This window comes from Pristis pectinata, chromosome 39, assembly GCF_009764475.1.
Source record: "Pristis pectinata isolate sPriPec2 chromosome 39, sPriPec2.1.pri, whole genome shotgun sequence".
Classification (NCBI taxonomy): domain Eukaryota; kingdom Metazoa; phylum Chordata; class Chondrichthyes; order Rhinopristiformes; family Pristidae; genus Pristis; species Pristis pectinata.
The window spans coordinates 112,025-182,950 of NC_067442.1; the positions used below are offsets into that span (position 1 = coordinate 112,025).

The following is a 70,926-nucleotide window of genomic DNA, read 5'->3' on the forward strand; positions in this document are numbered from 1 at the left end:
GGCATCAAAAAACATGCTCCCACGTTGGCTGAGGCAAGGGCCACAAAATGCCGCTGGATTTGATGCCAACTCTCTCCCACCATCCACAGTCCCAATGGACCCCACCCCTTCCCATTCACTGCAACCGTCCACATTCCCAATGTACCCACCCCTTCCACCGTCCACATTCCCAATGAACCCCATCCCCCTCCCATTCACTCCCACTGTGCACACTCCCAATGTATGTGACCCCTTCCCATTTACTCTGGCTGGGCACTAAGAACCAAACTCAAAAGCTCACTCCACACCGTCCCGTCACACACTTCCGGGGTCAGACACAGGGTGAAGCTCCCTCCACACTGTCCGTCACAAACTCCCAGGGTCAGACACAGAGTGAAACTCCCCCTGCACCGTCCCATCACACACTCCCAGGGTCAGACACAGAGTGAAACTCCCCCTGCACCGTCCCATCACACACTCCCAGGGTCAAACACAAGGTGAAGTTCCCTCCATACACTTTGTTGAGGGATTATTGAAGATCCTTCTTGTTCCCAGATCTAGCTGTTTGTGAACAGACACAGTAGACCTTTGGTGATTTTGAAATAAAAATCCTCTGAAGTAAAAAAAAGGTCAGACACAGAGCAAAGATCCCTCCATAGTGGGCAGTTCAACAGATTGGAAAAGTATGGATAAAGTAAAAGGGAAGGAGAGTACAGGAGAGGTTACTGGTCTCCAAAATAAAAAGCAGGATAGGAAGTTTGGTAAGGGAAAAGAATTTAACTTCAGGCAACATGGAGACACATTTGAGAAGAAGGGTGGTGAATACTGGTCTGAAGGTGTTTTATTTGAATGCACACAGTATAGGAAATAAGGTAGATGAGCTTATAGCGCAGTTAGAAATTGGCAGGTACAACGTTGTGGGCATCAGAGTCGTGGCTGAAAGAAAGTCACGGCTGGCAGCTAAACATCCAAGGATACAGGGATTGAAAGGACAGGCAGGTGGGCAGAGGGGGTGGGGGGCTCTGTTGGTAAAAAACGAAATCAAATCCTCAGCAAGAAGTGACATAGGATCAGATGTGGAATCCTTGTAGGTAGATTTAAGAAACTGCACGGGTAAAAAGACCCTGATGGGAGTTCTTTACAGGCCTCTGAAATAGTAGCCAGGATGTAAGGTACAAATTACAACAGGAGATAGAAAAGGCTTGGAAAAAGGGCAATGTTGTGGTGGTTATGGGGGATTTCAATATGCAGGTAGACTGGGAAAATCAGGTTGGCACTGGAACCCAAGAGAAGGAATTTGTAGAATGCCGATGATATGCCTTTTTAGAGCAGCTTGTGGTTAAGCCCACTAGGGAAAAGGCAATTCTGGATTTGATGTTGTGCAATGAACCAGATTTGATTAGGGAGCTTGAGGTAAAGGAACCCTTAGGAGGCAGTGATCATAATTTGATAGAATTCACCCAGCAGTTTGAGAGGGAGAAGCTAAAATCGGATGTATCGGTATTACAGTTGAGTAAAGGTAATGACAGAGGTGTGAGAGAGGAGCTGGCCAAAGTTGATTGGAAGGGAACCCTAGCAGGGATGGTAGTAGAGCAGCGATGGCTGTAGTTTCTGGGAGTAATACGGAAGACGCAGGATCAGTTCATCCCAAAGAACAAGAAGGATACTAAAGGGAGGATGAGGTAACCGTGGCTGACAAGGGAAGTCAAAGACAGCATTAAAGCATAAGAGAGGGCAAACAATATTGCAAAAATTAGTTAGAACCATAGGACAATACAGGCCCTTCGGCCCACCATGTTGTGCCGACCTTCAAACCACACTTAAGACTATCTAACCCCTTCCTCCCACATATCCCTCTATCTTAAATTCCTCCATATGCTTATCTAACAATCTCTTGAACCTGACCAACGTATCAGCCTCCACCACCACCCCAGGCAGTGCATTCCATGCACCAACCACTCTCTGGGTGAAAAACCTCCCTCTGACATCTCCCTTGAACTTCCCACCCATTACTTTAAAGCCATGTCCTCTTGTTTTGAGCATTGGTGCCCTGGGAAAGAGGCGCTGGCTGTCCACTCTGTCTATTCTTCTCAATATCTTGTACACCTCTATCATGTCTCCTCTCATCCTCCTTCTCTCCAATGAGAACAGCCCGAGCTCCTTTAGTCTCCCCTCATAATCCATACTCTCTAATCCAGGCAGCATCCTGGTAAATCTCCTCTGTACCCTTTCCAACACCTCCACATCCTTCCTATAATGAGGCGACCAGAACTGGACACAGTACTCCAAGTGTGGTTTAACCAGAGTTTTGTAAAACTGCATCATCACTTCGCGGCTCTTAAACTCGATCCCACGACTTACGAAAGCTAACATCCCATAAGCTTTCTTCACTACCCTATCCACCTGTGAGGCGACTTTCAGTGATCTGTGGATATGAACCCCCAGATCCCTCTGCTCCTCCACACTGCCCAGAATCCTACCATTTACCTTGTACTCCGCCTTGGAGTTTGTCCTTCCAAAGTGTACCACCTCACACTTCTCCAGATTGAACTCCATCTGCCACTTGTCAGCCCAGCTCTGCATTCTATCAATATCCTTCTGTAAACTTCGACAGCCCTCCCCCACTATCCACAACACCACCGATCTTTGTGTCATCTGCAAACTTGCTAACCCCCCCTTCCACCCCCTCATCTAAGTCGTTAATAAATATCACAAAAAGTAGAGGTTCCAGAACCGATCCTTGTGGGATACCACTAGTCACAGCCCTCCAATCCGAATGTATTCCCTCCACCACAACCCTCTGCTTTCTACAGGCAAGCCAATTCTGAATCCACACGGCCAAGCCTCCCTGGATCCCTTGGCCTTTGACCTTCTGAAGAAACCTACCATGCAGAACCTTATCAAACGCCTTACTAAAATCCAGGTAGACCACATCCACTGCACTACCCTCATCAATCTTCCTGGTCACCTCCTCAAAGAACCCTATTAGGCTTGTGAGGCAAGATCTTCCCTTCACAAAGCCACGCTGGCTGTCCCTAATCAGTCCATGATTCTCTAAATGCTTATAGATCCTATCTCTTAGAATCCTTTCTAGCAGCTTACCCACCACAGACGTAAGGCTCACTGGTCTGTAATTCCCTGGACTATCCTTACTACCTTTTTTAAATAACAGGACAACATTCGCCACCCTCCAGTCCTCCGGTACCATCCCTGTGGACAACGAGGACTCGAAGATCCTGACCAACGGTTCAGCAGTCTCCTCCCTCGCCTCACTAAGCAGCCTGGGGAATATTCTGTCAGGCCCTGGGGACTTATCTGTCCTAATATTTTCTAACAGCTCCAACACATCCTCTCTCTTAATATCTACATACTCTAGAACATTAACCTTACCAACACTGTCCTCAGCATCATCAAGACCCCTCTCCTTGGTGAATACTGAAGAGAAGTATTCATTGAGAACCTCACCCACTTCTACAGCTTCCAGGCACATCCTCCCACCTTTGTCTTTAATCGGACCTACCTTTACTCTAGCCATCCTTCTGCTCTTCACGTACGAGAAAAAAGCCTTGGGATTCTCCTTAACCCTACTCGCCAAGCCTTTTCATGTCCCCTTCTCGCTTTCCTCAGCCCTTTCTTAAGTTCCTTCCTTGCTACTCTATATCCCTCATGAGCCCTGTCTGATCCTTGCTGCTTACACCTTATGTATGCTGCCTTCTTCCTCCTAACTAGTTGTTCCACCTCTCTCGTCACCCATGGTTCCTTCACCCTGCCATTCCTTCTCTGCCTCACCAGGACAAATTTATCCCTAACATCCCGCAAAAGATCCCTGAACAACTATCACATCTCCATAGTACATTTCCCTTCAAAAATGTCATCCCAATTTACACTCCCAAGTTCTCGCCTTATAGCCTCATAATTCACCTTCCCCCAATTAAATATCTTCCCGTCCTCTTTGCTCCTATCCCTGTCCATGACAATTCTAAAGGTTATGGGGCAATGGTCACTGTCCCCCAAATGCTCACCCACCTGTCCCGGTTCATTACCTAAAACTAGTTCTAATATGGCATTCCCTCTAGTCAGCCTGTCAACATATTGTGTCAGGAATCCGTCCTGGACACACTTAATGAACTCTGCCCTGTCTAAACCTTTGGCACTAAGTAGGTGCCAATCAATATTTGGAAAATTGAAGTCTCCCATTATAATAACCCTGTTATTTTCGCATCTTTCCAAAACCTGCCTCCCAATCTGCTCCTCAGTATCCCTATTGCTACTGGGGGGCCTATAGAATACTCCCAGGAGGGTAACTGCTCCTTTCTTGTTCCTAACTTCCACCCATGTTGACTCTAGAGAGGATCCTTCTGCATTATCCACCTTTTCTGCAGCTGTAACAGTGTCCCTGACCAGTATCGCCACCCCTCCTCCTCTTCTCCCCCCTCCCTATCCCTTTTAAAACACTGAAAACCAGGAATATTCAATATCCTGATGTCAGCCATGTCTCTGTAATAGCCACAATATCGTAGTCCCATGTACTTATCCAAGCTCTCAGTTCATCTCCCTTATTCCTGATGCTTCTTGCATTTAAGTAAATGCACTTTAGCCCATCCACCTTACTACTTTTATAGCCCGTACTCTGCTTCTCCTTCCTCAAAGCCTCTCTACCTGTCAGATCTGACTTTTCCCCATCCCCTTCTTCCTCTGACCTACTCCTCCGGTTCCCTTCCCCCTCGCAAGCTAGTTTAAACCCTCCTGAACCACCCTAACAAAGCTGGCCGCAAGGATATTGGGCCCCTCAGGTTCTGGTGTAACCCGTCCTCTCTATACAGGTCCCACCTTCCCGAGAAGAGATCTCAATGATCCAAAAATCTAAAACCCTCCCTCCTGCACCAACTTCTCAGCCACACATTTATTTGCCATCTCCTCCTATTCCTACCTTCACTATTGCGCGGCACTGGCAGCAATTCTGAGATTGCTACCCTTGAGGTCCTGTTCTTCAGCCTTCTGCCTAGCTCGCTAAACTCAGTTTTCAGGACCTCATCCCTCTTCCTACCTATGTCGTTGGTACCAACATGAACCACGACTTCTGGCTGTTCTCCCTTCCGCTCTAGAATCCTGCGGACCCGATCAGTGACATCCCGGACCCTGGCACCTGGGAGGCAATGTACCATCCGGGATTCATGCTCACTGCCACAGAACCTCCTATCTGTTTCCCTGAATCTGTCCCCTATCACTACTGCTTTCCCTTCGCTTCTGAGCAGCAGGACCAGTCCCAGTGCCAGAGACCTGGCTACTGCTGCTAGGCCCCAGCAGGTCATCTCCCTCCACAGCTTCCAAAGCGGAAAACCTGTTAGAAGCTAAAGGATTGGGAAGCTTTTAAAAACAACAGAAGGCAAAAAAGCAATAAGGGAGAAAAGATGAAATACAAAGGTAAGCTAGCCAATAATATAAAAGAGGATACCAAAAGTTTTTCAGATGTATAACGAGTAAAAGAGAGGCAAGAGTGGACATTGGACTGCTGGAAAATGACACTGGAGAAGGAGTAATGGGGAACAAAGAAATGGCGGATGAACTGAATAAGTATTTTGTGTCAGTCTTCACTGTGGAAGACACCAGCAAGTTGCCAGAAATTCTGGAGAGGCGGGGGCAGAAGTGAGTGTAGTCGCTATTACTAAGGAGAAGGTGCTTGGGAAGCTGAAAGGTCTGAAAGTGGACAAGTCACCTGGACCGAATGGACTACATCCCAGGGTTCTGAAAGAGGTAGTTGAAGAGATTGTGGAGGCATTAGTGGTGATCTTTCAAGAATCACTGGAGTCAAAAATGGTTCCAGAGGACTGGAAAATCGCAAATGTCACTCCACTCTTTAAGAAGGGAGTGAAGCTAAAAGACAGGAAATTATAGACCAGTTAGCCTGACTTCAGTGGTTGGTAAGATGTTAGAGTCCATTATTAAGGATGAGGTTTTGGGGCACTTGGAAGCTCATGATAAAATAGGCTGAAGTCAGCATGGTTTCCTTAAGGGGAGATCTTTCCTGATAAATCTGTTGGAACTCTTTGAGGAAGTAACAGGCAGGATAGACAAAGGAGAGTCCATGGATGTTGTTTACTTGGATTTTCCGAAGGCCTTTGACAAGGTGCTGCACTTGAGGCTGCTAAACAAGATGGGAGCCCATGGTATTACAGGAGAGGTACCAGCATGGATAGAAGATTGGCTGACTGGCAGAAGGCAAAGAGTGGGAATAAAGGGGCCTTTTCTGGTTGGCTGCCGGTGACTAGTGGTGTTCTGCAGGGGTCGGTGTTGGGTCCGCTACTTTTCGCGTTATGTTAATGATCTGGATAACGGAATTCTTGGCTTTGTGGCCAAGTCTGTGGATGATACAAATATAGGTGGAGGGGCAGGTAGTGGTGAAGAAGCAGGGAGTCTGCAGAAGGACTGGAAAGGTTGGGAGAATGGACAAAGAAGTGTCAGATGGAACACAGCGTAGGGAAGTGTACAGTCATGCACTTTGGTAGAAGGAATAAAGGCGTAGACTATTTTCTGAACATGGAGCAAGTACAGAAATCAGAGGTGCAAAGGGACTTGGAGTCCTAGTGCAGGATTCCCCAAAGGTTAACTTGCAGGTTGAGTCGGTAGTAGGGAAGGCAAATGCAATGTTAGCATTCATTTCGAGAGGACGAGAATAAGATAAGATAAAATATTTACTTATCATATGTACATTGAAACACACAGTGAAATGCATCTTTTTGCGTTACTGAGAATGTGCTGGGGGGCAGCCCGCAAGTGTCGCCACTCTTCCAGCACCAATACAGCATGCCCACAGCTCCTAACCCGTATGTCTTTGGACTGTGGGAGGAAACTGGAGCAGGGGGAAGGAAACCCACGCAGACACGCAGAGAACGGACAAACTCTTTTTAGACAGCGGCCGGAATTGAACCCAGGTCGCTGGCACTGTAATAGCGTTATGCTAACCACTAGACTACTGCGCTGCCATGAATCGAAAAGCAAGGATGTAATGCTGAGACTTTATAAGGCAGTGGTCAGACCACATATGGAGTATTGTGAGCAATTTTGGGCCCCATGTCTAAGTAAGGATGTGCTGGCATTGGAGAGGGTCCAGAGGAAGTTTATGAGAATGATCCGGGGGTGAAAAAGTTAACGTATGAGGAGCCTTTGATGGTTCTGGGCCTGTACTCGCTGGAGTTGAGAAGGATGAAGGGGAATCTCATTGAAACCTATTGAATATTGAAAGGCCTGGAGAGATTGGAAGTGGAGAGGATGTTTCCATTAGTGGGAGAGTCTAGGACCAGAGGTCACAGCCTCAGAATTGAAGGATGTCCCTTTAGAACAGATGAGGAGGAATTTCTTGAGCCAGAGGGTGGTGAATATGTGGAATTCATTGCCACAGACGGCTGTGGAGGCCAAGTCATTGGGTATATTTAAAGCGAAGGTTGATAGGTTCTTGATTAGTAAGGGCATCAAAGGTTACGGGGAGAAGGCAGGAGAATGGGGTTGAGAGGGAAAAATAAATCAACCATATTCCAATGGGGAGCAAACTCGACAGGCTGAATGGCCATATCTTACGGTCTATGCTGTCTCCTCCGACACAGGGTGAAGTTCCCTCTATGCCATCCGGTCACACACTCCCGGAGTGAGACACAGGGTGAAGTTCCCTCTACGCCATCCGGTCACACACTCCCGGAGTGAGACACAGGGTGAAGTTCCCTCTACGCCATCCGGTCACACACTCCCGGAGTGAGACACAGGGTGAAGTTCCCTCTACGCCATCCGGTCACACACTCCCGGAGTGAGACACAGGGTGAAGATCCCTCCACACCGTTCCATCACACACTCCCGGGGTGAGACACAGGGTGAAGTTCCCTCTACGCCATCCGGTCACACACTCCCGGGGTGAGACACAGGGTGAAGATCCCTCCACACCGTTCCATCACACACTCCCGGGGTGAGACACAGAGTGAACCTTCCTCCGCACCATCCCAACACACACTCCTGGGTCAGACACAAAGCTCCCTCTGCACCATCCCATTGCACGCTCCCAGGAGCAGACACAGAGCTGAGAGAACATTTGGACAGGGTGTCCCTGAGGGGTCCAGAGAGGGTCTGTCTGTGGGTAGGAGTGGGGGGATAGACTGATCTCTTGTTATCTCTCCTGGTCTCCTGTACCGATGGTGGTGAGTCCCAGTGACAGGATGAGACTGCCGGTGTGTCCTCTGCTGATAGCTCTCTACAATGGCTTCTGCTTTTAATTGTCTCCATCTGTGAATCGGCAGTCCGGGGAAGCAGGGTGTGAAATCTCAGTCAATCGCGTGCTTTATTTAATTAAACTGTACACAGCCTCCCCCATCTCATTTCTGGGACAAGGCAGCAAATTGCTTTGATAATTATCTAGTTTATGTTGAATTGTCATTTATTAGCAGTTAGTGAAAGCTTCAGTCACCAGACATCTGCAGGTGCCAACACAGACAGTCAGCGCACTGGGAGGCCTTGTCTCTCCAGCAACCCCAACACCCGTACCAAGGGAGTGTCGTGCTGTGGAGGGGGGGCGGTGAGGAGGGAGCGCCGTGCAGTGGGGGGGCTGTGAGGACGGAGCACTGTCGGAGGGGTGTTGAGGTGGGAGTGCTGTGGGAGGGGCCATGAGGAGGGAATGCCTTGCAGTGGGAGGGGCCGCGCGGAGGGGTGGTGAGGAGGGAGCACTGTGGGAGGGGTGGTGAGGAGGGAGCGCGGTGGGAGGGTGTGAGGGGGAGGGATGGTGAGGGGGAGGGACAGTGAGGGGGAGGGATGGTGAGGCGGAGGGACGATGTTGGAGGGATGGTGAGGAGGGAGGAGCGGTGAGGGGGGGAGCGGTGAGGAATGGTGTGGTGAGTGGGGGCAGTGATGACACGTGAAGCAGGTTGTTCCTGTGTGGGATCTTGTCGTGCAGAGTTCCCTCCTGCTGGAGACCACCCATTAGTGGGCTGACGTTGCGGTGGGGTTTGGGAGTCCTCAGGAGGTGGGTCAGGGTTGAGAGGGCGAAGTATTGAGGGAGATGTACTGATCGGTTCTCGGCAAGGATGCCCCCTCATCTCCCTCCGTCACTCTTCCCCCTCCCCCCAATCGCCCCTCCACCTCCTCCCTCCGCCCCGCCTCCCCCCAACTCCAGCTCTCGCCGTCCACCTCCCCTGCCTCCCCCTCTGCCTCCTACCCAACTGCCCCTCCACCTCTCACCCTCCACCTCCCCGCCTCCCCTCCGCCTCCTACCCAACTCCCCCTCTACCTCTCCCCCTCCAACTCTCCTCCTCTACCTCCCCAATCCCCCTCTACCTTTCCCCAATTCCCCCCTCCACCTCTCCCCCACTGCCACCCCCTCCGCCTCTGCCCTCACTTCCCCCCTCCACTTCTCCCCCCTCTTCTCCCCTTTCCCCCCTCCCCCCCTCCCCCCCTCTGCCTCCCCACCCCCACGGGAGGAGGAATGAGGCAGGATACCCACAACAGGGGGAGGGACCAGAGACGGCTTGGAGACCGCGTTCCCTGAGCCGTGGTGTGAACTGGACTGGGGGAGAGCACGAGGGAGGGTGGGGGAGAGTGGGGGAGGGTGGGGGAGGGTGGGGGAGAGCACGAGGGAGGGTGGGGGAGAGCGCGGGAGGGTGGGGGAGGGTGGGGGAGAGCGCGGGGAGGGTGGGGGAGGGTGGGGGAGAGCGCGGGGAGGGTGGGGGAGGGTGGGGGAGAGCGCGGGGAGGGTGGGGGAGGGTGGGGGAGAGCGCGGGGAGGGTGGGGGAGGGCGTGGGGAGGGTGGGGGAGAGCGCGGGGAGGGTGGGGGGGAGGGTGGGGGAGAGCGCGGGGGGGGAGGGTGGGGGAGGGCGCGGGGAGGGTGGGGGAGAGCGTGGGGGAGGGTGGGGGGAGAGGGTGGGGGAGGGTGGGGGGAGGGTGGGGGGGAGGGTGGGGGAGAGCGCGGGGGAGGGTGGGGGGAGAGCGCGGGGGGGGGAGGGTGGGGGAGGGCGCGGGGAGGGTGGGGGAGAGCGAGGGGGAGGGTGGGGGGAGAGGGGGGGAGGGTGGGGGGAGAGGGTGGGGGAGAGCGCAGGGAGGGTGGGGGAGAGCGCAGGGGAGGGTGGGCAGCTGAGGAGCCTACAGGTCTCAGGAGTATTGGTGGATTCTCCCCCAACTGTAGTCTCTCTCTTTCTCTCTCTCTTTTCCACCCCCCACCCCCCAACCCACCACCAGACCCTGGATCAGACCCCAGCCTGTCACCCACTCCAGTATAATTTATTCTGGATCTGTGTGAGGATTTGGAGCTGTACAGCTGAGTTAATCTGCTGAAGTTTCCCTGCTGTAATTGAAGGCACAGAAATGAGCTTCCTCGGCAGTTGAATGATGTGAGCCCTTTGGGCAGTTTTACACTGCACTCATCTCCAAACCATTTCACTGTGAAACATCAGGCCCAGGGAGATTTCCTGAGTTAATCACCGTGGCTTATCCCAGGCATTTACTGAGAGTGAGAGACAGAGAGGGGGTCTGGGGGTTGGGGAGAGAGACAGGGCTTCCCTTTCCCACCCTCGGGGTCCTGGCACCACTGAACCATCGCACCCTCCCGTGCCAGGGGAAATGTATTCACTCAGTCTTTGGGCTCAGCTAACCATGTCCGATTGAGCTGACGGGGTGAAATTAGACTTCTCTCTTTCTTGTATCATCCCCGGGGTGGCTGTGGTTTGGAACCCGCTGAGTCACAGATCTGTACAACACTTTCCACCCAACTCATCCATGCTGACCCAGACGTCTACCTGAGCTGGTCCCATTTGCCTGCATTTGGCCCATATCCCTCAAACCTTTCCCATCCACGGACCTGTCCAAGTGTCTTTTAAATGGTGTTAATGTACCTGCCTCACCCACTTCCTCTGGCAGCTCGTTCCACATATGGACCACCCTCTGGGTGAAATAGTTGCCCCTCAGGTCCCCTTTAAATCTATCCCCTCTCACCTTAAACCTGTGCCCTCTAGTCTTAGACTCCCCCACCTTGGGGAAAAGACTGTGACCACCTGCCTTATCGACGCCTCTCACGATTTTATAAACCTCTATCAGGTCACCCCTCAGCCTCCTTCACTCCAGGGAAAACAGTCCCGGCCTGTCCAGCCTCTTCTGATAACTCAAGCCCACCAGTCCCACGAAAACTTCAGTCTCCCGGCCCCACGTTCGATCCCGACCTCTGCCACTGTCTGTGTGGGGTTTGCATGCTCTCCCTGTGACCCCTTGGGGTTCCCCCGGGAGCTCTGGTTCCCTCCCACAATCTCAACGACATGCGGGGTGGGTGGGTTAATTGGTCCCCAGTGTGTGGGTGAGGGGTGGACTCTGGGAGTGTTTGGTGGGGATATGGGGAGAGTGGAACTGGATCGGTGAGAATGGGTTGGCACGGATGGTGGGCCAAAGGGCCTGTTTCTCTGCTCTACCTCCCAATGACCCTGTTGACCCTCTGGGTCAGAAGTGGCCAGCTGACCAGTTCTCACTCCAGATTCCCTCCCCCCGCCCGAAGATTTAACCCCCATGCCCCTGTCGATTGTATCAGCTACGTGCTGAGTCCCTCTCGAACTCCTCCATCCTGCCTTCTTCCTCCTCCCGTCCCTACCCCAGAAGCTCCCTGCAGCTTCAACAACCACCAGCACATCTCTGGTCCCCTCCAATCTCGGCCTTGTCACCAGCTCCCAAATGCTGCCCGGTCCGTCATAGGCTCAACACTTCTGTCCATCCAGTCAAGCTCCACTGCTCATGGCTTCGGGAAGGCTGACAGGATTGTCCAGGACACCTGCCCCACCACCCTGGCCATTCCGCCTTCTTCCTTCTGGGAGAAGATACAGGATCTGGAAAGCCCAGACATCCAGACTGAAGAACTTCCCCACTGGGGTCAGACCCCTGACCCAGTCACCTCCCTCACACCCCCTTCCTAGTGCTGCCACCATCTCGGACCACTCTCCCTCTCTCTGTTATTGCACTGTCGTCTCTTCAGATTTTCATTCTGCACTACCTCGGTTACACTGGAGCCTCAACGTCAAAGTCGAGTTTGTTGTCAGATGCACAAGTCTGTGTGTGAACGGGTGCAATGGAAAACCGCAGCAGCATCACAGGCACAGAGCATCAGATAAGCAGCATTCACAAGAAGAAAATTAAACATAAACGATGCACAACTTTTACAAGATAAAAAACACAATTGGAACAAAAGTCCATTTTAGCGCAAAGTGACTAGAGTGGTCATAGTGTTGCTAAACTGTAGTGATTACAGTCTTGCTGGTTGGTTCAAGAACCGACTGTTTAAAGGGAAGTCGCTGTTCCTGAACCTGGTGGTGTGGGGACTTCAGGCTTCTGTACCTCCTGCCCGATGGGAGCTGCGAGAAGATGGCATGGCCCGGATGGTGGGGGGATCTTTGATGATGGACGTTGCCTTCCTGTAGATAATCCTGACGGTGGGGAGGGCTGTGCCCGTGATGTATTGGGCAGAGTCCACTACTCTCTGCAGCTTCTTATGATCCTGTGCAGTCAAATTGCCGTCCCAGACGGCGATGCAACCAGTCAGGACACTTCCAATGGGACAGCTGTAGGGGTTTGTTGGAGGGTTTGGTGACAAGCCCAACCTCCTAAGGAAGTAAGGACACTGGCGCGCCTTCCTTGTGGTTGCATCTATGTGTTGGGCCCAGGACAGGTCATCCGAGAGGTTAACAGCCCTCTCCACCAATCTCTGCGCCATCGTTGTTTTGAACTGGTCACTGTGTTTATTATTATCACCTGTACCGGTCACCCTGTGAGCTCACACGAGCAAGGAATTTCATTGCACCCTGGTGTGTGAGACAGTCCTGACTCTGGTCACGCCTCCCTCTGACAGCCAAGGTCCCAAAACCTGGAATTCTCCCCTGTCCCCCCTCCTTTCCTAAACATTCCACCTCCCTGGGCAGATCTCTCAGGGACCGTGCGACAGTGCAGGACACATGGAGTTGTGTCGGCCTTATGCTCCAGGGGATTGGAGGGGAAGGAGGATGGGGTGTGGCTGGTGGGGGCTGCTAGGTGGTGGTGGTGCTGGGTGTTATGTTCCAGGGGATGGGAAGGGAGGGGAGGAGGATGGGGTTGGCTGGTAGGGGCTTGCAGGGTGGTGGTAGTGCTAGGTGCACGGGGCTCAGGGAAATCCCATCTCGGGCTGGGAGCGGTGGGGTTCCTCGGGGATCAGACCCTGTGCCTGGCTCTTCCCAATGTGAAGGTGTGGATTGTCCCAGAGACCTCGACATCTTCTCCAGTGTGGTGGGGGTTCTGAACGGGTGGAGGGGGGGGGTGTAGGGAGTGGTGGGGGTTCTGAACAGGTGGGAGTGGGAGTGTAGGGCATGGTGGGGGGGTGCGGAAGGGGGTGAGTGGGGAGGAGTGTGGGGGGGAGGGGGAGAACTGGCCTGATGGAAGACAACGAAGGGAATGTGGAAGCCACTTTGGTGAATGTAACATGGACTTTGGGTTGTCCCCAGGTCCTTCAGGGAGGCACTGAACGAGGTCCCATGTGGGAGATCCCTCCAGAGGGCTGTGCTGTTGCGTCCAAAGTAAATTGGAAGTGGATCTAAAACGAGTTTGCTGAGATGATGTGGAGGCTTGTTGTGTGATGGGAGACCTGTGACCAGTGGTGTACTCCCTGTTGTACACATTGACAAAGTAGGTACAGTGAGGTTAGGAAGTTTGCAGCTGGCATGAAGATGTGATGGGTGATCACAGCAGTGATATCCATCGGTTGGTGAGTTGGGCAGAGCAAAGGCAGATGGAATCCTGATAAATGTGTGACCTGAAGCAATTCATGAGGTCAAATAAGGGTAGGGCTGATAGTGAATGGTCAGGCCCTGGGGAATGTTGAGGAACAGCGTGACCTCAGTGTACAGGTCCAAGGGTCCCTGAAGGTGCAGCACAGGTAGATAAGGTATACGGGAGGCTGGCCTTCATTAGGCAGGGCACAGTAGCAGGGAGGTTGTGATACAACTTTGTAGAATATTGTTGAGGCCACAGCTGGAGCACTGTGTGTAGTTCTGGTCACTGCACTGCAGGAAGGATGTGATGGTGTGGGAGTGGGTGTGGAGGGGATTCACCAGCATGTTGTCTGGGGTGGAGCCTTCAGTTACAAGGAGAGACCAGATGGGCTGGGTCTGTTTTCCCTGAAACACAAGAGGGCAGGGAATTGATGTTTCAATTGAATTGATCTCAGAAAATTCATGAAGGCAGAACAGTAGATGTGGTTTACACAAGGCTTTCAACAGGGTCCCCCCACGGTAGGCTGGTCTGGAAGGTTAAGGCCATGGCACCTGTGGTGTTGGCAAACTGGATCCAACCTTGGCTTTTTTAAAATTCATTCAAGGGTGTGGGCTTCACAGGCTGAGCCAGCATCTATTGTCCATTCCTAGTTGTCCCTGAGAAGGTGCCGGTGAGCTGCCTTGTCGAACCACTGCAGTCCTTGAGGTGTGGGTGTACTCGACAGTGTCATTAGGGAGGGGGATCTGGGATTCTGACCCAGTGACAGTGAAGGAACGGCGAGATATTTCCCCGTCAGGACGGGGTGAGGCTCGGAGGGCAACTCCCGGGTGGGGTGTTCCCCGTGCTTTCTCTGTCCTTGTCCTTCCAGCTGGTGGAGGCGTTGGGTTTGAGAGGTCTGAGGGGTCTCGGTGAGTTGCTGCAGTGCGTCCTGTAGATGGTACACACCGCTGCAGTGTGTGGGTGGCGGGTGCGGGCGGACAGTACACACCGCTGCAGTGTGTGGGTGGCGGGTGTGGATAGAGTGTCTATCCAGTGAGCTGTTACGTCCTGGATGGTGTCGAGCTTCTTGAGTGCACTCATCCAGGCAAGTGGAGGGGGTCCCATCACACTCCTGACTTGTGGATCATGGGCAGGCTGGGGAATTCGGAGGTGAGTTATCGCCACAGGATTCCTCGCCTCTGACCTGCTGTTGTAACCACACTGTGGCTACTGCAGTTCAGTGTCTGGTCAGTGGTAACCCCCAGGATAACAGTAGGGTAACGTCAGTGATCACAACGTCAGGGGGTGAGAGCTGGATTTTCTCGTTTGGACCAGCCTGGTGAGAGGAGGCAGAGAGAAGGTCTGTAACCAGTGGCATCCCACGGGGGTCAGTGCTGGGACTGCTAGTGTTTGTCAGATACATAAATGACTTGGATGTGGATGTAGATGATCCTGACCACCTGAATATTGTGGAGTTGTAGAAGGTTGTCTAAGGATGCAGCAGGACACAGATCTGTTGGAAAGTTGAGGGGGGCGGGGTGGGGGTGTGGCTGATGGAATTTAATCCAGACTAGTGAGAGGAAACAGACTTTGGGAGGTCAAATTCTGGTAGGACATACAGACTAAATGGCTGGGACTTTTGGTTACAGAGGGACCTGGGGGTACAAGTCCACAGTTCCCTGAAAGTGGGTGACACCGGTGGACAGGGTGGTGAAGGGGGGCATTTGATGGTCTTGCCTTCATTGACCAAGGCATTGTTGGGACATCCCGCCGCAGTTGTACACAGCTGGAGCACCGTAGACAGTTCTGGTCACCACACCACAGGAAGGACGTGGCTGCAACAGAGAGGGTGCAGAAGAGATTCCCTCGGCCGTTGCCTGGAATGGAGGGCTGTGGTTGTAGAGAGAGAGATTGGAGAGGCTGGGTTTGTTCCCTCTGGGACGTCAGAGGCTGAGGGGTGACCTTTTGGAGGTTTATAAAACCATGAGAGGCGTCAATAGATTGTCTTTTCCAAGGGTAGGGGGGTCTAGAACCAGAGGGCACAGGTTTAAGGTGAGGGGGGGAGACTTAATAGGAACCTGAGGGGCAACTTTCACCCAGAGGGTGGTCCGTACGCAGAACGAGCTGCTAGAGGAAGTGGGTGAGGCAGGTACATTAGCAACATTTAAAAGACACTTGGACGGGTCCACAGATAGGAAAGGTTTAGGGGGATAAGGGCCAACCACGGGCAAATGGGACTGGCTTAGAAGGGAATCTTAGTCGGCATGGACCATTTGGGCTGAAGGTCCTGTCTCTGTGCTGTGTGACTGCAGCCTGATAGAGGGTTACAAATTATGAGGGTGTAGACGGGGAAATTTATTGCTGGCTTCCCCAGGGGAGGGGCGGTGAGGAGGGAGGGGTTTGGAGGGGATCTGAGGGGCAATTTTCTTTTGGGGGTGCTGCTTGGAATTGGGAATGCAGTGCCTGGGGTAGGGTGTGGAAGCAGAGACTCTCAGCACTGGGGAAGGATCTGGAACGGACAAGACAGCGACGGAAACGGACCGAGTGCTGGCAGACAGGACTGGTGCAGGTGGGTCAGTACAGACACAATAGGCCGAAGGGCCTGTTTGTGCGCCATACCTCTCTACAACAGTATTTGTTAACCAGTGCGAGATGGGGTGGTGTTGAGGTGCAGAGGGACTAGGTATCATTGTTCACCAATCACTCACCAACCTGCAGGTACACAAGTGATGCGCTTCAGTGAGCCCAGAGTCCCACAGTGTCCTGGGGGTAAATGGGGTCTGGTGGTCGGTATAGCAGCGATGGGCCAAAGGGCCTGCTTCTGGGCTCTCTGACACTGGGACACGTCTTAAACGTATTTATTTTACAAAGTTCTATGTCATCGATCAAGATCGTAACATGTTAGGCTGTTGAACCTGCAATAAATAGTGAATTACATCACTTCAGACAGTGTAGCATTGAGGAAACTTTCTTAAAAAGGCAAATTCTCCACAGAAAGTGTCGTTACACCTACAGAGCACAGTCCTGATTGAAGCAAAAGACACTGCATGTTACAGGTACAGTACACTTACACCCACAAGGGACATTTTGCCCAGGAGTTCGATGCTGGTTTCCAGAGAAGCAATCCCATTCCCCCGTGGACCATTCTCCTGCAATCCCATCAACTCCAGGGTCACAGGAACGGGAGGGGTATAGGGGCCACAGGGGGTCACAGAGACAGGGAGGGGTGTAGGGGCCAGAGGAGGTTACAGGGACTGGTGTAGGAGAGGGAGGGGATCACAGAGAAAGGGAGGGGTGTAGGGGCCGGAGAGGGTTACAGAGACGGGGAGTGTAGTGGCCGGAGGGGGTCACAGGGACTGGGAGGGGTGTAGGGACCGGAGGGGGTCACAGATGGGGAGGGATGTAGGGGCCGGAGGGGGTCACAGGGACGGGGAGGGGTGTAGGGGCCGGAGGGGGTCACAGATGGGGAGGGGTGTGGGACCCTTTAAGTTACATCAATTAATGGTTGAACCCATGGAGAGTGAGATCAGACAGAGGGGGGGGAACGGGGCAGTAGGGGCGGGAGGAGGGGGGTGAGGAGGGAGCACAGGGAGGGGTGATGAGGAGGGTGGGTGAGGAGGGACCACTGTGGGACGGGTGATGAGGAGGGAGGGAGCGCTGTGGGAGGGATGGTGAGGGGAGGTGAGGAGGGGGGATGAGGAGGGAATGCTGTGGGAGGGGTGATGAGGAGGGGGGATGAGGGGGCAGTGAGGAGGGAGTGCTGTGGGAGGGGCAGAGGAGGGGGATGAGGAAGGGGCAGTGAGGAGGGGTGATGAGGAGGGAGCGCTGTGGGAGGATGTCCACCAGCCCCAGTTTGTGCTCTGCCCTCAGACACAGGCTACCACTGCCACCTCTTGCCTACTCCTGGAACGGCAGGCCAGCTTACTGGCAGCTCAACACTTGGCAGCTTGACATTTGCCCTGGGTCATTCTTGTACCCCACTCCAGCCAACCCCAACCCCATCCACTTGAGGTGTACCTCAAGACGGGGAGGGGTGTCGGCGGAGGGTGGGGGGAGGGCACAGAGACAGGGAGGGATGTCGGGGCCGGAGGGGGTCATGGAGCTGGGGAGGGGTGAAGCGGCCAGAGGGGGTCAGAGATGGGGAGGGGGATGTCAATGGATGAAGATGTGTTGTCCGGTGACCCTGTGTCGGGGAGGTCACAGTGAAGCCAAGTGACCGGACGGGGTGAGTGGGGACCATCACTCATAGGTAATAATATGATTAGAAATAGTCAGCATGGCTTTGACAAGGGCAGGTCCTGCCTTATGAGCCTAATTGAATTTTTTGAGGATGTGACTAAACACATTGATGAAGGGAGAGCAGTAGATGTAGTGTGTATGGATTTCAGCAAGGTGTTTGATAAGGTACCCCATGCAAGGCTTATTGAGAAAGTAAGGAGGCATAGGATCCAAGGGGACATTGCATTGTGGATCCAGAACTGGCTGGCCCACAGAAGGCAAAGAGTGGTTATTGATGGGTTATATTCTGCATGGAGATCAGTGACCAGTAGTGTGTCTCAGGGATCTGTTCTGGGACCCTTACTCTTCATGATTTTTATAAATGACCTGGATGAGGAAGTGGAGGGGTGGGTTAGTAAATTTGCTGATGACACAAAGGTTGGGGGTGTTGTGGATATAGTGTGGAGGGCTGTCAGAGATTACAGCGGGACATAGATAGGATGCAAAACTGGGCTGAGAATTGGCAGATGGAGTTCAACCCAGATAAGTGTGAAGTGATTCATTTTGGTCGGTCAAATATGATGGCAAAATATAGTATTAATGGTAAGACTCTTGGCAGTGTGGAGGAACAGAGGGATCTTGTGGTCTGAGTCCATAGGATGCTCAAAGCAGCTGCACAGGTTGACTCTGTGGTTAAGAAGGCATACGGTGTATTGTCCTTCATCACTAGTGGAATTGAATTTAGGAGCCGAGAGGTAATGTTGCAGCTATATAGGACACAGGTCAGGCCCCACTTGGAGTACTGTGCTCAGTTCTGGTCACCTCACTACAGGAAGGATGTGGAAGCCACAGAAAGGGCGCAGAAGAGATTTACAAGGATTTTGCCTGGATTGGGGAGCATGCCTTATGAAAACAAGTTGAGTGAACTCGGCCTTTTCTCCTTGGAGCGACGGAGGATGAGGGGTGACCTGATAGAGGTGTATAAGATTATAAGAGGTGGATAGTCAGAGGCTTTTCCCCAGGGCTGAAATGGTGGCCAGAAGAGGACACAGTTTAAGGTGCTGGGGAGTAGATATAGAGGAGATGTCAGGGGTAAGTTTTTTTACTCAGAGAGTGATGAGTGTGTGGAATGGGCTGCCGGAAACAGTGGTGGAGGCGGATACGATAGGGTCTTTTAAGAGACTGTTGGATAGGTACATGGAGCTTAGTAAAATAGAGGGCTATGTGTAAGCCTAGTAATTTCTAAGGTAGGGACATGTTCGACACAACTTTGTGGGCTGAAGGACCTGAATTGTGCTGTAGGTTTTCTATGTTCTATGTTTCATCCCGACCGTTCCAAGGTAGGTGGGTCAGAACTGATCTAGGGACAGTGGTGAGTCTGCTCCCCAACCAGTGATCCGGAGATGCGGAAATCTATTGCTCCAGGGATCCAGTCATTGTCAGATCCAGTGACCCTGCTGATCGTGTTTTCAGCCAGTGAGCTCCACTCTCTGGTCCAGTGGGATAATCCAGTGCCCCATCCATCCAGTGATGTGTTGATTCGATGATCCCTTGGTCCAGACAGCCCACAGGTCCGACCATGGGCCGGGGGGAGGGGGGGAGGTTTTCTGGAGCCTCTCATCCCCCTCCCACCCCAGCCCGTCTCAGGATGACTGGGGGCCAGAGCTGGGCAGGAATCCCTGCAGGATGCTGCGGGCCAGCGGTAGGTCGTTGTGGGAGATGGTCAGGGCCTTGTTGGTCTCCAGGATCGGGAACCCCTCGCGTAGGAGGGTGGCCCGGGCCACTGGATCGATGGGGGTGGGCTCCGTGGAGTCACCTGTGGGGAGGAGAGCAGGCTGGAGTGGGGGCAGGGCAGTGGTCTTCCCCCCTCCCCACCAAATGCCATCCCTCCCAATCAACCCCCATCCTCCACCCCACCACTGAGCCCCATCCTCCCCATCCCCACTGAACCCATTCTCCCCCATCCCCCTCCTCCATCCCCACTGAACCCCATCCCCCTCCTCCCTTCCCACTGAACCCCATCCCCCTCCCTCCCCACTGAACCCCATCCCCCTCCTCCCTCCCCACTGAACCCCATCACCTTATCTGCCTCCACCCCTGGCAGCACATTCCAGGTACCCACCACTCTCTACAAAAAGAATTACCTCAAATCTCCTTTGAATTTTCCCCCTCTCAACTTAAATTCATGCCCTCTCATATTTGACATTTCAACCCTCAGAAAAAGACTGTCTACTCTATCTGTGCCTCTCATAGTCTTAGAGCGTGACTTCCCGACTCTTATATTCAACGCCCTGACTGATGAAGGCCAGCGCGCCGTGTGCCTTCCTCACCATCCTGTCAACTTAAATGGCCACTTTCAGGGAGCGCTGGACTTGGACCCCAAAGTCCCTTGCACATCAGTGTCCCAAGGCTAGTTCTTGATTCCCCAGCCATGGGGTAAAAGACTGTGTGCATTCACCCTATTGATGCCCCTCATGGTTTTATACACCTCACCCCTCAGTCTCCATCGCCCCAAGGAGTAAAGTCCCAACCTGCCTGACCTTTTCTCCTTCCCTAGTTCCAGCAGCCAGAGCAGCAGAGGGGAGGAGCCAGTGGCTTTTTTTTAGGTTGTATCTGATTGGCTAAGTGTGTGGCAACTCAGCCAATAAAAGGAAGGTAGGGTAAAGTGGTCATTGAGAGGGTGGGAATCCGGGGTTTCAGTGAGGAGGCACAGGTGTGTTGCTGGAAACAACAGGTAAGGTTTTTTTTTAATATATTAAGGACACCAAATTACAACTAATTAAATAAAGTAGAAATGCATGATCAGGTGATGAGTTGTAGCTGTGTGATGTGGGAGCTGGTGGACCCCACTGTGGTTCCTGGTGACTACATCTGCAGCAAGTGTTAATTGCTTGAGGAACTCAGGCTCAAAGTTGATGACCTGGAATATGAGCTTCAAACACTGTGATGCATTAGGGAGGGGGAGAGTTACCTGGATGCTGTGTTTCAGGAGGCAGTCACACCCATTAGATTAACTGCTTCAAATTTGGTCTGTGGTCAGGGACAAGAGGGTGTGACTGTGAATGAGGCAGGTAGGGGGATCCAAGAGGGAGTGCTGGAGGAGCCTCAGCCCTTGAGCTTGTCCAACAAGTCTGAGATTCTTGCTCCCAGTGTGGATGAGAGTGGGGACTGTAGGAAGGATGAGCAACTGAACTGTGGCTCTGTGGTCCAGGGAGCCATTCAAGAGGGGACAGAGAACAGACATGTAGTTGTGATTGGGGATAGTATAGTCAGGGGAATAGACACAAGGATTGAGAGTCCTGAGGCTGTGTTATGTGCCTGGGTTTGGGACATCTCATTTGACCTGCAGAGGAATTTGGCAGGGGAAAGATCCAGTTGTTGTAGTCAATGTAGGTACCAATGCTGTAGGTAGAACAAGGGAAGAGGTTCAGTTGAGGGAATTTAATCAGTTTGGGACTAAACTTAAAAAGCAGAACCAAAGATGTAATAATCTCTGGATTGCCACATGCAAATTGGCACAGGGTCAACAAGATTGGAGAGTTAGATGTGTGGCTGAAAGGTTGGTGTGGGAGAAATAGGTTTGAATTTGTGGGACATTAGTGCCAGCATTGGGAAAGGAGGCAGCTGTTCTGATGGGATGGGCTCCACCTGAACCACGTTGGGACCAGGGTCCTGGAAAATTGCATAACTAAGGCTGAGGATAGGGCTTTAAACTAAATAGTAGTGGGGTGGGTTCAACAGATTGGAAAAGTGTGGATAAAGTAAAAAGGAAGGAGAGTGCAGGAGAGGTTACTGAAGTCTCCAGAATAAAGAATAAGACAAAGTTTAAAAAGGGTTAAGAATTTAACTTCAGGCAACATGGAGACACATTTGAGAAGAAGGGTGGTGAATACAGGACTGAAGATGTTATATTTGAATGCACACAGTATATGAAACAAGGTAGATGAGCTTATAGCGCAGTTAGAAATTGGCAGGTACGACATTGTGGGCATCAGAGTCGTGGTTGAAAGAAGATCACGGCTGGCAGCTGAACGTCCAAGGATTCTCATCCTATCGAAAAGACATGCAGCTGGGCAGAGGGGGTGGGATGGCTCTGTTGGTAAAAAATGAAATCAAATCCTCAGCAAGAAGTGACATAGGATCAGAAGATGTAGAATCCTGGTGGGTAGAGTTAAGAAACCCTCATGGGAGTTATATACAGGCCTCCGAATAGTAGTCAGGATGTGGGGTACAAATTACAACAGGAGATAGAAAAGGCATGTAAGAAAGGCAATATTGGTCATGGGACACTTCAATATACAGCTGGATTGTGGAACTCAGGTTGGTATGGGAACCCAAGAGAAGGAATTTGTAGAAGGCCTACAAGGTGGCTTTTTAGAGCAGCTTGTGGTCGAGCCCACTAGGGAAGAGGCAATTGTGCATCTGGTGTTATGCAATGAACCAGATTTGATTAGGAAACTGAAGATAAAGGAAGCCTTAGTAGGCAGTGATCATAATAAAATCGGATGTATCGGTATTGAAGTTGAGTAAAGGTAACTACAGAGGCATGAGAGAGGAGCTGGGCAAAGTTTATTGGAAGGGGACCCTCAGGGATGACGGTAGAGCAGTGATGGCAGGAATTTCTGGGAGTAATTCGGAAGACGCAGGATCAGTTCATCCCAAAGCAGCAGCAGCATTCTAAAGGGAGGATGAGGCAACTGTGGCTGACAAGTCAAAGACAGCATAAAAGCAAAAGAGAATGCATGCAATATTGCAAAAATTAGTGGGAAGCTAGAGGATTGGGAAGCTTTTAAAAACCAACAAAAGGCAACTAAAAAAGCAATAAAGGGAGAAAAGATGAAATATGAAGGTAAGCTGTCAATAATATAGAAGAGGATACCAAAAGTTTTTTCAGATATATAAATAGTAAGAGGCAAAAGTGGACACCGGACTGCTGGAAAATGATGCTGGAGAAGGAGTAATGGGGAACAAAGAAATGGCGGATGAACTGAATTAGTATTTTGTGTCAGTCTTCACTGTGGAAGACACCAGCAATGTGCCAGAAATTCCAGAGAGTCAGGGGGCAGAAGTGAGTGTAGTCACTATTATTAAGGGAAAGGTGCTTGGGAAGCTGAAAGGTCTGAAGGTGGACAAGTCACCTGGCCCAGATGGACTACATCCCAGGGTTCTGAAAGAGGTAGCTGAAGAGACTGTGGCGGCATTAGTGGTGATCTTTCAAGAATCTGTAGTCAGGAATGGTTCTGGAGGACTGGAAAATCACAAATGTCACTCCATTCTTTAAGAAGGGGGGAGGGGAGGCAAAGAACAGGATATTATAGGCCAGTTAGCCTGACTTCAGTGGTTGGTGAGATGTTAGAGTTCCTCAGGATGAGGTTTTGGGGTACTTGGAAGCTCATGATAAAATAGGCCGAAGTCAGCATGGTTTCCTTAAGGGGTGATGTTGCCTGACAAATCTGTTGGAACTCTTTGAGGAAGTAACAGGCAGGATAGACAAAGGAGAGTCAGTGGATGTTGTTTACTTGACTTTTCGTAAGGCCTTTCACAAGGTGCCGCACATGAGACTGCCGAACAAGATCGGAGCCCATAGTATTACAGGAAAGGTACCAGCATGGATAGAAGATTGGCTGACTGGCAGAAGGCAAAGAGTGGGAATAAAGGGGGTCTTTTCTGGTTGGCTACCAGTGACTAGTGGTGTTCTGCAGGGGTCAGTGTTGGGTCCACTACTTTTCACCTTGTATGTTAATGATTTTGATGATGGAATTGATGGCTTTGTGGCCAAGTCTGTGGATGATACAAAGATAGGTGGAGGGGCAGGTAGTATTGAGGAAGCAAGGAGTCTACAGAAGGACTTGGACAGGTTGGGAGAATGGGCAAAGAAGTGGCAGATGGAATACAGTGTTGGGATGCATACAGTTATACACTTTGGTAGAAGGAATAAAGGTGTAGACTATTTTCTAAACAGAGCAAATTCGGAAATCACAGGTGCAAAGGGACTTGGAGTCCTAGTGCAGGATTCCCCAAAGGTTAACTTGCAGGTTGAGTCGGTAGTAAAGAAGGCAAATGCAGTGTTAGCATTCATTTCGAGAGGACTAGAACATAAAAGCAAGGATGTAATGCTGAAGCTTTATAAAGCACTGGTCAGATCACATCTGGAGTATTGTGAACAGTTTTGGTCCCCATGCCTTAAGGAAGGATGTGCTGGCATTGGAGAGGGTTCTGAGGAGGTGTATGAGAACGATCCTGGGAATGGAAGGGTTAAAGTATGAGGGGCGTTTGATGGTTCTGGGCCTGTACTCACTGGAGTTGAGAAGGATGAGGGGGAATCTCATTGAAACCTACTGAATATTGAAAGGCCTGGATAAAGTGGACATGGACAGCATGTTTCCAGTGGTGGGAGAGTCCAAGACCAGAGGGCACAGCTTCAGAATAGAGGGATATCCCTTTAGAACAGATCAGGAGGAATTCCTTCCGCCAGAGGGTGGTGAATCTGTGGAATTCATTGCCACAGATGGCTGTGGTGGCCAAGTCATTGGGTGAATTTAAAGTGGAGGTTGATGGGTCCTTGATTAGCAGGGGTGTCAAAGGTGATGGTGAGAAGGCAGGAGAATGGGGTTGAGAGGAAAAAATGAATCAGCCATGATTGAATGGTGGAGCAGACTCGATGGGCTGAATGGCCTAATTCTGTTCCTATGTCTTATGGTCTCTCTATAATAACTCAGTCCCTTGCGTCCTGGCAACATGCTCTTAAATCTCCTCTCTCTCTCCAGTTTAACCACGACATTCCTACAGCAGGACAACAAACTGAACACAGCCTACACCCCCAACACCCCAGTCACATACCTCCCCACCCTGGACCCTGGTCTCATTGCTCACCTAGTGGGGGTCCTGGTGACTGGGGGAGAGATGGAGCTCGCTCCTTGGTCCGGCCCTGCCTGTGGACAGTGGGGACATCGGTCAGGGCAAAGGTCAAAGGCCACAGCGGTGAGGGAGGGGTGTGGGGAGGGAGCGTCACACGGTGGGTGGGAAGGAGGGAGGGGGAACGAGGAGTGTTACGGAGGGAGGGAGAATGGGGGGATGAGGGGGTCACAGGGGGCTGTGATGGGGATCACATGGTGAGGGGGTACGGGGTTCACTGGGAAGGGTGGTTGGGGGGGGGTCGCTGGGAGCGTCAGTGAACGGGTAACGGGGGGGTCGTCACTGAGGGCCGTGACGGGGGGTCACGTGGGGAGGGGCGGTGGGGGTTCACTGGGAGCGTCGGTGAAGGAATGATGGGGGGGGGGTCACTGAGGGGTGGACGAGAGGTGTCACATGGGGAGGGGTGGGGGGGGTGTCACATGGGGAGGGGTGGGGGGGGGTGTCACTGGGAGGGGCCGTAAACCAAGAGGTTCAGGGGAGGAGCCGTGAACCAAGTCACCCTCTGGTCTGGTTCCCGTGGTGACGGAGTGTGGGGTGGGGGGGGGGGAGGGGCGCGGGGAAGAGAACCGTTACCCTGTGACCCACCCTCTGAAGGGGGGTGAGGATGCGGGAGGTCTGGCGTGGAGGGGCGGCCAGACCATCGACGGTTCCAGCATGTCCTCTTCATCTTCATCATCATCTTCACTTGACCAGTCCAGGAGGGGGGGTCCCAACCTGGTCACACCCAGACTGGGAGGGTGGGGCACGACATGGGGGGGGGGGTTGCGGTATGACAGTGGGGGGGGACACAAAATGGGGGAGACAGCAGGATAGACAGGTGGCGAGATGAGACAATCGGAAACAGATGGACAGGCGGGGGGGGGGGGGTTGGGGAGACAGGCGGGGGGGGGGTTGGGGAGACAGGCGGGGGGGGTTGGGGAGACAGGCGGGGGGGGGAAGAGAGAGAGAATTACACCCATTCACTGACCTACTCCCTCCACCATGCAGACCCCAGTCGCCGAGAAGATGGTGGCTGTTCCCGCCCTTCCCAAAATTACCCCACCCACCCCCCCCAACCCGGGGTGGTGGTGGTAATGCTTCCACTGTCTGGGGTCGAAGGTCTGCACTGTTTTCGGAACAGATTCTACCCCCCCCCCCTCCCCCCCCGTCAGACACATGGCAACCAACACCCTACACCAGATGTCCCAACAACCCATACAGGTCCCAGGAACAGCAAGATTCCACACACATTGGGGTGGCAGGGTGGTGGGGAAATCACTGAGAAACTCCCCCCAACGTGGATCCTACTTAACTGAGAGCAGCTCAATTCCTCGGGGGGGGGGGGGGTTGGTGGGAGGAGGTACATGCTGTGGGCTCTTACTGTGCGCCTGAACCCAGCTCCAAGTGTCCATCGGCAGTGGAGAGGTGGGGCTGGGGCTCTGTGTACTTGGGGTCCACGTCAATGTCAGGCAGGGGCTCCTGGGGGAAAGAGAGGGCAAAGGTCAGGGCTGTCTCCTCAACCCCATCCTGCCCTTGACAACCTCTACCCCTTCTCGTCCTCCACTCACCCTTTCTCATACCCCACACTTCCCTCTCTCCCTCTCCACCACCTCCCACCATCATGGAGTCAGTTGCACAGCACAGAGACAGGCCCTTTGGCCCAACCAGTCCATGTTGACCAAGATGCCCATCTAAGCCGGTCCCATTTGACCCATATCCCTCTGAACCTTTCCCATCCACGGACCCGTCCAAACTTTTTTTAAATGTTGTTAATGTCCCTGCCTCACCCACTTCCTCTGGCAGCTCGTTCCACATATGCACCACCCCCTGGGTGAAGAAGTTGCCCCTCAGGTCCCCTTTAAATCTTCCCCCTCTCACCTTAAACCTGTGCCCTCTAGTTTTAGACTCCCCAACCCTGGGGAAAAGACTTTGGCTATTCACCCTGTCTATGCCCCTCATGGTTTTATAAACCTCCATAATGTCACCCCTCAGCCTCCTTCACTGCAGGGAAAACAGTCCTGGCCTGTCCAGCCTCTCCTTATAACTCCAGCCCTCCAGTCCCAGTAACATCCCCACGAACCTTTCCTGCCCCCTCTCCAGCTCAATGACACCCTTCCTATAGCTGGGCAACTGGAACTGCACACAGTACTCCTGGTGCGGTCTCACCAACGACTTGTACAGCTGTAATGGGACGTCCCAACTCCTCTACTCAGTGCCCTGACCAATGGAGGCGTGTGCCAAATGCCTTCACCTCCCTGTCATTGAACACTGAAACAAACTTCTACAGATGTCCCATTGGAAGTCCTTGACGGCAATTCGAATGCGCAGGAACATAAGAAGCTGCAGAGGGTAGTGAGCTCTGCCCAATACATCACGGGCACATCCCTCCCCACCATTGGGAGTATCTACAAGAGGTGCTGCCTCATGAAAAGCAACATCCATCAGAGACCCCCACCATCTAGGCCATGCCATCTTCTCACAGCTCCCATCGGGCAGGAGGTACAGAAGCCTGAAGTCCCCACACCACCAAGTTCAGGAACAGCTACATCCCTTCAAACGCTCTGTTCTTGAACCAACTGGCAAAATCACTATCTCAGTATAGCAACACTGGGACCACTTTGTACTACAATGTACAATCTTTTATTCTAATCGTGTTCCTTCTTGTATAATTGTGTTTAATTTATGTTTTTCTTGTGAACACTGCTTATTTGAAGCTATGAGCCTTTGATACTGCTGCAAGTAAGTTTTTTCAGTGCATCTGTGTGTACATGCTCATCTTTATCACCATATAAATCCTATATGTGACAGATGTAAATCGAATGTGGCTTCTTTGACATGTTTTGGTCCTGTCCTCTTTTGGAAAAATATTGGAAAGATACTTTTAACATTATTTCAAATGTATTGAAGATTGATTTACAACCTCATCCTATCGCTGCAATTTTTGGATTACTAAGGATAGTCTGGCCATCTATCTGCCTCCGCTAACCATATGATTGCCTTTGTCACCCTAATGGCCAAATGATCCATTTTGCTTAAATGAAAGGATCCAATACCCCCTCTACTACTTTTCAATGGTTCTCTCAAACTATATCATGTTTAAACTTGGAAAAAATTAGGAGTGGTACTGTTCATCCTTTGCTTAAATTTGAGGGAGTCCATTTATTCAATATTTTCACATGATATAGATTCCCTTGTAATAACCTTTCAACTTAGAGGAACAGAGTTGACGACATAATATTGCTCTGTTTCTACTGAGAAATTTTAGTTGTTTTTTCTTGTTTGTGTTTTTTTGAATTTTTTTTCCTTAGCTTAGTTTGGTTTGATATACTGTTTATAAATCTTTTTATTTTGGAGATTTTTTTTCTTTCTTTTATAATTTATCTTTCTTTCCTTTCTTTTATATTGTATTCATTCATTGAGATCGTTGGATCTACAGATTTTTTATATACTTTTTTTTATGATTATCCATGCCATGATTGTTCTTCCCATCTTTGTATTACATGTACAAACATTGATGTTATATATTAATCTATTAATTTTAAAACTAATAAAAAGATTGAAAAAGAAAGCATGTGTGTCCGTGTATTTGAACATAAAACAGAACATTACAGCACAGTACAGGCCCTTTGGCCCACAATGTTGTGCCGACATTTTATCCTGCTCTAAGATCTATCGAACCCCTCCCTCCCACACAGTCCTCCATTTCTGTATCATTCATGTGTCTATGTAAGAGTCTCTTAAATGTCCCTAATGTATCTGCCCCCACAACCTCTGCCAGCAGTGCGTTCCACACACCCACCACTCTCTATAAACAAAAATAAAAAATTACCCCTGACGTTCCCCTTGTATCTTCCTCCAATCACCTTAAAATTACATCTCCTTGTGTTAGCCATTGTCACCCTGGGAAAAATTCTCTGACTGTCCACTTGATGTATGCCTCGTATCATCATGTACACCTCTATCGAGTCACTTCTCATCCTCCTCCTCTCCAAAGAGAAAAGCCCTAGCTCACTCAACCTATCCTCATACGACATGCTCTCCAATCTGGGCAGCATCCTGGTAAATCTCCTCTGCACCCTCTCTAAAGCTTCCACATCCTTCCTATAATGAGGCAACCAGAACTGAACACAATACTCCAAGTGTGGTCTAACCAGAGTTCTACAGAGCTGCCACGTCACATTGCGGCTCTTGAACTCAATACCCCGACACCATATGCCTTCTTAGCAACCCTATTGACCTGCATGGCAACCCTGAGGGATCTTTCGATGTGGACCCCAAGATCCCTCTGTTCCTCCACACTGCTAAGAGTCCTGCCTTCAAATTTGATCTTCCAAAGTGTATCACTTCACACTTATCCAGGTTGAATTCCATCTGCCACTTCTCAGCCCTGGTCTGCATTCTATCAATATCCTGTTGTAATCTACAGCAACCTTCTACACCATCCACACCACCACCAACCTTCGTATCATCAGCAAACTTACTAACTCACCCTTCCACATCCTCATCCAAGTCATTTATAAAAATCACAAAGAGCAGAGGTCCCAGAACAGATCCCTGCGGAACACCACTGGTCACTGACCTCCAGGCAGAATACGCTCCATCTACCACTACTCTCTGTTTTCTGTGAACAAGCCAATTCTGAATCTACATAGCTAAGTTTCCCTGTATACAATGCCTCCTAACTTTCTGAATGAGCCTTCCATGAGGAACCATCAAAAGCCTTACTAAAATCCACATACATCACATCCACTGCTCTACCTTCATTAATGTGCATTGTCACATCCTCAAAGAATTCAATCAGGCTCATGAGGCACGACCTGCCCCTCACAAAGCCATGCTGACTGTCCCTAATTAGCCTATGCCTCTCCAAATGCCCATAAATCCTGTCTCTCAGAACCTTCTCCAGTAATTTGCTCACCACTGAAGTAAGACTCATTGGTATGTAATTCCCAGGGTTATCCCTACTCCCTTTCTTAAACAAAGGAACAACATTTGCCACCCTGCAATCATCTGGCACTACTCCTGTGGCCAGTGAGGACGCAAAGATCATCACCAAAGGTGCAGCAATCTCTTCCCTCTCTTCCCGTAATAACCTTGGATATATCTCGTCCGGCCCCAGTGACTTACCTATCCTAAGGTTTTCAGAAGTTCCAACACACCCTCTTTCCTCATGTCGACATGACCTAGCGTATCGTAGGATGCCCTACACCATCCTTACAAACATCAAGGTCCCTCTCTCTGGTATTCATTAAGGACCTCCCCTACCTCTTCCGACTCCAGTCACATATTTCCTCTTATATTCCGGATGGGTCCTACCCTCACTCTAGTCATCCTTCTATTCTTCACATAGGTGTAGAACGCCTTGAGGTTTTCCTTGATCCTACTCGCCAAGGACTTCTCATGCCCCCTTCTTGCTCTCCTAAGTCCATTCTTAAGCTCCCTCCTGGCTACCTTGTAACACTCCAGAACCCTGTCTGATCCATGTTTTCTAAACCTCAGGTAAGCTTCTTTCTTCCTCTTGACAAGATATTCTACATCTCGTGTCAACCACAGTTCCTTCACTCTACAATCCTTACCCTGCCTCGATGGGACAAAGCTGTCCAGAACCCCATGCAAGTATTCCTTAAACAACCTCCACATTTCTGCCATGCACTTTCCCAAGAACATTTGTTCCCAATTTATGCTCCCAAGTACCTAGTAGCATCATAACTCCCATTCCCCCAGTTAAATACTTTCCCATACCGTCTGCTCCTATCCCTAAGGTAAAGGTCAAGGAGTTATGGTCACTGTCTCCAAAATGTTCTCCCCACCAAGAGATCTGAAACCTGATCAGGCTCATTGCCTGTCTAGTATGGCCTCTCCTCTAGTCGGCCTGTCCACATACTGTGTCAGGAATCCTTCCTGTACACACCGAACAAACTCCGTCCCATCTGTCCCCTTTACACTAAGGAGGTGCCAATCAATATTAAAGAAGTTGAAATCACCCATGACAACAAGCCTGTTATTGTTGCACCTCTCCAAAATCTGCCTCCTGATCTGCTCCTCAGTGTCTCTGCTGCTATTGGGGGGGGGGGGGGTCTGTAGAATACACCTAATAGAGTGATCGCTCCCTTCCTGTTTCTGACCCACCCACACACTGACTCATTAGACGATCCCTCCAGGATGTCCTCCCTTTCTACAGCCGTGACACTGTCCCTGATTTGTCTGTGTGACAATAAACGTGACTTTGACTACCTATGACACCACTGTCAGGGAACCATGTCCCTGTACGCCTGGGTCTCTCTGATCTACAACCCTCCTCAAGTCCTGCCCTGGTTTAACAACCAACACCTGCCACTTGTTCCAGTGAGACTGCACCAGCCATTCCCTGTCCACTTCCTCAGAGGGTCCAGATCCCAGTGGAACCTCAGACACCTTCTTCACTGTCCACCTCACCCCCAAGTGCAGCGAGTCCACAATCTTACTGATCGTGTCCTCTACACCCTCCAGTCCCTACCCCTCCTTCCTCACCCCACCTCTGTCCTTCCCTCACCGTCACCATGCTGCCCTGTCACTGCCCTGACCCCTCCTACTCCCCCCTTCGCTCCGATACCCCTCACTCCCCCAACCCCCACTGCTCAGACATCCTCACTGCACCATTCCCCAACTGCCCCCACCAACCCCCCCCTCACCACCCACCTCCGACCCCCCACCTCACCGCCCCCGAACACCCCATCCCCCAACCGACCCCGCCACTCACCACCCCCTGCCCTCCCTCACCGACCCTGACTCCCTCAACTCACCGCCCCCCTGACCCCCCCCCACCGCCCCCGACCTCCCCCCCCCCCCCCAACCCACCCACTCACCCCTCCCAGGGGCCGGCGCTCTGCTCCCCTCCGGCTGAGGATCAGGTCCATGGCGGTCAGCTCGGGTTCCTGGCGCCTCTGATTGGACGGTCGGACGGGGGTCGGAGCTCTCCCCCCTCCCCCAGCATCCGGAACGCTCGGCAGTGGGCGCCTCCTCATCCAGTCCAGAAGCAGACCCGAGATCGGCTGCTCAGCCTCGGGAGGAAGCATCGGGGCACTGGGCTGGAGAGGGAGATGGGGGGAGGGAGGGGAGTGGGGGGGGGAGGGATGGGGGAGGGCATGTGAGAGAGAGGGGGGGAGGAGAGGGAGAGAGAGGAAAACGAGTGTCTTGCTGCTTTCATTCTGTGCCCCCCCCTCCCCCATGCCTGACCCCTCCCCTTGGGTAGTGAACAAGGGTGGGGGAGTGGAATTGCAGAATCTGGGACCCCTGGGCCCCTCCCCTCACCTCGTCAAAGATGTCACTGGGACAGCCCACATCCTGTGGGAGGGGTTCCAAGGGAGGGGGAGAGTCCGGTGGGGGGGGGGGGGGGGGGGGGGGGGGGGAGGGTCTGGGGAGGGGCAGGGGAGCCTGGGGGTTGCGCAGGGGATTCTGTTGGTGCTAAGGGAGGGGACATCTTTTCTTGGGGAGGGTGGTGAGGGAGGGGGATGAGGGTGGGACAGAGGGACGGGGGGGGGGCGAACCGACCTTACTTTGGGGACGGGGTGACAGATGGGGTTGGGGGGGATCAGAGGGAGGTGAGGGGAGGGACAGAGGGGTGTGAGGGGGAGGGATGGAGGGGGGTGTGGGGGGGTGACGGAGGGGGATGAGGGAGAGGGACGGAGTGGGGTGGGGAGAGGGTGGGGTGAGGGAGGGACGGAGGGGGCTGAGGGGGAAGACAGAGGGTCGTGAGGGGGAGGGGACACCGACCTTACCTTTGGGACAGGGGGGACAGAGGGGGTGACTCCAAACCTGGGACAGGCAGTACGACTGACACGACCGTCTCCCCGGGATCCCAACAGGTCAGTCCGTGGGGGGACAGGGGGCCGGTCAGCTGGGGTCAGTGGGTGGTCCACGTCCTCCTGTGGGGAGAGCAGAGGGAGGGACGTCAGATCCTAGAACAGAACAGAACAGCACAGGAACAGGCCCATTGGCCCATCATGTCTGTGCCAAACACGATGGCAAATTAGACTAATCCCTTCTGCCTGCACACGGTCCATCTCCCTCCATTCCCCACACATCCACGTGTCCGTCTAACAGCCTCTTAAACCCCTCAATCGCATCCCCACCCCTGGCAGCACATTCCAGGCACCCACCGCTCTCTGTGTGAAATAACTTGCCCCACACATCTCCTTTGAGCTTCTCTCTCACCTTAACTGCACGCCCTCTGGTATTAGACATTCCCACCCTGGGAAAAGACTCCGGCTGTCTACTCTATCTGGGCCTCTCATTGTTTTATAAACTTCTATCAGGTCCCCCCTCAGCCTCTGCCGCTCCAGAGAGAACAACCCAAGTTTGTCCAACCTCTCCTTATAGCTCATGCCCTCTAATCCAGGCAGCATCCTGGTGAACCTCTCCTGCACCCTCTCCACAGGTGCAGAGAGTGATAACAGAACCGTCACCCTGTGTCCTGACACACAGACGGTACAATTGTCACAGTGGGTAGAGTCACTGCCTCTGAGCTCCAGAAACATGGGTTCTGGGGTTCGATCCCAACCTCCAGCGCTGTGTGTGTGTGTGTGTGTGTGTGTGTGTGTGTGTGTGTGTGTGTGTGTGTGTGTGTGTGTGTGTGTGTGTGTGTGTGTGTGTGTGTGTATCTCTATGTGTATGTACGTGTCTTTCTGTGTATGTGTGTCTCCGTCTATGTGTGTCTCTTTCTGCATTGTGTGAGTGTTCATGTCTGTGTGTGTCTCTCTCTCTCTCTGCATGTGTGTTCACGTGTGTGTGCGCATGCATGGAGTTTGCACATTCTCCGTGACCCTGTGGGTTTCCCCTGGGTGCTCTGGTTCCCTCCCACATCCCAACAACGTGCGGGGTTGGTGGGTTAATTCCCCTCCCAGCGTGTGGATGAGAGGTGGGATGCAGGGAGAGTTGGTGGGAAGGTGGGAACAGGGACGTGGGAGACCTGGAGAGGGATTGGAAGGAGAGGGGAGGGGAACGGGAGAAGTGGGTTCCCTGGAACTGGAAAACCCAGTGTTCCTGCTTTTGGGTTGTAGACCATTCATCTCTGCAGTGTAAATGGGGGTTCGATGGTCAGCACAGACTCAGCGGGCCGAAGGGCCTGTTCCCCTGATGCAAACCAGCTTGGTCGGGGAGTGGGAAGTGGGGCAGGTCAGGAGGTGGTCAAACGTCAAGACAAAGTCTACACCCCAATGGTACGGACATCCTGTCCCCCAATTACAGGTAACACCCCGCCCCTCCACCATCACCACGGCCCCCCCCCACCCAGTGGGTTTTCCCCCTTCCACCTCCCTTCGCCCAGTCCAAACCCCCCCCCCCAACATTTTTGTCCACATTCCCACCACTACCCCCTCCAACCCCACATCACCCATCTTCTCCCCCTCCTTGTCCCACCTGCCCACCCACCACATATAGGTCACCCACAGGCTCCCCCACCCTCCCCATCTGGTTCTGGTTCCTTCCACCCCCCCCACCCTTTCGTGGTTCCCCCTCACCCCTCCTCTCGTGGTTCCCTCTCCCCCCCACCCCCCCCCCCGTTGTCGTTCCACCTCCTCTCGTTTCCCCTTTCCCTCTCCTCGTGTTTCCCGCACCCCCTCCCCTTGTGGTTCCCCCTCTACCTCCCCTCCTCTCGTGATTCCCTCTCCCCCTCCCCTCGTAGTTCTCCCTCACCCTTCCCTCATGGTTCCCACGAGGACTTTAACCCCCAGCATTGACAGGGAGTGCCCTGGTGTGAGGGGTATGGATGGGGAGCAACAGGTGCCCACAGGTGAGGCTCTGAGCCAACAGGTAGATGGAGGAACCGCAGGTGGGCTCAGGTGGTCCAACAGATACACCTCCCCTCGTGTTTCCCCCTCACCCTCCCCCCTCCCGTCATGGGGTGGTCCGATAGATACCCTTCCCTCCCCACCCCGATCTCACCTGGTGCAGAGAGGCCAGCTGATCCACTAGGAGCCCTATGTCCTCAAAGTTGTCCTCCTCCTCCTCGTCCTCGGACTCTGCATCTGCCTCGAGGGCAGGGGCAGCGTGGTGGGGGCGAAGCTCTCGAGGGGCAAAAGGCTCCACCACCACTGGCTGTGTCCCCCGGATCTCACAGCGACAGAAGGGGCAGGTGTGGCCATCGGAGTGCTGGTGGGGCAGAGCACAGGGTGAGGGGTGGGAGGGGGAAGGCAGAGGGAGGGGGAGAGCGGTGGGGAGAGGGATGAGGAGGAAAGGGGAGGGAGGGATAAACCTTCTGCTCCCTCCTCCCCCACCCACACCCCAAGCGCATCGACCGTCCCTTACACCCACCCTACCCCTCCCCTCTCCCCCTCTCAATCCTCACTCCCTGCACCCACCCCCGACCCTACGTACCAGCCAGGCGGACAGACAGGAGTCACAGATGAGGTGACCACAGGGCTCCATCTTCATGTTCTTGTTGTTCTCGGTACAGATCTTACACATCTGAAAACTGGATCCCATCTCGCAGTACAGCTGGTACTGTTCCTGGGGGGAGAGTCCAACCGTCACCCCAGGTACTGTCCCTGTGACCCCCTCCGGCCACCACACCCCTCCCTGTCTCTGACCCCCTCCGGCCCCTACACCCCACCCCGTCTGTGATCCCCCTCCGGCCCCTACACCCCTCCCTGTCCCTGTGACCCCGTCCAGCCCCCACACCCCTCCCTGTCTGTGACCACCCTCCGGCCCCTACACTCCTCCCCGTCCCTGTGACCCCATCCAGCCCCCACACCCCTCCTCGTCTGTGACCCCACTAGCTCCTGCCCCCTCACCTGTGACACCTGGATATGATCCTGTTGAGAAGTCTCACAGAGCGCCGTCAGATCCGGATTGAAATCCCTCCCATCGGGGTAGAGGTAACTAGTGGATGGAGCAAAGGGCGAGGGTCAGTCATGGGCAGCAGGTCAGTCGTAGGCAGCGGGTCAGTCAGGGTCAGCGGATCAGAGCCCTCCAGATGTGACCCCAGGAACATCCCCACTCCAGATGTGTGAAGCCTTTGGTACCCCCCTCCTTGTCCCCGTTACCTCCCCTCCCCTCGTTACCTCACTCTCCCCATTACCCCTCCCTCCCCACGCTGACCCGTTACCTCCCCTCCCCTCCCTTCACCCTCCTCTCCCTGTTATCTCTCCCTCCCCATTCCCCCCACACTCACAATCCCTCGCGGGCTCCCTCGGCCAGTGCCTCCCCCCCCCCCCCACACTCACAATCCCTCGCTCAGTGCCTCCCACCCCCCCGCACTCACAATCCCTCGCGGGCTCCCTTGGTCAGTGCCTCCCCACCCCCCCGCCACACTCACAATCCCTCGTGGGCTCCCTCGGTCAGTGCCTGGGACAGTGGCTTGTTGTGGGGAATGGTCTGCAGGATGCTGCCGTCCTCTGTCACGTACCCAATGGCCCACTGCCCCAGCTGGGTGCAGCTCAGCCGGAAAATGTAGCTGCGGAGAGAGAGGGAGGGAGGTCAGGGAGGGAGACAGAGCGGGGTGGTGGGGTGGGGGGGGGGGGAGACGGAGCAGGGGGTTGGGGAGATACGGAGCTGGGGGGCTGTCACGGAGTGGGGTGGGTGTCACGGAGCAAGGTGGGGGAGACGGAGGGAGGGTGTCACAGAGGGAGCGGGGAGTGGTGTCAGAGGTGGGTGACGGAGAGGGACGGGGTAGAGAGAGAGGGGTGGCTGTGAGGGAGGGGGAGGAGCAGGGGGAGGGGGTTGGCTGTGAGGGAGGGCGAAGAGGGGAGGGGGTAGAGAGGCGAAGCCAGGGGAGGGGAGGTTCGAAGTGTGCTTGTGGGGGGTGTCACTGTGAGACGGGGGACAAAGGTGGAGAGACCACATGGAGAGACCCTGTGTACAGAGACCAACAGACAGAGACAGAGACACATGGCATCGGCATGTTAACCCAGGACTTACTGGTCCCTAGCAATGCACCAGCGGTTAGTTCTCAGAACCATAAAACATTAACCAGCCTGTTTAACCTTGAACACCCTTAACACAAAAGTCAACATCACAACCCTGTAGGCGCTGTTGTTCACCATCAATAGATCCCACTGAGTAGAATGATCAATGCTGGGTTGTTGACTATCCTCACACAGTCCCCGTGACACGAGATTCTGCCAAAGTATCCTGGGATTTGTGTTTCCCTGACTGTAAGCAACCAGCTTCCATTCCAGGATGTGGCCTCCTGGTTACATGAGTACCAGCATGATCACTGTCATGGACTACTGGTTATTATCAACCAGTAACTAGTTACTAGGGGTTAACAATACTGCCATGTGACCTTTATTTAGCGTTGCCTTGTGCTGTCACATCAAGAGGGGCTGCAGAAGGAGCGAGAGATGGGGAGAGAGTGGGGGTCCTACAGGAGGGGATAGGTGGGGGGTGAAGGGAGGGTGAGCGTGAGGTTGAAGGGGAGGGTGGAGGGTGAGGTGTGGGGAGGGGGAGGGGGAAGGTGGGAAAGAGGGAGGGTGAGGGTGAGGGGAAGGCGAGGGCGAAGGGGAGGGCGGGGAGTGAGGGAGAAGGCGAGGGGGAGGGTTGATCAGACCCTGGACCGTTTGTTGGTCTCAGCACCCTCCCCCACTCAGACCCTGAGCATCCCCCATATCGTGGCACCTCCCCCCACCCCAACAACCCTGTCGCCTCTCTCCCTCCCAGTCTCCCCGAAGGTGGGTGGGGGCCCCATTTCCAGAAGGTTCCCTGCCGAGCGTCAGCACTCACCTGCCAGGTTTGTGGGTGAACCCCTGGAGTCGGGACTTGACTTCGTCGTAGGTGAGGAAGGCCATGTAGCCAGGGTGTGTGACCGCAAGGCTATTCCAGTTCCTCAGGAGGGAGGGCCATGGCTGGGAGAGAAGGGGGGGTGGGGTGAGGGACCTGGAGACACCCCACCCCCTCCAACCCTCCCCCACCCACTCCCCTCCCTTCTCCAACCCTCCCCCTCCCCACCCCCACCCTCACCCACTCCCCACCCTCACCCACTCCCCTCCCCCCCCCCACCCTCACCCACTCCCCCACCCTCCATCTCCCGGTTCCAGTTCATCAGCAGGGAGGGCCACAGCTGGGGGGGGGGGGGGGGGAAGGTGGGGGGGAGACGGTGAGGGACCTGGATACAACCGTTCCCTCCCTATTGCCATTGGTCCCTCTCCACACCCCATCTCCCTCCCTCACTGTCCCTCCCCCCTCCTCCTCCCTCCTCGTCACTTCCCCTCATCACCTCCTCCCTCCTCCCCTCCTCTCTGCCCCCTCCCTCCTCATCACCACCCCCCACCCCGGATGCAATCCCAACCGCCGCTGTCTGTGTGGAGTTTGCACGTTCTCTCTGTGACATCTCACCCTCCCCCCCCCCCCCCCCACCGCCCGGGGGCTCTGATTCCCTCCCACATCCTGGGGTCGGTGGGTGAATCAGCCCCCAGTGTGTGGTTTCCATACGGGGGCAGTACCTGAGTTGGGGCAGTGGGGGAAGGGGTGGGGGAGTGATAGGTGGGTCCAGTGTTTGTGGTGGGGGGGGGGGGTGGTGGCAGGGCAGGGTGAGGAGGGGTGCATCTGGGGGGGGGGGTGCAGGTGGGGAGGACGAAGGAGGGTCCAGTGTTTGGGGGAGGGGGGGTTCTGTCTACCTGGAAGAGGCAGGTGAGGATGTCAGAGGGGAGAGGGGTGTGTGTGGGGGGTTGTGGGGGCTGGAGGTGGGTCCAGTGTTGGTGGTGGGGGGGCTGAGGGGGGAAGGAAAGGGGGGGGTTCAGTGTTGGCAGGGGGGGAGGGGGGTGTCTGTCTACCTGGAAGAGGCGGGTGAAGATGTCGAACTCGAAGACTGAGATGTGATCGTTACAGGTGAGGTCGATGGTGGAGCGCAGAGCCATGGACTCCATCCCACTCCCGAACGGGTGCACACGGTACAGGTGGTCCCGGAAATCTGCCCACGGCACAATGCTCCTGCAGGGAGGGGGTGTTGGGGGGAGGGGGGAGGGTGACGAGGGATAGGGGTTGGGGAAAGCAGGAACAGGAAGGAGGAAGGTCAGGGTGGGAGAGGGATGGGGAGACGTGGGCGCGAGAAGGGAGGGGAGGAGGGATTAGTGGTGAGAACGTCGCTCTACATCCACACCTCACCAACTGATGTCACCGTGGTCACATCATCAAATCTGATGTTCACTGTGCCTGCCCCATGACAGGGGGAGGGGGAGGGGACGTTGTTGGGGGAGTGTGTGGGCATGCACAATGGGACGGTGTCGGGGGACTGTGCGTGCGACAGGACAGTGTTGGGGAAATATGTGCATGACAGGACGATGTTGTTGGACTGTGGGCGCGGCGGGACGGCATTGGGGGACGGTGCTGAGGGACTGTGCGCGGGGCGGGGCGGTGTCGGGGGACTGTGTGTGGGGTGGGGCGGTGTCGGGGGACCGTGCGCGGGGCAGTGTCGGGGGACCGTGCGCGGGGCGGGGCGGTGTCGGGGGACCGTGCTGAGGGACCGTGCGCGGGGCGGGGCTGGGGGACCGTGCGCGGGGCAGTGTCGGGGGACCGTGCGCGGGGCGGGGCGGTGTCGGGGGATCATGCGGGGGGCGGTGTCGGGGGACCGTGCGCGGGGCGGGGCAGTGTCGGGGGACCGTGCTGAGGGACCGTGCGCGGGGCGGGGCGGTGTTGGGGGACTGTGTGCGGAGCGGGACAGTGACCTGCATGGACTGAACTCACTCATTGCCAAATGACTTCCTCCAGAACTCAGCCGCGTCGGCCTTGGTGACAGTGTAGGTGTCCCCCTGGTACTGACCCTCCGGGAAGATCGCGCGCAGCTCTGACAGGATGTGGCTGAGGATCAGCGAGAGCTTGGTCAGGTTCCGCCTGCAAGGAAGGAGAGAGGGTCACCAGGCCGAAATTGGGAACCCCCAAGCGCCAGCACAGCAAAATCCCAGAGACAGCTGGCCGATAGGAGGGAGTGCCGCACTTTGGGAGGGGCAGTGAGGAAGGAGGGATCGTGAGGAGGGCATCCTGGCATTCACCAGCATCCTGGTGAACCTCTTCTGCACCCTCTCCAAAGCCTCTACACCCTTCCTGTAGCAGGGCAACCAGAACTGCACACAACACTCCCAGTGCAGCCTAACCGAAGTTTTACACAGCTGCAACGTGACTTCCTGACTCTTGTACTCGACGCCCTGACTGATAAAGGCAAGCGTGCTGTACGCCTTCCTCACCACCTTGTACACCCACTTTCGGGGAGCTGTGGAATGCTCCCCTGTACATTAGTGCTCCCAAGGGTCCTGCCATTTACTGGACACTTTCCTGTTTGGATTAAACTCCATCTGTCACTGCTCTGCGGACATCTCCGACTGGTCTCTCTCTTGCTGAATCCTTCGACAACCTTCCCCACAACTCCAGCAACGTTAGGCCAGTCAGGAGACATTGCCCACCTCTGTCCCAGCTTGGTACTAATCTCTGGGACAAGTGCCTTCCAGCTCCGGTGTCCAAAGCACACAAGATGTCAGGAATACTGGGTACCCAGAGCCACTCAGCAGCTGATCCAATCTCCGGATCCCGGGCCCGAGGATGGACGTGTCCATCAGGCAGGTCGTCAAACCTTCCAGCATCATCTGGTTCTCCTGCGTGGTCCACCTTCCAACTGCTGCTCTTCCTCAGCCCCTGACACACCGATAGACCTGAGGCTTCTCCTCTGCCCCCACCGTTCTCCAGAGCAGCTAGTCCCAAACATTCCCAACCCTCCAAGAGAAGAAATTCCTCCTCATCTCTGTCCAAATCTGGTGACTCCTTACTCCCCAGTTTATTCCCCACACCACTCCTTCCGCTGAACTCCAGTGTGTGACGTGTCCAACCTCTCCTGCCCACAGCTGGTGACCTGTCTGATCGACCCTGACCACAGTGACCAGCCCAACCTCTCCTGCCCACAGCTGGTCTGTCCCATCCATCCTGACCACAGTGACCAGTCCAACCTCTCCTGCCTACAGCAGGTCTGTCCCATCCATCCTGACCACAGTGACCAGTCCAATTCTGACTATAGTGGAATCAGAATTGGTTTGTTATTGTCACATGTACTGAGATAACAGTGTCTGCGTGCCACCCAAACAGATCATTCCATCCCTAAAGTACATCGAGGTAGTGAAAAGGAAAACAGAATGCTGAATGTATTGTACTGCTACAGAGAGAGTGCAGTGCAGCAGACAATAAGGTACAAGGGCCACAACGAGGTAGATTGGGAGATCAAGAGTTTATCTTTTAGCATACAAGAGGCTCGGTCAGAAGTCTGATAACAGCAGGATACAAGCTGTCCTTGAACCTGGTGGTACGTGCTTTTAAGCTTTTGTATCTTCTGGGGGGGTGGGGGGGTGAAGGTATTGGTGGGAGAGAAGAGAGAATGTCTGAGCTGGGTGGGGTCTTTGATTATGTCGGCTGCTTTACCGAGGCAGCTGGAAGTGTAGATGTAGTCAGCAGAGGGGAGGCTAGTTTCCATGATGTGCTGAGCTGTGTCCACAACTCTCAGCAGTTTCTTATGGTCACGGGCAGAGCAGTTGCAGTACCAAGCCCTGATGCATTCAGATAAGACGTTTTCTATGGTGCATTTGTAAAAATTGGTGAGGGTCAGCGAGGATATGTTGAACTTCCTTAGCCTTCTGAGGAAGTAGAGGTGCAGGTGAGCTTTCTGGGCCATGGTATCTACGTGGTTGGACTACGACAAATAGATGATCATCCCCTAACCTTGTAACTATGACCCCTCACTCGAGGCACTCCCACTGAGGGAAACATCTCCACGTCTCCCCTGTCCTGTCCCCTCAGAGCCTGCTCTTGTTTTTGACATTCGTACTCGAGGTCCTAGGTCCCTCTGTCCTTCACTTATTTCCAGTGTCTCTCCATTTGGAGAAAGGTCCACCTCCAGACAGGCAGAGAGTAGTGGACACAGCCTAGTCCATCAGGAGCACATCCAGCCTAGTCCATCAGGAGCATCTACAGGAGGCGCTGCCTCAAGAAGGTAACATCCATCATCAAAGACTTCCCCCCACCATCCGGGCCGTGCCATCTTCTCGCAGCTCCCATCGGGCAGGAAGTACAGAAGCCTGAAGGCCCCGCACCCCCAGGTTCAGGAACAGCGACCATTCCGTTCTTGAACCGACTGGCACAACCCACACCCTCCCTCAGTGAAGGAACACAACAGACCACCTCCTGCACCACCAGGGACCTGTCTCCGATTGTGTTTGTTTTTCCTACTAATGTCTTATATCTGCATAGTTTTTTTGCTCTCTCTCTCTCGTCATGGCCTTGTACAATTTATGTTGCGTGTGCTGTGTGATGCAGCTGCAAGCTTTCCGTCGTGCCTGTACCTCCCCACGCCTGTGCACGCAATAAACTGCACCCGATTCCTCTTACTCAAGTTCAGCTCCCCACATTCACCAAGTCTCCACCCACTGACCTGTCCACATCCTACCCTTTCTCCCACCTAGTTCTGTATCATCGGTCACCATGGAAACCTTGCATGGTGACCAATCCCCTTCCCCGCGAACCTCCACCCCACTTCCCATCCCTTCCCTCCAATCCCCACCCCACTTCCCTTCCAATCCCCACCCCTCTCTCAACCCCCACCCCCTTCCTCCCAACCCCCTTCCTTCCTCCCTCCCCCAAACCCCACCCCTCTTCCGCTCCCTCCCCTTCCCCTCCGTCCCCCACCGCTCCCTCCCCAACCCTCTTCCCCTCCCTCCCCCACACCCCCACCACTTCCCCTCCCTCCCCATCCCTCTTCCCCTCCCTCCCCCACACCCCCACCACTTCCCCTCCCTCCCCCAAACCCCACCCTTCCTCCCCAACCCACCTCCCCACCCCACCCCACCTCCCCACCCCACCTCCCCACCCCACCCCACCTCAGGAGGAACACACACAGGATGCTGGAGGAACTCAGCAGGTCAGGCAGCATCCATGGAGGGAAATAAACAGTCGACGTTTTGGGTCGAGACCCTTCATCAGGACCGGAAAGGAAGAGGGCAGAAGCCAGAATAAGAAGGTGGGGGGAGGGGGAGGAGGACACACTGACAGGGGACAGGTGAGTTCAGGAGACAGGTGAGGGGGGGAGGTAGGCAGGTGAGGGGGGGGGGGGAAGATGTATTAAGCTGAGAACTGACAGGTAGAAGAGGCAAAGGGCTGAAGGAGAAGGAATCCGGTAGGAGAGGGCAGTGGACCATGGATAAACGATGGGGGAGGGGAGGAGGGGGGAGAGTCCTGGCAGACGAGGGAGAGACTTGCAGAAGAGTTGGCCAGGGGAGGCCTCACAGACGGTCACCTGACGAGGAAACTGTGCTGAGAGGAGATGAGACTTGACCTGCAGGAACAAGGTGAACGAACTGGTTCTACACTTCCCCTGGGGCCATGGGTGGAGCTGTCTGCTGCATTCATCCAACCAGAGCAGGGGCTGGAGAGGCTCCAGTAACCACTGCACTGGTTTCTGCTCCAGCAAGCACAGCTTCAGGCAAGGATCCAACTTCTTCAGCTCCTGATTAGACAAACCTCTCTTGCCGGAAACTCGTCCAGAAAATCTCTCCTGCACTGCCCCAGTGACAGTTTGTCCTATGTTAAGTACCTGACCACCCTCTGGGTGAAAAAGTTGCCCCTCAGGTTCCTATTAAATCCCTCCCCTTCACCCTAAACCTGTGCCCTCTAGTTCTCAATTCCCCAACCCTGGGAAACAGACTGTGTGCATTCACCCTATCGATGCCCCACCTGTTTGTACACACATCTGCTGTACCCCACCACCTGGGACATTCTCTCTTCTCTCCTCTTCCATCGGGTAGAAGATACAGGAGCCTGAGGGCATGGACCACCAGACTTAAGGACAGCTTCTACCCCACTGTGATAAGACTATTGAACAGTTCCCTTATACAATGAGATGGACTCTGACTTCACGATCTACCTTGTTGTGACCTTGCACCTTATTGCACTGCACTTTCTCTGTAGCTGTGACACTTTACTCTGTACTGTTACTGTTTTTACCTGTACTACATCAATGCACTGTACTGACTCAATGTATGTGCACTGTGTAATGAATTGACCTGTACAATCGGTTTGTAAGACAAGCTTTTCACTGTACCTTGGTACAAGTGACAATAATAAACCAATACCAATACCTCCTGCTGGTGGTCAATAAGCCTGTACTATACAATCAACCAAACAACCACATTACACTGCTCCACATGTAGCGCCCCATCTGCAGAACATTCTGGGATATCCTTCATTATGGCAGGAATGGATTCCTTAACCAACAATGCAATATCACCATTACATCTCCTCCCATCCCTCCCTCTTTCACCCCAGACGATTCAATAACCTGGAATGTTGAGTTGCCAGTTCTGCCCTTTCCCAAATATCACAACAATATCCGGTTGTTGATCAACACACTTATGTTCCTGGGATGGTGTAGAGGGAGCTTCACTCTGTGTCTGACGCCGGGAGTGTGTAACGGGACAGTGTGGAGGGAGCTTCACTCTGTCTTCAGCAAGGCTTTTGACGAGGTCCTGCATGGAGGATTGGTGCAGAAAGTTAGGGAACGTGGGATTCAAGGTGTTTTGCATTGGAGACAGGAGGCAGAGGGTTGTTTGTCTGATGGGAGGTCTGTAACGGGTGGTGTACCAGAGCAATCAGTGCTGGGACCACTGCTGTTGGTCATTTACGTGACATGGATGAGTATGTCTGTGGTCTGATCAGTAACTTTACTGACACCACGGAGATTGGTGGTTGCAAATAGTGACGATGGTTGTCTAAGGAGACAGAGGGACACAGATCAGCTGGAAATATTGTCCAGGGCGGTGGCACATGGAGTTTAATCCAGACAAGTGTGAAGTTGTGATGTCACGTTGCAGCTGTACAAGTCATCTGTCAGGCCACACTTGGGACACTGTGTGCACCATGGTCCCGGCAGGAGGTAGTACTGCCAGAGTGACTGCCGAGGAGATTCATGGGGATGTTCCCGGGACTGGGCTCTTGATTTGTAAGGAGAGACTGGACAGGCCAGGACTGTTTTCCCTGGAGTGAAGATGACTGAGGGGCGACTTTATACAGGTTTATAAACCATGAGGGGTGTAGATAGGGTGAAGGGTCACAGTCTTTTCCCCCCAGGGTCGGGGAGTCTAAAACTGGAGGGCACAGGTTTAAGGTGAGAGGGGAACTGAGGGGCAAGTTCTTCACCCAGAGGGTGGTCCATACATGGAACGAGCTGCCAGAGGAAGTGGGCGAGGCAGGAACATTAACAACGTTTAAAAGACACTTGGACAGGTCCATGGATGGGAAAGGTTTAGAGGGACATGGGCCAAACGTGGGCAAATGGAGTTAGTATAGGTGGACATTCTTGGTCAGCATGGACGTCAGGCCAAAGGGCCTGTTTCCATGCTGTGAGACCAAACACAGAGGCATCTAATTGTGTTATAGTCCTGGTCATACAGACTTCAATTTCCCAACATTCAGACAGGGACACGAACAGGCAGGGAATGGAGGGATACGGACGTGTAGGCAGATGGGATTAGTTTAAATTGGCGCCACGGTGGGCGGAGGCATAGTGGGACGAAGGGCCTGTCCTGTGGTGAACTGTCCTGACATTGTCTGGTTCTGCTTTAGTGGTGGGGGGGGGAAGAGGGTTGGGGGGAGGTGGTGTCAGGGTGGAATATTCACCCAGGAGAGTTTTTGAACCAGTGTGTCACTCACCCAACTAGAGAGGTACTGGAACTAACCTCAGGGAACGAGGTTAGTTGGAGGGTCACCAGGGGTAGCATAGTGACCACAACCAAGTAGTTTCAGCGACAAGGAATGCCCATGAATTAAGGTCCTGAATTGGGTGAGGGCCAACTGGAATTTCAGGAGAAAGGATTCAGCAGTGAGAGACTGGGGTCAGCTACCCCTGGAAAGGTCTGAACGGGAGATTGCTGGGGCCCTGAGGGAGATTCCTGAATCTTCACTGGCCACAGGTGAGGTGTCAGATGGACAGTGAATATGTCACCTCCAACGAGTGAAGATTAGCAGGCTGGTGAGTCTGGCGTCAGTGGTTGGGAGGTCATTGGGAAAATTCTCAGGGACACCATCAATCTGCACTTGGAAAAACATAGGTTAAACAAAGGTGGTCACGCGTTACGCTGGGGGAGATCCTGTGTAGTCACGCGTTACGCTGGGGGAGATCCTGTGTAGTCACACGTTGTGCTGGGGGAGATCCTGTGTAGTCACACGTTGTGCTGGGGGAGATCCTGTGTAGTCACACGTTGTGCTGGGGGAGATCCTGTGTAGTCACACGTTGTGCTGGGGGAGATCCTGTGTAGTCACACGTTGTGCTGGGGGAGATCCTGTGTAGTCACACGTTGTGCTGGGGGAGATCCTGTGTAGTCACACGTTGTGCTGGGGGAAGATCTGACCAATGATTGAGTTTTTCACAGCAGTAACAAAATGTGTGGATGAGGGCAGTGCGGTTGACGTGGTCTACACGGACTTCAGTAAGGTCTTCGACAAGGTCTCGTGTGGGAAACTGGCCCAAAAGGTCTGAGCTGGTGAGATTGAGGAAAACTGACAAACTGGATCCAAATCTGAGAGTGAGAGGAGACAGGGTGATGGTGGAGGATTGCTGTGTGACTGGGAACCTGTGGCAGTGGTGTACCACACGGATTGGGGCTGGCTCCCTCACCCTTTATTGTGTTACCTGCCGGAGGTGTGATTGGTGAGTTTACAGGTGACACAGAAATCTGTGATGGTGCGGAAGGAGGTTGTAAACAACGAGTTATTGATCAGCTGGTGAGTTGGGCAGAGCAGTGACAGGTGGAATTTAATCCAGATGAGTGTGACCTGATGCAATTTATGAGGTCAAACAAGGGTAGGGCTGACAGCAAGTGATTGAACCCTGGGGAGTGTCGAGGAACAGAGTGACCTCGGTGTACAGGTCCAGGGGTCCCTGACGGGGCAGCACAGGTGGGTGAGGTGGTGACAGTGGTGTACGGGATACATTAGCTTCGGCACAGAGTGCAAGAGCAGGGAGGTTATGGTGCAGTTTATAAACCATTGGTCAGACCACCGCTGGAGCACTGCGTACAGTTCTGGTCACCACACTGGGGGAGGGAGGTGACTGCACTGGGGAGGGTGCAGAGGGGATTTCCCAGGACGTTGGCTTGGACCAAGCGTTCTGGACATGAGGAGAGACCAGAGAGGCTAGGTCTGTTCTCCCTGGAGCGGAAGGGGGGGACCTGGTACAAAATTAGTCCTGAATGGATGCTGCCTGACCTGCTGAGTTCCTCCAGCATCATCGTGTTTTTGAACAAAATGATGGGGGACAGAGATTGGGCAGATAGTTGGAAACTTTTCCCCAAGGCAGAGGTGTTTCAGAGCAGAGGGCATGAGTTTAAGGGTGAGGGGTGCAGTGGGGATCTGAGGGGGAATTTAATCCCCATGCAGTGGGCCCATGGTGACTTCAAACCAGTGCCGTGAACACCTGATGAGGGAGCTCAGTCACCACAACCTTGGCCCACAACCCAGGCTACAGCACACCCCTGCCCGTGATCACAGGGAAGGAGAGGCCAGAGGATTGTCCACGTGGCCTCAAGCGTGGGTTGCAGAGATCGTGCAGAGAAAGCTCAGCGGGGAGGGGAGGTGGTATCTGGGGGAGGGGAGGAGGGCAGCAGCATCAGGCAGGCAGGTGGGTTCAGACAACACACAGAACATGAATGACACATCCACATCTCTGGGAGGAGGGAACCAGCGCTGAACAACAGCGATACAGTCCAGGCTTGACTGGAATCAAATGGTTCAGATCTGGAATGTGCTGCCAGAGGAAGTGGTGGAGTCAGGGACTGCCCCTATGATTAGGAGACATTTAAACACTTGAACAGGCAAAGGGATGGAGGGATACGGTCCTAATGTCGGCAAATGGAATTGGTGTAGACAGGGAAAGGACGGCAGGGCCAGAGTGGGCTTAAGTGACCGTTTCTGTGCTGGACAACTTGATGAATCCACAGCACAGGCAGCGAGAACATCTCAGCATTCTCCTCAGCTCAGAAACACAAACGGGCCAAGCACTGGGCCAAAAAAAGCTCCCTCAGGGGACCAGGCTTCACCCGAACCACAACACGATGACACAGAAGGGGAACCAAGAACAGAGGCTGATATCGTTGGGTGAAGGAGCAGTCGTCGTCGGAATGCGAGAGCTCAGCCAGCAGTAGCAACAACCCAAGGTAGTGACATGGGAAACCAAGCCTGCCTCTCACAACCCCGATCCCAATCTCAACTACAACCCCTTTCCCAACCACACCCCCACCCATAACTACAATGCCAATCCCAACCCCAACTACAACCCCATTCCCAACCTCAATACTAACTACAACCCCATTCCCAATCCCAACTACAACCCCAATCCCAACCTACCCCATTCCCAACCCCAATACCAATTACAAGCCTGATCCCAATACTAGCAACCCCATTCCCAAACCCAACCCTAACTACAAACCCATTCCCAATTCCAGCAGGATGACAGCAACAGAAACAACACCACAGACGAGGAAGCAATCAGCTTGTGACCACACTGAGAAGTGACTGACGTATGTGGGACCAACAGAGATGGTCACGGTCTGAGGAGCAAGTTCATACACAAACCAGAATAATGCATCCTTACATTACTACAGTTTTATCATCAAATGTTAGATGATTAAATTTAAAAATATATTTGACTGTTTCTTTTAAGTTTGAAAAATGGTCAGACAAAGAATGATGTTCAACACCGTCCCATCACATACTCCCGGGATCAGACACAGGGTGAAGCTCCCTCCACACCGTCCCATCACACACTCCCAGGGTCAGACACAGGGTGAATCATCCTCCGCACTGTCCTGTTACACAATCCCGGGGTCAGACATAGGGTGAATCATCCTCCGCACCGTCCCATCACACACTCCCAGGGTCAGACACAGGGTGAATCATCCTCCGCACTGTCCTGTCACACAATCCCGGGGTCAGACATAGGGTGAGTCATCCTCCGCACCGTCCCATCACACACTCCCAGGGTCAGGCACAGGGTGAAGCTCCCTCTGCACCATCCCATCACACATTGCCGGGGTCAGACACAGGGTGAAGCTCCCTCTGCACTGACCCATCACACACACCCGCCTGTGGCGTACCCCAAGGTAAGGGGACTGGACACAACCTCTGACCCAGCTTGCAGCTATCTCTGCACTCCCATCAGATCTCTCTCTCGCCAGAGGTCAAACCACCGGACTTAGGCTGTCGCACGCTCGACTTTACACCCACTGGTTGATACAGGAAGTCGGTTAAATTTAGCACAGTGGAACTCAGCTTAAATACTGTCCTTATGAGCAGACAGCAGCCCACAGCTCTGCACTGACCTGCAGCCTCCCGTTAGCCTGAGCTCAGGACTGTCACTCAGCCCATCGTCCTGTCCTAGCCCTGGGAACCAGCTCTCCACTCGTGCCCAACCTCCCTGAGGGTTCTACCACTCCACTCCTTCGGTCCCAGAACCCCTCAGCCCTGGGGAGATGCCCAGCTAAGCTTCACCTCCCAGATGGTGAAGGTGGCATTTGACACACTGGCCTTCCTCGGTCAGGGCACTGAGGACAGGAGTTGGGACAGGTTACAGGGACTGGCTCAGGTAGAAACCTTGGTCAGTATGGATGGGTTGGGCCGAAGGGCCTGTTTCCCTGCTGCATAACTCTTGAACTCCATCCAATCTCCACTTGACCCCTGACCCTCCCTGCGATTGGTCCAACAGCTCCAGGGTGTCCCTGGAATTCCCCAAATCCTCTCTGGACAGGACACGTTCCGAATGGAGCTGGACACAGTAGTCCAGGAGTTTACAAAGGTTTGGTGGAAGAGCTTGGCCCCCATCCCCCAACTAACACCTCCCCCTCTGGTTCCCCAGCCCAACTGTCTCTGCTCCTGCCCACACCCGGATTCCTGCCTCACTCCCCTCATCAGACTGCACCGAGCCCCTGCTCTGCAATAAACGTCCCCAGAAAGGCCACCAAACCTCTCCGCCAACGGTCAACAGCACGTCACCAAACCTCTCCACCAACGGTCAACAGCATGCCACCAAACCTCTCCACCATGGGTCAACGGCACGTCACCAAACCTCTCCGCCATTTGTCAATGGCAGGTCACCAAACCTCTCTGCCATTGGTCAATGGTACATCACCAAACTTCTCCGCCATTGGTCAATGGTACATCACCAAACTTCTCCGCCATTGGTCAATAGTACATCACCAAACTTCTCCGCCATTGGTCAATAGTACATCACCAAACTTCTCCGCCATTGGTCAACAGTACGTCACCAAACCCTTCTCCGTCAGTTGGTCCACTCCACTATCATCCTTCCCAAACCTCAAGGTACTCATTGGGTGAAGCTCGTGGTGGGATCTGAAGTCCCTGACTGGACAAGTGCTGGAGGAAGAAGCCCACCCCACAAGAACCTGGACGTGTTCCTGAAAGCCCATGTCCTGACCTGGAGCTGGGGAGTGGGAGGGACCTGGTCTACCCAGCCAGTACAGGTACACAGGGCAGAATGGCCTCAGGTGCTCAGACTTTCTCCTGGGTGGGACACACAGTGAGCACAGAATCCGGAGTCATGCAGCATGGAAATGGGCCCTTTGGCCCACTAGATCCATACTGACCCTTGGTGCCAGTGAGTCCCCTCTCTGTGTGACACGCTGACTGCCTGTGTTTACCACGTCTCCAAGTTCCCCTTTCTGGTGGTTGTGACGCCTCCCTCTCCCCAAAGGTAGCTGGGTAGGGGTTAACATGTTCAGCTGCCTCCACAGTAGAGTGAACCTCCCTGTCATCACAGCCTCCTCTTTCCTGTCCCAGCCACAGAACCGGTGTCCCAGTCATGGAACCGGCCCCCTCACCCCAACCTGTGGCCCTGAACATTGACACTGAGTCTCAGCTCGCCTCAGACATGCATCCCAACACCGTCCAAGCCTCACTGCACTCCCAACAGGACCCCACCCCTTCCCATTCACTCCCAATGGGACCCCACCCCTTCCCATTCACTCCCAGCAGGACCCCACCCCTTCCCATTCACTCCCAACGGGACCCCACCCCTCCCCATTCACTCCCAACGGGACCCCACCCCTCCCCATTCACTCCCAATGGGACCCCACCCCTCCCCATTCAATCCAGCTGTGCTCAACCACAAACAGCCCACCGCACTGGGCCAGTTCCTGTCCAAATGTGAGCCATTGCCAGGACAGTCCAAGCTCTGCACATTGCAATCCCAGGATTGTGCTTGGACGGAGTTCCCAGGACAACAAGGACACAGTATAAATTGGGCAGTCCCGGACAATACCTGGAGGGAGGGGGCGGAGGAGGGAGGGGAAAGGGAGAGAGAACCACTCCCACACCCATCCCTCCCTCCCTGGTGGGAGGGCAGGGATGGAGGGGTCGTGGGGGGAGGGGGAAGGGAGACACAAGAGGAGGCATGGGGGGGGGGGGGGGGGGGTGGGTGAGGAATCTCGACCTGTAACAAAGGCTGTCCACTTCCCTCCACAGACGCTGCCCAACCCAGAGTCTCTCCAGCTGTTACAGGAGGAACGAGCTGGGAAGAGGGAGGAATCGTTCACCACCACTTCCTCCACCGTCTCCACAGACAGGTTTGGCTGCTTTAACGACCGAGGCTCTCGGTGTCAGGTAGCAGGTTGACCAGGTTCTGCTCAGCAGACAGATCCGGAGGGCGAGATCACGTGGGATCCAGGTGAGCAAGTCAGCTGGATACAAAACTGGCTCAGTGGTGGAGAGTGGGTGTAGTGGAATGTTGCTGCTCACACTGGGGGCTGGTGACCAGCGGTGGGGCCCTTGCTGTCTGTCACCTACACTAACGATGTGGATGAGAACATGGGGGCACGGTGAGACCACACTCAGTGGTGTGGTGGACAATGAAGAAGGTTGTCCAAAGATCTGGATCACAACTTGGAAGCTGGACTAAGGAACGCTGTGGGATTTAAGTCGGACAAGTGTGGTGATGCAATGTGGAAAGTTAAACCAGAGCAGGATTTGCACGTAAACGGCAGGGTCCCGGGGAGTGTTGTAGAACAGACACACCCAGGGGTACAGGGGCATACATTGATAAATAAGAGGGCAGTGTTGTAGAACAGAGGGACCTTGGGGTACAGGTACATAGAGAGACTGGTAAATGACAGGGGAGTGTTGTAGAACAGAGGGACTTCGGGGTACAGGGACACAGTTCCCTGGGAGTGGGGTCACAGGGAGACAGGGTGGTGAAGAAGGTGTTCGGCATGCTGGCCTTCATCGGTCAGGGCACTGAGTACAGGAGTCGGGACGTCCCGTTACAGCTGTACAGGACGTCGGTGAGGCCGCACTTGAAGTGCTGCATGCAGGACAGTCACAGCACAGAGAGAGGCCACCCGGCCCATCGCCTGTATGCTGGCCCTCTACCAGAGGAACCCACCAGTTCCATTCTCCCCCACTCCCCAACCCTTTCCCCGCGGCCTTGAGAGTTCCTCCCCACCACACATCCATCCAGTTCTCCGTGGAGGACCACAGCAGAAGCTACCTCCACATCTTAGGGTACGGAAATAGGCCATTTGGCCCATCGCACCCATGCTGACCGTCCTACCCCTCCACACTAAACCCAGTGCTGGTCTGGAACCTGGAATGTGGACAGTGGATTCTGAGCTCCAATGGCACACATAAACCAGCCGTCCCCCCACGGACTCCGTCTGCACTTTCCGCTGCCTTGGGAGAGCAGTCGACAAAATCAAACACCCCCTCCCACCACATATGTTCTCCCTTCTCCCGTCAGGGAGAAGATTCAAAAGCCTGAGAACACACACCACCAGGCTCGAGGACAGCTCCTATCCCACTGTCATCAGACCCTTGAGTAGACCTCGTGTACGATGAAGATGGATCCTGACCTCACACCTTGCTGTTTGCCTGCACTGCACTTTCCCTGCAACTCTAACGCTACATTCTGCTGTTCACTTCCTTTAGTATGACCTCGATATACTTGTGTACAGAATGATCTGTGGTGGATGGCACGCAGATAAAGCTTTTCACTCTGTCTCAGTACATGTGACAATACCAAGCCAATTTCTATCATTACCCACCTCAGACCACCCAATTCCATTTCCCGTTATATCAGGGACCGCCACTGAGTGCAGACACACACACACTGTTTGAGAGGCACTGAGGCTGACACTTCAATAGGCAAGGGTTGGGAGGAATCGATCCTGATATTGGCTCATATGATTGGTGCAGATGAGCAGAATGTTCAGCAGGGACATGGTGAGATGCAGGGGTAATCTTCATGGTACATGGCTCTGTAGCTCTAACCCTCAACCCTAACCCCACTCCACCCTCTCCTCCCCACAGCGCCCACTGTCCTGATCCCTCACAGAATGGAGACAGGCCCTTCGGTCCAACCCATCGGTGCCGACCAAGTTCCCCAACTAAGCCAGTCCCATCTGCCCGTGTTTGACCCCATGTCCCTCTAAACCTTTCCCATCCATGGACCTGTCCAAGTGTCCTTTAAATGTGGTTAATGTACCTTCCTCACCCACTTCCTCTGGCAGCTCGTTCCACATACGGACCGCCCTCTGGGTAAATAAGTTGCCCCTCAGGTCCCCTATTAAATGAATGATAGAGAAATAGGGGGCTATGTGGGAGGGAAGGGTTAGATAGATCTTAGAACAGGATAAAATGTCGGCACAACATCGTGGGCTGAAAGGCCTGTACTGTGCTGTAATGTTCTATGTTCTAAATCTCTCCTCTTTAAACCTGTGCCCTCTAGTTCTCGATTCCCCAACCCTGGGGTAAAGACTGTGCGCATTCGCCCTGTCTGTGTCCCCGTGGTTTTATACAAGGACACCCCTCAGTCTCCTACACTCCAGTGAACACACGTCAGTCAATGTGCTCTCTGCCTCCCCTCTTGAAGGAAACAGTCCAGCCTCTGCAACTGCCTCTCATTCCAGACCTCCTCGTGTAAACCTTCACCTCACATCCTTCCTGTAACGAACACAATACACCAGACCAGACACAACCGCACCAAACACCTCGACCAGCTACCGTCCCCCAACTCCCTCCCTCCTGTGACCATCATTGCTGGGAACTGCGGTGGGAGCAGATGGTGGGGGTTTGGTTGGGGGGGGGGGGGGGAAGACCCGGCGAGAGGGAGCAGGAGGGGAGCTGGGTCCTCCCTCAGGGTGCAGATCGGGGACAGTATACCGGGGAGGTTCACCAGATCCACCCCTGTGATGGTGGAATGTCAGGGTAGGGTGGACAAACTTGCATTGTTGTCTCTGAAGCGGTGGAGGCTGAGGGGAGACCCGATAAAGGTTTATAAGATGGGAGACAGCCGGTATCTTTCTCCCCCAAAGGTTGAAATGTCTAATACCAGAGGACATGCATTTAAGGTGAGAGGGGTAAGTTCAAAGGGGATGTGTGAGGCAAGTTTTATTACAGAGAGTGATGGGTGCTTGGAATATGCTGCCAGGGGTGGGGGTGGAGGCAGATACGATAGAGGGGTTTAAGAGGCTGTTAGACAGACACAGGGATGTGCAGGGAACGGAGGGAGATGGACTGTGTGCAGGCAGAAGGGATGAATTTAATTCGGTGGCATTAGTTCAGCACAAACTTGATGGGCCAAAGGGCCTGTTTCCGTGCTGTACGGTTCTCTGGGAGTCAGGCGGAACTCTCTGGAGTTTGGGAGAATGAACGGAGATCTCACCAAAATGTAGGGAGCTGGGGGGGGGGGGGTGGAGTTTGGGGTGGGAGGATGTGGGGGGGACTGTGTGGTGTGGGGAGTCCAGGACCAGGGGTCCTATCACAGAATGAGGGGTCGGCCGTACAGGACAGAGATGGGGAGGGATCTCTTCACCCAGAGGGTTGGAGAATCTCAGGAATTCTCTCCCCCGGAAGGCTGTGTATCAGAGAGAGATTCCTGGACATTGTGGGACGGGGGCTTTAGTGCGGTGGGGGTGGGGAGAAGTGGGGCTGAGGGAGGAGATCAGCCGGGGGGGGGGGGGACAGGAGAGCAGGGACGAAGGGCTGAATGGCCTCCTCCTGTTGTTCAGAACGTCACACAAGGAGGTCTGCGGGTCCTACCCCAGGGGCGGTCAGTGGGGGTGGGAGTGTGAGGGGGGTGGGGGGTGGGGGCTGCGGGTGGGGTCAGTGGAGGTGGGTGGGGGTGGCGGTGTGGGGGGTTAGGGGGGTGGGGAGTGCTAGACGGGGAGGAGGTGCCGTGGGATCGTGCCGTGCCCGGACTCACCTTGCCTGCGAGCCCTCCTGGAACATCTGCTCCCCGGCATCAGAGAACAGGGCGCTGGTCTGCTTGCACTTGGCGGCCAGGTTGAGCAGGCAGCAGTTCAGGTGCCGGCGGCCCCGCTCCCGCTCCCGGTGCCGGGACCCCGCCAGCAGCCGCTCCAGGTGCGCGGCGGCGGCCGCCCCGATCTCGGGCAGGTAGGGCGGGCTGTTGCGGAGCCGCAGGCGGGGATGGTCGCAATTCCGCACTAGTCTCCGCAGCTGCCCCTGCACCTTCCGCACCTTCCGCCGCTCGGCCCGCACCCACTCCGGCTCCGCGGGCAACCTCCAGCCCGCAGACATACCGCTCACTCCATGCCCGTCGCAGCTCGGTGAGCCGGCGAGGGAGGGAGGGAGGGAGGGAGGGAGGGAGAGCGGTGACTCGCTCCGCTCATTGGCTCCGCTAAACCCCGCCCTCAGTGGGACATATACCGGCCATACACTCACGCACACTGTGTGCACACTCACACCCTCCCAAACACGGCGTGCACTCACGCACACTGTGTGCACACTCACACCCTCCCAAACACGGCGTGCACTCACGCATACTGTGCACACTCACACCCTCCCAAACACGGCGTGCACTCACGCATACTGTGCACACTCACACCCTCCCAAACACGGCGTGCACTCACGCATACTGTGCACACACTCACAAACTGTGCACACTCACACACACCCTCACAAACACTGCACACACACTCGATGAACACAAACTACACACTCACACACTGTGCACACTCACACCCTGCACACACAAAAACACCATGCACACACACCCTGCACACACACTACATTCATACACACACTCACAAATGCAGTGCACACTCATGCACACCTTACACACACACAGTGCACACTCACACAATCCACGCACACACTCACGCCACTGCACACACTTGCACACTCCATGCACACACTCACAAACTCAGTGCACACTCACACCCAGCATGCACGCACTCACGCACTACGTGCTCACACTCGCTCTCCATTCACACTGGGCAAACACATCTTTCCTCAGGTCACCTTGGTCCTTGATCCAGTTGTCTCCATAGTCCCCTGGTTCCTGATCCTTCTGTCCCAGAAACAACTCCCTCTCAACCCTTCCCTCCCACTCTCCGATCCCAGAATCCGTACAGAACCCCCAGTTCACCATGTTCCCTCAAAACTTTATTGCATACACTCACATGGTTTCCCCGACGACACACTGTCCCCTTGAACTTGACGACAGGTCCGGTTGTGTTTGGACACCTCTTGTCCTGGTGATCCCACAGATTCAGGAGATCCATCCCATCCCCTGCTCCCTGGGAAGGTGCCACCATTCACACCGGAGGCAATGGGATGATCTACCTGCCCCACCCTCCCCCTACTGAGCCTGTTCACTGCAGAAGGACCCCCCCACCTTGCCGTCCTGTGACAGGGAACGAGCCCCTTCCCATGCTGAGGTGTGTGGACGTGAACGTTCTGGACTGCTCCCCATCAGGGATCCCGATGCTCCCCGTCTCTCTGGGCTTGAGTCCTGTCAGGTGGGACTGGAGTTGTTGTCTCTCCGAGCTGAAACGTTGGCTGTTCCCCTCCCCACAGACCCTGCCCGACCTGTTGGGTGTTTCTGAGGTTGGGTGGAGTTCGCTCAGATTCCCGGCGTCTGCAGTTCCTGTGTGTGACCCCCACCGTCCGCTGCTGCTCCCTGGGTCCCTCAGCCTGGTCAGGAGCCAGAAACCGGGGGCGGAGGAGGGAGGCGGTTAGTTGTCAACCACATGAGTGGTTGCTCTGCTGATGAAGCGGGGTCAGTGTGAAGTCCATCCTGTTTGTGACGCCTGAACCACTCTCTCTGCAGTTCCGACACCTCACACACCGGTTTAGATGTTCAGACATTTCACACAGGGTGCTGTGTGGAGGAGATTGGTTGATGTTTAACTGCACAGGCTACACGCAAGTGCTTTCACAGTGCACTCAGCCGAGACGTTATTTTCAGTTAACTGTGCACTTGCTGAAGGTTGCCTCTGGACTGAACCCTCACTGACTCATTGTCTCGAACCTCAGCCAATGTTAAACCAACTCCTGCTCTTGTTGACCCAGAATGCTGGACTTTCACTGCTTCCTGTCAGTGCTCTGAGATGCAACAAGTAGGTCACGGGCACCGACTTGACCACGAACCAGAACAGGTGGGACAATCTCATCCTGGGCTTCCTTGCAGCCTCCACACCTGATACTGGAGATGCTCTTCATCACGTGGTGTGTCTCTCCACACTATTAGTTCCCACAATCCTTGTGTCCGTCCGAGGGATGTGGGCCTTGAAGGAGGAGCCAGCATTCAATCTTCCATCCCTAGTCAGAGGCACACAGCATGGAAAAAGGCCCTTCGGCCCAACTGGTCTGTGCTGACCATGCTACCTTCCTGAACCAGTCCCATTTGCCCATGTTTGGCCCATATCCGTCTGAACTTTCCCCATCCATGGACCTGTCCAAGTGTCTTTGAAATGTCATGAATTTACCTGCCTCTCCCACTTCCTCTGGCAGCTCGTTCCACACACCCACCACCCTCTGGGTGAAGAAGTTGACCCTCAGGTCCCCTTTAAATCTTCCCACTCTAAACCTGTGCCCTCTAGTTTTAGACTCCCCAACCCTGGGGAAAAGACTGTGATCACCCACCTTATCGATGCCCCTCATGGTTTTATAAAGCTCTATCAGGTCACCTCTCAGCCTCCTTCGCTCCAGGGAAAACAGCCTCTCCTCATAACTCAGTCCCTCCAGTCCCGGCAACATCCCCGTGAACCTTTCCTGCCCCCTCACCAGTTTAACAACACCCTTCTTTCTAGCTTAAGGTACTGGTGAGCTGCCTTATCGAACCACTGCAGTCCTTGAGGTGTGGGTGTACCCGACAGTGTCGTGAAGGATGGGGATCCGGGATTCTGACCCAGTGATGGTGAAGGAACAGCAAGATATTTCCGTCAGGACGGGGTGAGGCTCGGAGGGCAACTCCCGGGTGGGGTGTTCCCCGTGCTTTCTCTGTCCTTGTCCTTCCAGCTGGTGGAGGCGTTGGGTTTGGGAGGTCTGAGGGGTCTCGGTGAGTTGCTGCAGTGCGTCCTGTAGATGGTACACTCTGCTGCTGTGTGTGGGTGGTGGGGTGGGTGGGTGAGTAGGTGTGGGTAGGTGAATGGTGGTGGGGTGGGTGAGTGGGTGGGTAAACGGTGGGGGGTGGGGGTCTATCGATGGATTACATCCACCACAATCCTTAAATACCGCAGCCTCATTTTCCCAAGTGTTTTGTTCTGAAGCGTTAATACCCCTTTCCTGATCCTCTGGGGGAGAGAAATTCCAGACCGGAGGCGCACCAGAGACGGCAGATGCAGGAATCTGGAGCAAGACGGGAAAAGCTGGAGGAACTCAGCGGGTCAGGTGTTATCTGGGGGGGAGGGAGGGGCGTGGACAGTCAACATTTTGTCTGGGGGGACACTTTCCGCCCCCCCACCACTGCTCCCTGTTCCCCCAACTCCCCCTCCCCTCTGCTCCCTGTTCCCCCAACTCCCCTCCCCCTTATTCCCCCTCCCCTCTGCTCCCTGTTCCCCCAACTCCCCTCCCCCTTATTCCCCCTCCCCTCTGCTCCCTGTTCCCCCAACTCCCCTCCCCCTTATTCCCCCTCCCCTCTGCTCCCTGTTCCCCCAACTCCCCTCCCCCTTATTCCCCCTCCCCTCTGCTCCCTGTTCCCCCAACTCCCCTCCCCCTTATTCCCCCTCCCCTCTGCTCCCTGTTCCCCCAACTCCCCTCCCCCTTATTCCCCCTCCCCTCTGCTCCCTGTTCCCCCAACTCCCCTCCCCCTTATTCCCCCTCCCCTCTGCTCCCTGTTCCCCCAACTCCCCTCCCCCTTATTCCCCCTCCCCTCTGCTCCCTGTTCCCCCAATCCCCCTCCCCTATTCCCCCTTTCCCCCTCTGCTCCCTATCCCTATGACCCCAGTGGGATAGGACCGTCAGATCCCCCCGTCCCACCACTTCTCCATGTGTGACGTTCTGAACTGAAAAGATCGGGGCATGAGGAGGCCATTCAGCCCCTTGTCCCTGCTCTCCCGTTTCCCCCCCACCCCGGCTGATCTCCTCCCTCAGCCCCACCCCCCTGCACTAACCCCTGACCCCCTCCATTCCCACAATATCCAGGAATCTCTCTCGGATACACTGAGCTTCCAGGGGAGAGAATTCCCGAAATTCCCCGACCCTCTGGGTGAAGAGATCCCTCCTCATCTCCGTCCTGAACGGCTGACCCCTCATTCTGAGATGGTACTCCTGGTCCTAGGTTCCCCAGCCCAGGGAAACCCCCACATCCCTCTCCCCACACCACCCCCCCCCATGGAAATAAAATCAGCAGCTGCTGTTTCAGTGCCGAGTGAGGCCGATCCCCTCTCCCCACACACCGTCCCCCTCAGGGACAGACCCACACACTGCGCCCCCAGGGACAGACCACACCCCCCCCCCAGGAATAGATCCACACAAGACCTACACAATGTCCCCCCAGGGACAGACCTAGGGTCCCCTCTGGGCACCATCTGCGGTGTGAGTGGGCCCCACCCAAATTCGCCAAGCAGAGAAAAAGCCCCCTCCCCCCACTCCTACGTGAAGACCTGCGAGGCTGATGTCGCTCCCTGCCCTCTCCCCACACACCTGACGTCAAGTGTCAAAGTCCGCAGCGCACCCAGTTGTTTGTGTAACAGGGCATGTCACCTTCTTGCTAAGTGTTCCACACAACACACAACCCCACAGCAGAGGAGCAGCCCTTCAACCACTGCAGTCCTCGAGGTGAGGGTACACCCACTGCGCTGTCAGGGAGTGTACCCTCATGGTGCTGGATTAAACTGACCGTGTCTGAAGGAGAAGGGCAGCAACCCCAGGGACCAGGAGCCCTCTGAGCGATACACCAGGCTGACTCGGGAATATCTCACCATTCTCTCCGCCTCGCTGGGTCAAAGTCCTAGAACTCCCTCAGGAAGGCAGCATCCATCACTAAGGACCTTCGCCACCCGGGACATGGCCTCTTCTCGTTACTACCATCGGAGAGGAGGTACAGGAGCCCGAAGACCCACACTCAATGATTCAGGAACAGCTTCTTCCCCTCCGCCGTCAGATTTCTGAACAGTCGATGAACTCTCCCTCGATATTCCTCTGTTGCACTATTTTGTTTTGTAATTTACAGTAATTTTTATGTCTTGCACAGAACAACAAATTTCATGATGTTGTCAGTGATAATAAACCTGGTTCTGATTTTCCCTGACAGCGCGGTTGGTCTACCCTCACCTCAAGGACTGCAGTGGTTCAAGGCAGCTCACCACCACCTTCTCAAAGCTGAGTCCATCTTCCTCCACTCCCTGTCTATTCAGGGGCATGTTCAAGGGGAGGTGAGGTCTGGGGCAGATCAGTCGTGATCAAGGAACATGGAACAGTACAGGAACAGGCCCTTCAGCCCACCATATCTGTGCTGACCCTGATGCCAGTCTAATTAATCCCTTCTGCCAGTACATGGTCCATCTCCCTCTAAGTGTTTTTTAAACCCCTCTATCGTATCTGCCTCCACCACCACCCCTGGCAGCACATTCCAGGCACCCACCACTCTCTTTGAAAAAAAAACATCACGCCCATCTCCTTTGAACTTTCCCCCTCTCACCTTAAATCCATGTCTTCTGGTGTTAGACACTTCAGCCCTGAGGAAAAGATTGAGACTGTCTACTCTATCTGTGCTTCTCAGAATTCCATGAACCTCTATCAGATCTCCGATCAGCCTCCACCTCTCCGGAGAGAACAACCCATGTAGTTCCACGTCATTGCTTCACTGCACAGGGTGGGGTAATCTCTCCCTGAGGGGTGCCTGGTACAGCTCCCACTCCCCACTGAGAGTCACCTACACCTCTGCTGTGGTTGGGTGGTCTGAACCATTGGTTACTGTCCCCCTGACCTGCTGGTGTCACACCCTCTCCCTGCTACTCTGGGAAGGGTCCTCGTGACACTCTCGGGGGCTCACGGTGTTGCTCAGTGGGACTGTGAGGAGAGCTGTTCTTCCAGCCCCACGGACCCAGGTTCAATCCCCACCTTTGGTGTTGTCTGTGTGGGGTTTGTACGTTCTCCCCGTGACCCGACAGGAGAACGTGCATAGGGAGAACACTCACTAGTCCTCACTGAGGGGTCAACCGTGGAGAGGGTGAGTAGCTTCAAGTTCCTGGGCGCCAACATCTCTGAGGATCTATTCTGGGCCCAACACATTGACGCAATCACGAAGGAGGGAGGTGACTTACAAACTGTGTAGATGTATGGCGGAGACCATTCTGACTGGTTGCATCTCTGCCTGGAATGGAGGCTCCAATGTGAAGGTTTGCAAGAGGCTACAGAGGGTTGTAGACTCAGCCAGCTCCATCACGGGCACAACCCTCCCCACCATTGAGGACATCTTCAAGAGGCGGCACCTCTGTTGTGAAACAGGTTTGAGGTCTCAGAGGCAAGGACTTAGAGATAAATGATTTATTTACAAAAGAGAAATGCAGGGAAAGGGTAATGGGAACAACACACACGCGCACCGTTTATAGCGAGAGTGGGAAAATCGCAACAGGGGTAGAAGACACACACACAACAAACCAGGTACCGACAATCAAAGAAGAACAATACGATACCTGCCACCCCTTGACTCAGTGCAGGCATGGCTCGATGCTACCAGGGATACCAACTAGAATGCTCCCAACCCTCAACAATGCACACCTCACCAATGATTTCTCCAGCACCATTTCACAGTGCTCGTCCTGGAGCAAAGCAGGGTGAATCCCTCGGAGACAAAGAGGCCAAGCCAAACACATGTGGCACTCTTTATAGTGCTGGAGGGCTGGGGGGTCCAGCCCAGGTAATTTAAAAATGGCCAGGTGTGTGCTGATGGGTGGGGCGGGGCCAAACCTTGATTGGCAGTTGCGTGTCTTCCGACCAGGTAGGGGCAATGTTGTCACGTGACAGCCCGACCCTCCATAATACAGCCTCAGGAAGGTGGCATCCATCACTGAGGACCCTCACCACCCAGGACGTGCCTTCTTCTCGTTACTTCCATCAGGGAGGAGGTACAGGAGGCTGAAGACCCAAACTCAACGATTCAGGAGCAGCTTCTTCCCCTCCACCATCAGATTCCTGAACGGTCCATGAACCCATGAACACTCCCTCGTTACTCCTCTTTGGCACTATTTATTTAATTTTGTAACTTATAGTGATTTTATGTCCTGCACTGTACTGCTGCCGCAAAACAACAGACTTCACGACATATGTCAGTGATGATAAACCTGGTTCTGACCCCGTGGCTTTCCCCCGGGGGCTCCGGTTCCCTCTGGGTGAAGAGATCTCCCCCTATCCCCGTTCTGAACGGGCTACCCCTTATTCTGAGAGGGGGACCCCTGGTCCTGGACTTTCCAGCCAGGTAAACCCCCTCCCCACACCCCTTCCCCACCACTGCCCCCCCCCCCCACCGTTGAGTCTCAATGAGACTCCCTCTCATCCTCCCAGTGTGTAATCCTCACTACACACAACCCATCAGTGCACATTCCATGAATTCAGTGTGGTCGACTCTCCCTGCCCGTAGGTTAAATTTTCCTGGGATTGCTCCCGTTGTTTCCGTGTTCATCCCCAGACCAATGAAACAACAACTCCTGGAGACCCCTTCCCTTTAACCCCACCGTTCCCCACCCACATTTCTGCCAGAGGGGTCAGAGGGGGTCACAGGGTCATCCAGCAGGGAGACAGGCCCTTCAGCCCATCAAGTATGTGCTGGCCATCACCCACCCATTGACACTGACCCTGATTGGTTCTCCCATCAACAGAGGGGGAGAGGGGTGGAAGGTGGTGAAGGGGACAGAGGGAGGGATGGAGGGGGAGTGGAGGGGTGGTGAAGGGGACAGAGGGAGGGATGGAGGGGGGAGTGGAGGGGACGGAGGGAGGGACGGAGGGAGGGATGGAGGGGGAGTGGAGGGGTGGTGAAGGGGACAGAGGGAGGGATGGAGGGGGAGTGGAGGGGTGGTGAAGGGGACAGAGGGAGGGATGGAGGGGGGAGTGGAGGGGACGGAGGGAGGGACGGAGGGAGGGATGGAGGGGGAGTGGAGGGGTGGTGAAGGGGACAGAGGGAGGGATGGAGGGGGGAGTGGAGGGGACGGAGGGAGGGACGGAGGGAGGGATGGAGGGGGAGTGGAGGGGTGGTGAAGGGGACAGAGGGAGGGATGGAGGGGGAGTGGAGGGGTGGTGAAGGGGACGGAGGGAGGGATGGAGGGGGGAGTGGAGGGGTGGTGAAGGGACGGAGGGAGGGAGAGGGAGTGGAGGGGTGGTGAAGGGGACGGAGGGAGGGATGGAGGGGGAGTGGAGGGGTGGTGAAGGGGATGGAGGGAGGGATGGAGGGGGGAGTGGAGGGGTGGTGAAGGGGACGGAGGGAGGGATGGAGGGGGGAGTGGAGGGGACGGAGGGAGGGACGGAGGGAGGGATGGAGGGGGGAGTGGAGGGGTGGTGAAGGGGACGGAGGGAGGGATGGAGGGGGGAGTGGAGGGGTGGTGAAGGGGACGGAGGGAGGGATGGAGGGGGGAGTGGAGGGGTGGTGAAGGGGACGGAGGGAGGGATGGAGGGGGAGTGGAGGGGTGGTGAAGGGGATGGAGGGAGGGATGGAGGGGGGAGTGGAGGGGTGGTGAAGGAGACGGAGGGAGGGATGGAGGGGGAGTGGAGGGGTGGTGAAGGGGACGGAGGGAGGGATGGAGGGGGGAGTGGAGGGGTGGTGAAGGGGACGGAGGGAGGGATGGAGGGGGGAGTGGAGGGGTGGTGAAGGGGACAGAGGGAGGGATGGAGGGGGAGTGGAGGGGTGGTGAAGGAGACGGAGGGAGGGATGGAGGGGGGAGTGGAGGGGTGGTGAAGGGGACGGAGGGAGGGATGGAGGGGGGAGTGGAGGGGACGGAGGGAGGGATGGAGGGGGAGTGGAGGGGTGGTGAAGGGGACGGAGGGAGGGATGGAGGGGGGAGTGGAGGGGACGGAGGGAGGGACGGAGGGAGGGATGGAGGGGGGAGTGGAGGGGACGGAGGGAGGGACGGAGGGAGGGATGGAGGGGGGAGTGGAGGGGTGGTGAAGGGGACGGAGGGAGGGATGGAGGGGGAGTGGAGGGGTGGTGAAGGGGATGGAGGGAGGGATGGAGGGGGAGTGGAGGGGTGGTGAAGGAGACGGAGGGAGGGATGGAGGGGGAGTGAAGGGGTGGTGAAGGGGACGGAGGGAGGGATGGAGGGGGGAGTGGAGGGGTGGTGAAGGGGACGGAGGGAGGGATGGAGGGGGGAGTGGAGGGGTGGTGAAGGGGACGGAGGGAGGGATGGAGGGGGAGTGGAGGGGTGGTGAAGGGGACGGAGGGACGGATGGAGGGGGATGGAGGGGTGGTGAAGGGGACGGAGGGAGGGATGGAGGGGGGAGTGGAGGGGTGGTGAAGGGGACGGAGGGAGGGATGGAGGGGGAGTGGAGGGGACGGAGGGAGGGACGGAGGGAGGGATGGAGGGGGGAGTGGAGGGGTGGTGAAGGGGACGGAGGGAGGGATGGAGGGGGAGTGGAGGGGTGGTGAAGGGGATGGAGGGAGGGATGGAGGGGGAGTGGAGGGGTGGTGAAGGAGACGGAGGGAGGGATGGAGGGGGAGTGAAGGGGTGGTGAAGGGGACGGAGGGAGGGATGGAGGGGGGAGTGGAGGGGTGGTGAAGGGGACGGAGGGAGGGATGGAGGGGGGAGTGGAGGGGTGGTGAAGGGGACGATGGAGGGGGAGTGGAGGGGTGGTGAAGGAGACGGAGGGAGGGATGGAGGGGGGAGTGGAGGGGTGGTGAAGGGGACGGAGGGAGGGATGGAGGAGGGAGTGGAGGGGACGGAGGGAGGGACGGAGGGAGGGATGGAGGGGGAGTGGAGGGGTGGTGAAGGGGACGGAGGGAGGGATGGAGGGGGGAGTGGAGGGGTGGTGAAGGGGACGGAGGGGGGAGTGGAGGGGACGGAGGGAGGGACGGAGGGAGGGATGGAGGGGGGAGTGGAGGGGTGGTGAAGGGGACGGAGGGAGGGATGGAGTGGAGGGGTGGTGAAGGGGATGGAGGGAGGGATGGAGGGGGGAGTGGAGGGGTGGTGAAGGGGACGGAGGGAGGGATGGAGGGGGGAGTGGAGGGGTGGTGAAGGGGACGGAGGGACGGATGGAGGGGGATGGAGGGGTGGTGAAGGGGACGGAGGGAGGGATGGAGGGAGAGTGGAGGGGTGGTGATGGGGATGGAGGGAGGGATGGAGGGGGAGTGGAGGGGGAGTGGAGGGGTGGTGATGGGGACGGAGGGAGGGATGGAGGGGGAGTGGAGGGGGAGTGGAGGGGTGGTGAAGGGGACAGGGGGAGGAATGGAGGGGGAGTGGAGGGGTGGTGAAGGGGACAGAGGGAGGGATGGAGGGGGAGTGGAGGGGGAGTGGAGGGGTGGTGAAGGGGACGGAGGGAGGGATGGAGGGGGAGTGGAGGGGTGAAGGGGATGGAGGGAGTGATGGAGGGGGAGTGGAGGGGTGGTGAAGGGGACGGAGGGAGGGATGGAGTGTGAGTGGAGGGGTGGTGAAGGGGACGGAGGGAGGGATGGAGTGTGAGTGGAGGGGTGGTGATGGGGATGGAGGGAGGGACGGAGGGAGGGATGGAGGGGGAGTGGAGGGGTGGTGAAGGGGACAGAGGGAGGGATGGAGAGATGGGGAAAGAGGGGAAAGGGGAGTGGAAGGTGGTGGTTGGGATGGAGGGAGAGGGAAGGAGGGAGGGAGGAGAAGGGTAGGAGGGTAAATGGAGGTACAGGTGGGAGGAGGGAGAGACTGGATAGTTTGGGAGGCTTGTGGTGTTCATTGTGGGTTTCCTCGGGGGCTCCAGTTTCCTCCCCCGGGGCTCCAGTGGGTGGGGGTGAGGGATGACTGGGGGTGTGACTGGTGGGGGTGTGACGGGTGGGGGTGTGACGGGTGGGGGTGAGGGGGTGGGGGATGGGACGGAGGGTGAGGGGGAATGCTGAGGTGGGACGGGTGGGGGTGAGGGGGGGTGGGGGTGTGGGTGGCGGTGAGTGGGTGGGGGTGAGGGGGATGGGGGGTGGGTGGGTGGTGGTGGGGTATGGGGGCAGGATGGGTGGGGGTGGGGGGTGATGGGGATTGGACAGGTGGGACATGGGGGTGAGGGGGAATGGGGGTGAGTGGGTGGGTGGATGGGGGCAGGATGGGTGGGGGTGAGGGGGGTGGGGGATGGGATGGGTGTAGATGGGGTGCGGGTATGGGGTTTGGGACAGGTGGAGGGTGGGGGTGGGGAGGTGGGACGGTGGGGGTGGGGCGGATGGGGAGGTGGGACGGTGGGGGTGGGGGGTGGGGGATGGGACGGTGGGGGTGGGGGGGATGGCGAGGTGGGACGGTGGGGGTGGGGGGGATGGGGATGTGGGACGTGTGGGGGTGAGGGGGGTGGGGGATGGGACGGGTGTGGAAGGGGGTGGGGGTATGGGGTGTGGGACGCATGGGAGCTGATGGGACGGGTGGGGGTGGGCGGGTGGGGAGGTGGGACGGTGGGGGTGAGGGGGGTGGGGGATGGGACGGGTGTGGAAGGGGGTGAGGGTATGGGGTGTGGGACAGGTTGGGGTGAGGATGGGGGACGGGACGGGACGGGTGGGTGACGGGACGGGTGGGGTTGGCGGGTTTTCCCCTGCATCACCACAAAGTTAAACATTCACAGTGTCGGTGTCCAGCGGGCAGTTTAATCTGCAGTCAGTGAGGTGCAACAGTTTCACCGGAACTGAATCACGACAGAACTGTGTGTGTTTCAAGGAAGCCGTTCTGACAGCTGCCTCCCCACAGCCTCCTCCTCACTCCACAACGAGCTTTGAATGGAAACGCTTCACCCTTGACAGGGACAGCGGAGGAAACCATCTCACCGCAAGCTGCTCTTCACCTCACTGTTGCCCTGGATCCCGGGGCTGCCCTGTGTCATTATCAGAACAACCAGGTCCTGGTTTTGTCTTTAATCACTCCCCCCACTCTCTCTCTCTCTCTCTCTCCCTCTCTCTCTCTCTCTCTCCCTCTCTCTCTCTCACTCTCTCTCTCTCCCTTCTCTTTTACTTGAGAAAACAGAACATAGAACGTTGCAGCAAAGGGACAGGCCCTTCGGCCCACGATATTGTGCTGAACTAATCAAACTAAATCCCTTTCCCCTGCACACAGTCCGTCTCCCTCCACTCCCTGCACATCCCTGTGTCTGTCTAACAGCCTCTGAAACCCCTTCATCGTATCTGCCTCCACCCCCACCCCCACCCCTGGCAACACATTCCAGGCCCCCACCGCTCTCTCCCCTCCATTTTCTCTCTCTCCTCTCCCTCTCTTTTTGTCTCCCTCTCAAACTCTCCCCTCTCTCCCCCTTTCTCGTTCTCCCTCTTCTCCAGTCCCTTTTTCCATCTCCCCAACCCCACCTCCCGTCTCCTCTTTCTCCCACCCCACTCTCTCCCACCCCTCCCCTCGATCTATCACCCCACCGCCACCCCTCCCACTCCCACCCTTTCTCCCACCCCTCCCTCCCACCCCCCCACACCTCCCTCTCCCACCCCCCCACACCTCCCTCTCACCCCTCCCCCTTTTGAAACTCGCTCTATTTTCACACTGAAGATCCAGAGAATGAGTTTGATCAGCAAACACCATGACAGGGATTCTCAATGAGAAAAGGGGACACTCTGAGGTAACTGCAGTCATCACCTCTGCTTCCTGAACCACCAGCACAAAGTCTCCCCTTTACATCGACATTTGGGTGAAAGATTCCCACTGAGTGTGAACGTGAGCTGTAGCTCAGGACTGGAATCCAGTCCCTCAACCGCACCAAGTTATGATGAAAAAAGAACTAATTACCAAACGATGGCTGTGGACCAATGAGGAACTGCGGGAACTAATTATCACCTGACTGGGACACCTTCCTCTCTCTGCTTCCTTACACACAGACCACAGTCCGTCACCCAGACCTCATGGTGGTTCCCCAAATGATTGGGTGGCTGTAGCGTGCGCCACTGCCGGCCCACTGCCCGTGTCACCACAAATTACCAACGTACCCCCTGGCTGACCCTCCTCAGACCCCTCCACTGGGGCAAAGTGCAGTTGACCCCTTCCCCCTGGATCCTCCCAGGGTTGGGGTGTCTGAAACTAGAGGTCACGGGTTTAAGGTGGGAGGGGGTTGGTTTAAATGGGACCAGACTTTGTGACTTGGTTTTCCTTTGTTACGGTTGTGTTCTTTCTTGTAAGTTGTGAGTAATTTATGTTTAATTCATGTTGTTCTTATCTGACGCTCTGTGCCTGTGATGCTGCTGTAGGTAAGTTTTTCATTGCACCTGTGCACACACGGACCTGTGCGTCTGACAACAAACTTTACTTTGGCTTTGAGTTTGAACTGGAATTGGAATTTCACTTTAAACTTGGACAGGTCCATGGATGGGAAAGGTTCAGAGGGACATAGGCCAAACGCGGGCAGATGGTACCGGCTCAGGTAGGCAACGGTTAGCATGGATGAGTTGGGCCAAAGGGCCTGTCTCCGTGCTGTGTGACTCTGTGCTCCGGCTCCCTCCCACATGCCAACGACAGGCGTGGTCAGTGGGTTAATCGGCCCCCGGTGTGTGGGTGAGGGGTGGAATCTGGGGGGAGTTGGTCAGGACGTGGGGGGGTGATGTGCAGCAGTGAACTCGAGGAACACAGCAGGCCAGACAGTGTCCGTGGAGACAAGCAGGCATGCAATGTTTCGGGTCTGGACCCTCCCGACGAACAATAACGGTCCCGGCAACACCTTGGAGAGCGAGGCCCGGAGCTGTGGATGAGAAGGAGAGAGGGCCAGAAGGTGTCAGCACATGGCAGACGGGAGAGCAGAGGGGACAGAGAGAGAACTGGAGACAGCAACTGTTGTGTGCACGGGTACAGTGAGGCGCAGATATGACGGGAAACTTACCTGCAGCAGCATCACAGGCAGGTAGGCGCAGACAGCACATGGCATAAGTTGTACAAGATAGTGAAGTAAAAACGATTGTGCAAAGCAAGACAATGGAGCGAACAGAAACACCACCAGAGAAAAGTCCGTGACATGCACAAGGTGGTCCACAGTGTTCTGTCGCTGAGGTCGGGTTAGGGTTGTGCCGGTCGGTTCAAGAACCTGATGCTTGAAGGGAAGTCGCCGTCCCTGAACTTGGTGGTGTGGGACTTCAAGCTTCTGTACCTCCTGCCCAATGGGAGTTGCGAGAACAGGGCGTGACCCGGATGGTGGGGATCCTCGATGATAGACACCGCCTTCTTGAGCCGGCGCCTCCTGTAGATGCTGTCGGTGGTGGGAAGGCTGTGCCCGGGATGGACCTGGCTGTGTCCACTGCTCTCTGCAGCTTCCTGCATCCCAGGGTGTTGGGAATGCCGTACTAGGCTGTGGTGCAACCAGACTGTGGGAGGACTAGAATGTGGGAGGATGGGATTGATCCGAGAGCTGGCACAGACTTGATGGGCGAAACAGCCTCCTCCCCAGTTGTGGGGAATGTGAGGAGCCTTGCACACCTCCCCACCCTCGATCGGGGGTGGTGGGGAGGGGGGGTCCCTCATTGCCGCCTCAGAATCAGAATCAGGTTTATTATCACTGACATATGGCGTGAAATGTGTTGTTTTGTGGGAGCAGTACAGTGCAGGGCATAAAGTTATTACAGAAATAAATAGTGCAAACAAAGGAATAACGAGGGAGTGTTCATGGGTTCATGGACCGTTCAGAAATCTGATGGCAGAGGGGTAGAAGCTGTTCCTGAATCATTGAGTGTGGGTCTTCAGGCTCCTGTATGTCCTCCCTGATGGTAGTAACAAGAAGAGGGCATGTCCCGGGTGGTTGAGGGTCCTTAGTGATGGATGCTGCCTTCTTGAGGGACCACCCCTTGACAATGTCCTCGATGATGGGGAGGGTTGTGCCCGTGATGGAGCTGGCTGAGTCTACAACCCTCTGCAGCCTCTTTCGATCCTGTGCATTGGAGCCTCCACACCAGGCTGTGATGCAACCAGTCAGAATGCTCAGCACCATAAGAAATTTGTAAGACTCTTTGGTGACACACCAAATCCTAATGAGGTAGAGCCACTGGTGTGCCTTGTTTGTGATTGCATCAATGTGTTGGGCCCAGGATAGATGTTGACACCCAGGAACTTGAAGCTGCTCACCCTTTCCACTGCTGACTCCTCAATGAGGACTGGAGTGTGTTCTCCCGACTTCCCCTTCCTGAAGTCCACAATCAATTCCTTGGTCTTGCTGATGTTGAGTGTGAGGTTGTTGTTGCGACACCACTCAACCAGCCGATCTATCTCACTCCTGTACACCTCCTCACCGCCATCTCATTGTGTGGGGATGTCCCCTTGTATTGTTCTGTCTGCTGTGCTGACAGGACTGTTCATATTTTCCCAGCAACCCCCCCACACACCCTCTCCTCACAGCCCCCCAGCGACAGCTCCCAGTCCCTACCTCGAGTGATGTAGTGAAATGACCTGTATGGATGGCACGCAAAACAAAGTTTTTCATTGTACCTCGGTACATGTGACAATAATAAACCAATTTACCAATTTATAGGGAGAGGTTGGACAGGATGGGACTTTATTCCTTGGAGCATAGGAGACTGAGGGGTGACCTTATAGAGGTGTGTAAAATCATTTGGGGAAAAGACAAGGTGAATGCGCATAGTCTTTTCCCAGGGTTGGGGAATCAAAAACGAGTGGGCACAGGTTTAAGGTGAGAGGAGAGAGATTTAACAGGAACCTGAGGGGCAAATTCTTCACCCAGAGGGTGGTCCGTATGTGGAACGAACTGCCAGAGGAAGTGGGTGAGGCAGGTACGTTAACAACA

General features: G+C 54.9%; 1 protein-coding gene across 4 annotated transcripts; it reads right to left on the reverse strand.

The window, feature by feature from the left end:
- Window positions 1–16,546: 16,546 nt before the first annotated feature.
- On the reverse strand, window positions 16,547–55,412 carry LOC127587282 (E3 ubiquitin-protein ligase CBL-like). Of its 4 annotated transcripts, none has more exons than XM_052045576.1 (14): window positions 55,025–55,412; window positions 39,475–39,621; window positions 38,565–38,721; window positions 37,516–37,637; window positions 36,110–36,247; window positions 35,586–35,673; window positions 35,170–35,301; window positions 34,738–34,944; window positions 32,574–32,720; window positions 31,662–31,883; window positions 26,198–26,295; window positions 25,423–25,566; window positions 24,796–24,854; window positions 16,547–19,738 (listed from the first exon to the last, which is right to left on the reverse strand). In XM_052045576.1, exons 1-14 carry the CDS (start codon window positions 55,357–55,359, stop codon window positions 19,566–19,568), a joined length of 2,169 nt encoding a protein of 722 aa, XP_051901536.1. In that variant the 5' UTR covers window positions 55,360–55,412; the 3' UTR covers window positions 16,547–19,565. The 4 variants fall into 4 exon arrangements, with proteins under 4 accessions (XP_051901536.1, XP_051901535.1, XP_051901538.1 ...); XM_052045575.1 differs by having other exon boundaries at window positions 25,411–25,566; XM_052045578.1 differs by lacking the exon at window positions 34,738–34,944 and having other exon boundaries at window positions 25,411–25,566.
- Window positions 55,413–70,926: the final 15,514 nt, after the last annotated feature.

Coding starts and splice junctions, on each gene's coding strand:
- LOC127587282 (XM_052045575.1), bottom strand. CDS start 55,359: ATGTCTGCGGGCTGGAGGTTGCCCGCGGAGCCGGAGTGGGTGCGGGCC. Junction 39,622..55,024: donor CAGGAGGGCTCGCAGGCAAG/GTGAGTCCGGGC, acceptor CCTTCCTTGCAG/GCGGAACCTGACCAAGCTCT. Junction 31,884..32,573: donor CTGTCCCCCCTGTCCCAAAG/GTAAGGTCGGTG, acceptor CTCCCTCTCCAG/CCCAGTGCCCCGATGCTTCC.